Consider the following 72,089-nt stretch of genomic DNA (forward strand, 5'->3'; position numbering starts at 1 on the left):
AAGGGGGACATAAATTGTAAATTTTAGGATTCCTGCACTCCTAGGACCTTAGAGGTGGGGCAAAAACTGTCCAAATTTGACCCATTTTCAAAAATCGTCTTCTCTAGAACCGCACGATTAGGAAAAATTAATGCATTAAGATGTGCAGCAGGAAGTCTTTACCACAATTGTAAATTTCATGGTCCCTGGGGTAGGGGTTCTGACTCCAGGGTGGGGCCAAACTTAGAATATAGTGTTTATGTGCAAGTTTGCTGATACTGTAGAAAATGTAAATGCATTTATACCAAGGAATAGCAGAAAAGATGTACAAAAAATGGTGAATTTCACAACCCAGGGTTTTGACTCTAGGATGGGTCCAAATTAGTATAATCTTTTAATGTTGATATACCTATTATGCCCCCCCCCCCTTCAAAGAAGCGGGGTATTTTGCTTTGCACCTGTCATTCGGTCGGTAGACCACATGTTGTCTGCTCAATATCTTGTGAACCATTCACTTGATCATAATGATATTTCATATGTGGGTTGGTTATGAGAAGAGGACCCATATTGTTTTTCAGGTCAAAGGTCAGTCTCCTCTGGACATAGGAATAGACTGTCCGCTCAATATCTTGAGAACCCTTTGCTTGACAGACATCAAACTTGGTACACTGGTACATCCTAAGGAGTAGATGACCCCTTTAGATTTTGAGGTCAAATGGTTAAAGGTCAAACTGGACATAGGAATAAACTGACCACTTAATGTCTAGAGAACCCTTTCCTTGACAGACATCAAACTTGGTACACTGGTATATCTTCAGAAGAAGATGACCCCTATTGATTTTGAGGTCACATGGTCAATCCACTCTTGACATAGGAAGATATTGTCCGCTCAATATTTTGCATTGATGATACTACTATCAATTAAATGATGTGTGTGTATAACTCTTTTCAATTTTGCACCCTGGGGGCATGTGTGTTTTACAAACATCTGTTGTATTATGTGAAGCCTTTCATCAATGTATGCACTTATGAGGGCATTGAAGTTGTAAGAACACATCTTGTTTTATACTTTTGCTGAATGTTAAAATTTAGATAAGATTTCAGAACAGGAAATTATTTCTAGATTCCATAGCCCTTGGGAGTAGTGATAATTTTTCACTAGTACTCAGGTGACCGATAAATTTAGGCCTGTGGGTCTCTTGTTCAATTTATATACTGGGTATGTTGAATATGTCTAGAGATTCATTGTGCAATTATAATAGATTTTTTTTTCGATTTTAGGTACTTCACAATACTTCTATGCAGTTCAACAAAATACAGCGCCTCGTTTGCAGAGACTCATATTTAAACAATTTCCAAGATATTGATGAAGATATTACATGTGTGGCAACATGTATTTTGCATCAGCATGATCTGCCTTTGCCTGACACCTTGAGAGACTGGACCTCTGCTCGTCATCTCTACATATATCTGAGGGAGTGCATGATGCATTTGATGATTCTTTAACATCATGAGATGTTGTAGAATATACATTTGTTTCCATGACTTTGTACACTTGCTTTTATTGCCAGCTGATTTCTGTTCCATAGTTTTATGTATTTAACTAATCAGATACATTTTCATGTATTCACATTTTCTGGGGGTGTTTTTTTTATCCTTGAAATACTTTAAATGTGGAGCTTTACAGAATTTCATTTGGTATGAATGCTAAAGGCTATTCATGAACAGAATTTGTTCTTTGAACTCTCCCATCCCACTCCACCATCCCCTACAAAAACACCCATGAATTTTGTCCAAGCCATACCTTTGTACTGTTAAACTTGCTAACCACAGGAGAAGTTTACAGAAATATTTTTTTATTTACTATGCATTTATATATTCAAAATGTTTAGCACCTTCTGATATGTATTATTAATGTCAGATATGTATGATTGTATAATAAATTATACACATGTATTTATTGAATTGTCTTTGATACTTAAAGTGTTTGTGCTTTAATAGACTATGCTTGCCAAAGCAAGGTTCTGATCTAAAATAGTCATGTTGGTTGCTATAATGTAAATTACAGTATGCATTCACATGCTTGTATATATATGTTTTAGACACTATGCCATGTGACATTGTTTAAATATTTTAGGGTTAATGTGATTAAGACAATATAACTCTTTGAACCATGATTGGTGTTGATTTCTCCTAAAACCCTCATTATAACAATTATTTAAAAGTATTTTGGAATTGATTCTCAGTTCAATGAAATATCTTTCTTGTGTATGTACTACCGGTACGTCTCAATGGAAAAAAAATGTTTAACCTTCTTATATGGATGGTTTTCTGGTAGTCATTCTTTGTTAAGAAACACTGGACCACTTGAATATGGCAGATGCTTTAACATGTTTTGGTTTTTATTATATTTCATGAATTGATATAAGGTCCATTTCCCTTTTGGGGGTGGCATGGAACCTGAAATGAACAAACTTAAAAGTTCTTTACTCAAAGATACTTTCTACTAAGTTTCATTGAAATGCCAAATGAAAAATTGAAAGAGGACTTGCAACAATGACATTCTGATCAGACAAGCTTATTGAGGTCTTTGGTTCAGTTTTATGGAGTGCCAAATCAATATAAACTCAAATCATTTAAGGCATCTTTAATTATTTTGAAGATACTATCAATTCATTTGAAGCATGCAACAAGTCAATGATCTCTTCAAATAATTTTAACATATTTTCATTTCAGAATTTTTCATTACATTAATTGATTTGGTGATAACAGTAATTATTCTGCTGAATTGATGTGCGCTATGATTGAATTGTTGCTCTCTTCAAATGAATTGATGATATCAACAACTGAATTGGTGCAAGCTACAATTCAATTGTAGAGAGCAATAATTCATTTAATGTGCACTGTAATTGATGTATTGCTCTCTACAATTGGATTAAATATAACATTAATTGACTGCAGATGTATGCAATAATTCTTTTAGAGAGAGCAACTATATAATTAGAGATATCATCAATTCAACATTTCTATGCATTAATTCTTATACAAAAACAGATTAAAATAATTAGATATCATTTATACTGAGCTCCAAATTTGAATGTGAGCAGTATCTCCACCACATTGATATACACATCAATTAGATTAATGAAAAGCAATAACTGAATCGTGCACAAATTTATTGCAATACAATCATGGCAAATATAAGCCAGGGTTTTTAAAGCTTTCTCCTTGTAATCCTAAGGATATGTACAACAATATTTTGAAATTGAAAATTTTCAAATTTACTTCATTTTAATGTCAAAAATGCACTTTTAGTAGAAATCCGGGGACTCGAACGCACAACCTACAGCTCAGCAGTCAGTTTGCTAACCTACTGAGCTACTTGGTTAGGTAGTACCAAAAAGGAATAGATAAATGTTGCTGATACTGATTTTTTTCATCCATGTTTTAAAAGGAAATCAGTCATTATGACAATGTAGGGTACCTCCTTAATTATACATTGTATGCACCCTTGGATGGTTTTGTGAATAGCTGGGAAACAATTAACTACATGACGTATGTGTACTTAGTACCACCTTTGTGAATTATCTAAGCAGAAGGATGGTCTATGGCACGCCAAATTCACAAAAATGAGCTAAACATAGTTTCACAGTTGATAAACTAGGGTTATCGACTGTAAACTATAGCTTACGGACCGTAAACTATAGTTAACGACGTTAATCTATATTTCACATCGGTAAACCATAGTTAACAGATAATCTATGTTTCACAAGCGTGAACTATAATTAACAATGAAAACGATCATTAGCGATTGCAAAACATAGTTTATCTGATAAATACGGTTTCACGATTGTAAACTACTGTTTAAAAGTCATAGTTTATCTAATAAATGTAGTATCACAATTTGTGAAACTAGGATTAACAATTGTGAACTATAGTTAACGAATGTAAATTATAGTTTACAAATGTGAATCTGTATTTATCAGCAAAATCTATTGTTAACGTTTATTTAAAGACAGATAAACTTGGATTAGCATTTGTAAACTATAGTTTACAACCGTTAAATATAGTTTAACGGATGAAAACTATAGTTAACGAATCGTTAACTATAGTTTACAGTTCGTAAACTATAGTTTACAGTCGATAAACCTAGTTTATCAACTGTGAAACTATATGCTTAGCTCATTTTTGTGAATTTGGCGTGCCATAATGGTCATGTATACAAAATGATGTGGGATTTAGCGGTGGAGGTGCTACTTAGTACTGACACGCCCACTCCCCGGATACGGTTGTTCCTGTACCAGAAATGGACACCTCATGTGATGACACCCTATTCAGTACATTAAGAAATCAACATAAAACACAGATTAAAGAGATCCATGAAAGGTGAAGATAACGAACAGTGATCAATCTCGTAACTCCTGTAAGCAACACAAAATAGAAAGTTGGGCAAACACGGACCCCTGGATATACCAGAGGTGGGACCAGGTGCCTAGAAGGAGTAAGCATCCCCTGTCGACCGGTCACACCCGCCGTGAACCCTATATTATTTTGCGTAATTAAGCCCTAGGGTGGTCTGTGTTACGAAAAAAAACTGCCTGTGCAGCTGGCCAGTGTGTTTGATAAAATTCCCTTTCTATCTATCATGTCACAAAGATATAAAATGTTAGACTCCAGTTCCAACAAAGATTTATTCATTGAATTATTCACATTTATCATCCTCCAAAAGAAACACATACCAGGATACCTTTTCGACAAACAATCATTTCCATAATAAAGTCAAAGTGAAACTACGTCACGTGATTTCCCTCTCGACCAACCGCTTGCACAGTCACGCATGAAATAATATCTGCCTTCACGCTTCATATAATATCTGCCAATCTGAAGTCGGAGATTATTATTGTGAATACGATTCAGACAAACGTTTTCTGTTTCAAGCGTCCAAATCTTTTCCACCAACAATAATAATCTTGTCTTTTTGGCTGGTCCAGAATTATTATTGTCACTACAGATTATATTTCTATAGCGTTCAAATAAAAAAGATAATTATTGTTGGCGATGTTCAGTAATTATTATTGTGGTGGAAAGATTATATTTATAAAGATAATGTGTGACTTTAAATCGGGTCAGTTTATAATTATTGCGGCAGTATTTATAATTATAATAATGTCATAAATGAAAAATATTTTTCTTTTGGGTATGAAATTATAATTTGGTGTCTTAGAATCGGGACAGATTATTATTATCGCTGCGATATAATAATAATATCGGCAAATAGGGTAAAATTTTTATTTTTGGAAGAGATTATAATTTTGGTATTTTATATAGAGAAAAATAATAATAATGTGGGGGTACCCTACGGCTTTCCATACCTATTTGCCGATATTATTATGATATCGCAGCGATAATAATAATCTGTCCCGAATCTCAGACACCAAATTATAATTTCATCCCCAAAAGAAAAATATTCTTTATGACATGATTATAATTATAAATACTGCCGCAATAATTATAAAAACTGACCCGATTTAAAGTCACACAATATCTTTATAAATATAATCTTTCCACCACAATAATAATTACTGAACATCGCCAACAATAATTATCTTTTTTATTTGAACGCTACAGAATATAATCTGTACTGACAATAATAATTCTGGACCAGCCAAAAAGACAAGATTATTATTGTTGGTGGAAAAGATTTGGACGCTTGAAACAGAAAACGTTTGTCTGAATCGGATTCACAATAATAATCTCCGACTTCAGATTGGCAGATATTATATGAAGCGTGAAGGCAGATATTATTTGAAGCGTGAAGGCAGATATTATTTGAAGCGCGACGAAAAGAAGCACCCCATTGAGAGAGATTAGCATGTGACGCAAGCGGCACGTATGATTACAGTACTTTATTGTCTGACAGACCTAACCGTTATTCAACTTATTGACTCATGGATAGAGGTAAGGCTACAATAACATACATGTGTGATTATGTGCAACGGTCAGGTACCTCATCATCTGTTAGGAGCTCTAAAAAGCTTAACATTCGCCATATTTTCAGACTAGGGTCATAGGGTCAGGTACAGGTATTCATCATTAAGACATTATCAGTGGGTTTTAATGAATTCATTCTAAATTCCCTGTTACAACTGATGTCACCAGCATCTTCCTCTTGAAAGAGTGTTCAAGCCATTGTAGCCCCATCATTTATTTGTAGCTTGAAAATTCTCCGATAGATAAATATGTATGCATCATTACATGTACATGTATATTATGACCCTATCACTGATAGAAGTATAAGTGACACAACTTAGTCGCTAGTAGTAGTAGCCTGTTGTCCTCAAAATAAAATAAGGCAAGGGTATTCAGACTGTCGCAGTCATCCAGTTGCTTTCGGTGGGGTCGAAGAAGGGGGGGGGGGGGGGGTGCCAAACATCATCTCGGTACAATTGTCTCTCTGTAGATCTATATAGTATATTATGGAGACACAATAATGATATTTTAGGATGTAATTAAATTGTACAGTCCCAGGCACATAGTATTGGGGGAGGGGACCCTCCTATTATTATTTTTTAACATAAAGTTTAACTGTTACTTTACTATGAAAATGTTCATGGAACACCCCCCCCCCCTTTGGCAGTGAATTGAAATGCAGTCATGTTAAATGGAAGGAAAATAACTTTTGTTCACCAAATAATACCACTCCCCCCCCCCTTCGGTCTGTAATGTTCTATGGTGATAAATGTTTAGGAAAGTTAAATTCAATTGTAGATATACTGTAGAATTCATTTGTTGTATGTAACTGATATTGCTCTCTCCTATTCGTAGTTGCTTGATCACATTATACAATTATTGCCTTTTAATGAGGTCTACTCGTAACTATATGGAACTAGTCGGGTATTGGTTGACCAAGACAGAGTAGACTGAATTTAAAAATCAATAAAGATTTTATTGAATAATCAGGAATTTTACAACATTTTTGACACTATAGACTATATAGTTCCCGCCTCCAGCAAATATAACCACAAAATAAGATGTGTTATGTAAAAAAAAAAAAAAAAAAAAAAAAAAAAAAAAAAAAAACCCCACCATAATTACTGGGTATTTGTAAACAGTTTCTGAATCAAAACTGTTTTTAAAAAGTGGAAAAGAGTATTATAACAATAAATATTCCATCAATAAGTAATAAAGGTGTTTTGTTTCTTTGATACTTGGCGTCTGCCATTGTGTATCTTCACAACGATACATCCGTTAAAATGCGCAATTTGATTGGTTGATAAAATTGTAAGCAAATCTACAGTTTCTTAAGAGGGTTCCCCTCTTAAGAAACTGTAGATTTGCTTACAATTTATTATGGAACTTCCTTTGAGGTGAACTCACTCTGAGGTACACCCATTTGGAAAGTCTGGACCAATCAGAGAACTTCAGTTCCTGATAATTTGATAAAGTATCATAATCTAACCTCATGTTACACCAATGGCAAAAAATTGCTTCAGTTTCAATTAACAATATTTACTAAATATTAATGTCGCCACTTTATTAGGCAGGCGGTCTGGGGGCTGCCTTGAGACCTCCAGGGGGTCCAAAACAAAGCCCTGGTGGGGGCCCAGAGGGCAAAGCCCCCGGAAGCTCTTGGATTTTTACAGATTTTATAGGGCTTGAAATACATCTCCTATTTAAGTCATTTGTACTATTTTTAATAAGGTGAAATAAGTATCGGTTTTATCGTTTAGTAAACTTTTCTAAACAAGATACCACGATTTACCTTAAATTTGAAAATTTATTGGGGGGGGGGGGTGCGGCTGCACCCCCACCCCCCTTAAATCCACCACTGCCCTTGGATCCCCCTCCCCCTTAAATCCACCACTGTCCTTGGATTTCATAAGATAATGTTTCATATCTATAACATATATTTTCAACTACAACAGATTATAATTATTTCTAAACACTGAGAACTTGTTTTCCTTTTGGACCTGGATATAAAATGTATGGAATTACCCTAGACAGTCCCTTTACACAAGAATTGAAATGAGACAGAATCTGCTCTGATGTTAAAATTCCATGTATGGAAGTTTAAATTTTGAGATTTTGTCATATTTTTTTAAGGGTGTCCTCAAAAGATCTGTGTGGATCCTGGAACAGAGAATGGAATCGTTGCAGCATTTCATTGAATCCTGTTTAGAAGGAAATGGCAATTCAGTTACTTAGGGAAAATCTGGAGCAATTCAAGGTAACGTAAATAAATTAGTGCTACATGTATATATCTATGTGAGATTTTACGCACACAGTGACATGATATATTTATTATTAGTAGATCAAGTGAGCTTTTCTGACCACCTCTTGTCTGTTATCTGTCTGTTTGTAAACTGCATTTTATCTTCTCTAGAACCACCTGGCCAAATTCAATTAAACTTGGCACAAATAATCCTTCAAAGTTGGATAATTGGGATGTTTAAATGGAGGGTCACCCATCCTTCAAAGGGGAGATAATCAAGAAAAGGCAAAAATAGGTGGGGTCATTTAAAAATCTTTATCTTGAGAACCACTGGCTAGACAAGTTGAAATGTTCATGAAAGCTTGACGACATAGTTTAGATTCAAGTTTAGTCAAATTGTGGCCCATGAAGTAGGGTTATGCATTCAGAAAGGAATATCTTTTTAAAAGGTTCTTTTCCAGAATAGCAAGGTCATGTTTGTCATATTGATATTGAGGCATACCCATGATACTGTAAACCAACTTTTATTCGCATGTGAGAAATTTTCGTGAAGTTTGCGAGAACCTCATCATTAGGCCACACCAATTTGTAAAATAGTTCTTCGGATTTTTAAACAAAAAAATTGAAGCGAGAAGGCGAAATTATTTTACAAATATTATTTTTTATTTTGGAGATAAAAATTATGAGGCGAGCAAATACAAGAAATATAAGTACTTCTTGATTGAATCAAGTGCGATTTTAAAACGCGAGCGCTTGAATCTATAAAGATCTAAAATCATCAGATATCATTTGTTTACCACATGAACTTAACATTTTTCAGTTTGTTGACATAGTTTACAATAGATAAGAAGTATTTCAGGTTTCAAAAACTTAATTTTCTTCATACCTAACACCTGTACTTTGCAACATTAACTGATAAGGTCTTTTTAAAGAATTTTATTTTCGTTTCATTTCTACAAACTTTTAGATTGTTGAGTTTGGCGGAAAACACCAATTTATCAATCAGATCTATACATACTGCTAGGGACATGTCCAATTTTGAAATCTCCAATGTATCGCTTTTAGCATTTTCTTGAATTTAAGTAGAACACACAGAATCAATAATCTGAATCAAAAACCTTTTGTAAATTTGTCGTTAACTGTCGATCCTATTTAGAATAGTCCTCAGTACCCCTTGCTTGTCGTAAGAGGCGAATAAATGGGGCGGTCCTTCGGATGAGACTGCAGAAACCGAGGTCCCGTGTCACAGCAGATGTGGCACGATAAAGATCTCTCCCTGCTCAATGGATATAAGCGCTGAGCATCAGGCCTAAATTTTGCAGCCCTTCACCGCCAATAGTAAAATCTTCATGTGAGTGAAATATTCTCAAGAGAGACTTTGAATAATATATAATCAATCAATTGTACTCTGTCGATGTTCTCTAAATAGTGGCATTGAATAGCGCATTAAAATTTTCATCGGCTTCCAGTTCGATTGCAGTACATGTATAATAACTAATATGTTGTACGGTGTGACCGTTGAGACGAACGAAGCCCACTAACATCTTGCCACACGACTTATAGACATTTTATCCACCTCTTCATTTAACACGGGAAATATAACGGGTTGGGTGTAAACATTTACATTGTGACGTCATATTAGCTGCATTTTTTTTCCTCTCAAACCAAGCAAAAACAAAACGTTTGAAGCTATGAGAAAGCATGTTTGGAATTAAAAAAACGTTGATGGTACTTTCTAAACAATCTAATCATTTTAATTGCGGAATTATCAATGAAGTATACCGCAGTGATGGCAACATTTTTTCAGAAGCATTATGGTTAATACCCATATTATTTGAATTATTTATCGCATATTATTACTTTAAAAACCTCCGAATTTTTGTTAAGTTTCAGCATTGCGGAAACCATTAGGAATCAAAACCTACAGTTTCCGCAGACTGAAACTTGACGGAAACTTGCGGAAACTATATAATTGTTTACGCACTGCGGAAACCATATGGGAAACCTCAACGTCAGGTTTCCGCAAGGTTTCCATATGGTTTCAGTTTTGCGGAAACTAGTGTTTTCATCCAGTGCATCTTTTTTCAGCTGATGAAGAGCAAATCACGTGACTCATATGTGTAATCATTGGAGCGATGTCGTTGCGCGACGCGAGCTTAGCCTGGTATTCGAGGCCTTCCAATTTTCAAAGAACTTTCTTTGAACATCGGAAGGCCTCGGGTACCAGGCTAGACGCGAGATTCGCTCGCTATGAAGTATCGTACATATTAAAATAGACATCGAATTACACTGTTAGGAAATTTCTTGAGAGCCCGCGATTCTGTCATATGGCAGCCATATGCATCAAGGTCGTTTGTGCACTTGTTGTAAAAAGTCGAAAATATTTTACGCATATATTTTTGATTACGCGGGCGGGTATTATTTTTTGATAATATTATGATTTGGATTTATTACAAATAGAAGCGGCGAATCCGACGAACTAGATTACAAATTGGCATGGCCTTAATGTATTTTGTATTTGTTTAAGATTATCTTGGTCGCGAATATTAGTCACCGAGAACTAGTTGTAAATTGCTAAATTGTCAACTAATCGTCATGAATAGAAGTTGGTATACAGTATGTGAATTGAAATTAGGTTATGTCATGACCCTTAGGTTGGGATTACAATGAAAGGTGATGAACGAAGAGTGATCAATCTCATAACTCATATAAGTAATACAAATTAGAAAGTTGGGCAAACACGGACCCCTGATACTAAATTGGTTGTCGTCCGCTGTCATGCGTTAACAATTGAACATTTTTAACTTCTTCTTGATAACTACCAATCCAATTCTTTTCAAATTTTGTATGAAGCATCTTTTGGACAAGGGGGACATAAATTGTAAATCTCATGATCCCCGGGGTAGGGGTTCTGATCCCAGGATGGGGCCAAACTTAGAATATAGTGTTTTTGTACAAGTTTGCTGATACTGTATGAAATTTAAATGGAGTTGACTCTAGGATGGGTCCAAATTAGTCATATTGTTTAATGTTAATATACCTATTATGCTCCCCTTCAAAGAAGTTCTGATCCTTTCGCCACTTATCGGGGAGCGGCGTGGCACAAATAATCACATGTTTTACAATTATTTCCATCATAATATATATCATTTTATTCATTACACTTATTTTAGCATTTTGAATCAGTTAAATTACTTAATCATATCCAGCTACCATACCTAAACCACAGAACCTTGCTTGCTTGCATAGTCTATTAAAGCACAAACACTTTAAGTATCAAAGACAATTCAATAAATACATGTATATAATTTATTACACAATCATACATATCCTGATCTAAAATAGTCATGTTGGTTGCTATAATGTAAATTACAGTATGTAATGCATCCACATACTTGTATATATATGTTTTAGACACTATGCCATGTGTCGATTGCTCCTAAAATTCTCATTATAACAATTATTTAAAAGTATTGTGGAATTGATTCTCAGTTCAATGAAATATCATTCTGGTGTATGTACTACCGGTACGTCTCAATGAAAAAAATAATTGTTTAACTTTCTTATACGGATGGTTTTCTGGTAGTCATTCTTTGTTAAGAAACACTGGACCACTTGAATATGGCAGATGCTTTAACATGTTTTGGTTTTTATTATATTTCATGAATTGATATAAGGTCCATTTCCCTTTTGGGGGTGGCATGGAACCTGAAATGAACAAACTTAAAAGTTCTTTACTCAAAGATACTTTCTACTAAGTTTCATTGAAATGCCAAATGAAAAATTGAAAGAGGACTTGCAACAATGACATTCTGATCAGACAAGCTTATTGAGGTCTTTGTCTCAGTTGTATGGAGTGCCAAATCAATATAAACTCAAATAATTTAAGACATCTTTAATTATTTTGAAGATACTATCAATTCATTTGAAGCATGCAACAAGTCAATGATCTCTTCAAATAATTTTAACATATTTTCATTTCAGAATTTTTGCATACATTAATTGAATTGGTGATAGCAGTAATTATTCTGCTGAATTGATGTGCGCTATGATTGAATTGTTGCTCTCTTCAAATGAATTGATGATATCAACAACTGAATTGGTGCAAGCTACAATTCAATTGTAGAGAGCAATAATTCAATTAATGTGCGCTGTAATTGATGCATTGCTCTCTACAATTGGATTAAATATAACATTAATTGACTGCATGTGTATGCAATAATTCTTTTAGAGAGAGCAACTATATAATTATAGAGATATCATCAATTAAACATTTCCATAATTGAATTAATGATCTTATTGAATTGTAGCTCTCTTCTGTGCATTAATTCTTATACAAAAACAGATTAAAATAATTAGATATCTTCAATCAAATCATTTATACTTATCTCCAAATTTGAATGTGAGCAGTATCTCCACCACATTGATATACACATCAATTAAATTAATGAAAAGCAATAACTGAATCGTGCACAAATTTATTGCATGACAATCATGGCAAATATAAGCCAGGGTTTTTAAAGCTTTCTCCTTGTAATCCTAAGGATATGTACAACAATATTTTGAAATTGAAAATTTTCAAATTTACTTCATTTTAATGTCAAAAATGCACTTTTAGTAGAAATCTGGGGACTCGAAGGCACAACCTACAGCTCAGCAGTCAGTTTGCTAACCTACTGAGATACTTGGCTAGGTAGTTAAATCCAAAAGGAATAGATAAATGTTGCTGATACTGATTTTTTTCATCCATGTTTTAAAAGGAAATCGGTCATTATGACGATGTAAGGTACCTCCTTAATTATACATTGTATGCACCCTTAGATGGTTGTGTGAATAGCTGGAAAACAATTAACTGCATGACGTATGTGTACTTAGTACCACCTTTGTGAATTACCTAAGCAGAAGGAAGGTAATGTATACAAAATGATGTGGGAATTAGCGGTGGAGGTGCTACTTAGAACTGACACGCCCACTCCCCGGATAGGGTTGTTCCTGTACCAGAAATGGACACCTCATGTGATGACACCCTATTCAGTACATATAAGAAATCAACATAAAACACACATTAAAGAGATCCATAAAAGGTGAAGCTAACAAACAGTGATCAATCTCGTAACTCCTATAAGCAATATAAAATAGAAAGTTGGGCAAACACGGAACCCTGGATATACCAGAGGTGGGACCAGGTGCCCTATATCATTCAATGCGTAATTAAGCCCAGGGGTGGCCTGTGTTACGAAAAAAAAACTGCCTCTGCAGCTGGCCAGTGTGTTTGATAAAATTCCCTTTCTATCTATCATGTCACAAAGATATGAAATGTTATACTCCGGTTCCAACAAAGATTCATTCATTGAATTATTCACATTTATCATCCTCCAAAAGAAACACATACCAGGATACCTTTTCGACAAACAATCATTTCCATAATAAAGTCAAAGTGAAACTACGTCACGTGATTTCCCTCTCGACCAACCGCTTGCACAGTCACGCATGAAATAATATCTGCCTTCACGCTTCATATAATATCTGCCATTCTGTAGTCGGAGATTATTATTGTGAATCCGATTCAGACAAACGTTTTCTGTTTCAAGCGTCCAAATCTTTTCCACCAACAATAATAATCTTGTCTTTTTGGCTGGTCCAGAATTATTATTGTCAGTACAGATTATATTCTGTAGCGTTCAAATAAAAAAGATAATTATTGTTGGCGATTTTCAGTAATTATTATTGTGGTGGAAAGATTATATTTATAAAGATAAAGTGTGACTTAAAATCGGGTCAGTTTATAATTATTGCGGCAGTATTTATAATTATACTAATGTCATAAATGAAGAATATTTTTCTTTTGGGGATGAAATTATAATTTGGTATCTGAGAATCGGGACAGATTACTATTATCGTTGCGATATAATAATAATATCGGCAAATAGGGGGAAATTTTTATTTTTGGAAGAGATTATAATTTTTGTATTTTATATAGGGAAAAATAATAATAATGTGGGGGTACCCTACGGCTTTCCATACTATAGACAGGGAGGGAGAAATGATAATCTTTTTTTTTTAAATCTACACAACGTATTTACAATATACAATAGATTGATTGATTTTATATTGTTTAACGTCCTCTAGAGAATATTTCACTCATATGGAAACGTCACAATTGCCGGTGAAGGGCTGCAAAATATAGGCCTATGCTCGGCGCTTACGGCCTTTGAGCAGGGAGGGATCTTTATCGTGCCACACCTGCTGTGACACAGGATCTCGGGGTTTTTTTCAGTCTCATCTGAAGGACCCCCCCCCACCCCCCATTTAGTCTCCTATTACAACAAGCGAGGGGTACTGAGGACCTATTCTAATCCGGATCCCCACGGGACAATATACATTAGAAAACCGACACACACACACAAATATATATATATATATATATATATATATATATATATATATATATATAAAGCACTGAAGAACCAACAACATTCATGGCCACTTGCACACAGTTAGCTCAGGTAACCTAGGTTTAATGATTGATCTAAGGATCAGGTAAACTTGGCTTAATCCTAGTTTAAGTTGTACTCAGGTGAGCTGTTGTTGGGTTGCTAACCTCTCACTCAGCTATTTCTTACATGAGTGTAGTTTAAACCAGAATTCATTTTGAATATGGCTGCAAAGAAGGCACCAAATTTCACAGAATTGGAAAAGGTTGTGCTACTTGAATTAGTGAGTGAAAAAAATCTGTCATTGAAAGTAAACAAAATGATGGAAGAATGATTTGTAAGAAGAAAAAGGAATGGGAAAATATTGAGAATGCATTCAATGCAAGGCATGGTGTAAATACAAGAAGTATAACGCAATTAAAATCCTTATGGAAGAATTTGAAAGCCCGTGCAAAGGCTGATGTGGCAAAAGAGCGTAGAGACAGAAGAAAGACTGGCGGGGGACCCATGGAGAAAAATACTGATAATATTTCTAACGCAATCAGTGAAATGATTCCTCAGCAAATAAACAGCCTCGAGAACGCATTTGATGATGATGCAAGTTTCCATGGGGATGAACTAGAGAAAGAAAATGAGGCGGACTCTGATGATGATAGTCAGGTAAATTTTCACAATGTATGAGAAATAATCACAAATAATAATTTTTGGGTATAATTTTCTTTATCTACAAACTGTCTCATTGATTGAAAAATCAGGTCCAGTCCAAAGACTATTTCTACCTACGTAGCTACTTATAGCTAAAGAAAAGTCAATTTTACTTTTTATAATTGTATTTTATTTTATTTCAGGAACAAGTGCCACAGGAAAGTGATGATGCAAACTTGCAGAAGGATTCCTCACAATCATCCCATTCAAGAAAAGATTTGTCCACGTCAACCTCCAGCACTGCCACACACACTGCTACTTCTGTAAGAAAAGGTAAAAAGCCTATGCCAGGAAGTCAAGCCACAGTAAAATCAATACTTCTTGAAATGGCCGAAAAGGAACATGAACAAAATATGAAAAATTTGAAATTGAAGGAAAGCATTTTGATATTGAAGAAACAGAAACTTGAAAATGAAATGATGCAAAGCAGATCAAATAATAATGCAAATGCTGCTGCATACAGTGATGTAAACAATAATTCTGCTGGTGTTTGGCAACCATTTGTATAAAAAATGTGTAATTAAATCATCTTTGTCCAATTTATTATGAATTTTGTCCAGTTTATTTTGAATTTGTATATGAGAAAATGAAGTAAACTATATCATTCCATTTACATACATTATTACTGAAAATGTCTTATGAGAATGGACCTCAGAGCTTGTCCTCCTTGATTTTGGTTTGGTAACACGGGAACTGGAACATCATCTGGATTGTCATAATTTGTTTCAGGGACAGGGACAGCAGCTTTCCTTGCAATGTTGTATAACACAGAACACTCTGTAATAACCAGTAAACTTGTTGATAACTTAAGTCGGAACTGCTGTCGTAGACATGGAAATCTTCTTTTCCATATTCCGAATACATTCTCTATTTTCACTCGAGCATTACATAGTGCAAAATTGAAACGCCTTTCCTCCCTGTTTCTACATGTGAGTAATGGAGTAATCAAGTATGGTCTGAGTGGGTATCCATTATCCCCTATTATAATTCCCTGAATTTCTCTTCTTTCCAACCGTGCACAAATGTTGCTATTTTGAAATATTCTACTATCGTGGGTACTCCCAGGCCATCTAGCAACAAGATTTGTAATCATCAATTCATGATCACATATGGCTTGAACATTAATTGAAAAATAACGTTTTCTGTTCCGAAATAATTCGGCACTGTCTCCTCCTGGGGATTGAATCGGAATATGAGTACAGTCTATAACCCCTATGATCCCAGGAATTCCACTCTGCTGCATAAAATTTCTCTGTGTTTCTAAATGCTTGTTTCCGGTTGGAAATGTAACATAATTTTTATAAAGAGATGCAAGTGCCCTTGGTACTTTCGTAACGATTCGTGAAGCAGTGCTCTCATGTACACCAGACAAATCTCCCGAAACTCTAAAAAAAAAAACTTCCCGTTGCATAAAATCTTAATGCTACCAATAATTGATTGAGAGGAGAAATTGCACACACTTTCTTTTGCTTTGGTTCCAGTTTTTCTGTTATTTCTTGTAATATGGACATTACACATTCTTTACTCAATCTAAATCTATCAATGAATTCTTCTTCAGAATAAAACAAAAATGGATTCTGTCTATCTCTTATTACCTGTTCTTTTCTTATGAGCCTTTCCACATAATTCACCATATCAATTCTTTCAAAATATTCATCCATTCTTTGTCAAACCTTAGTTTAAACCTGCCTACTGCTTGGTTCAGAACTAGAGTATATACTGAGCTGATCTCACCTGAGTATCAGAAGTTTGCAAGTGAATCAGAAAATTTGAGCTAAGCTTAAGTCTGGATTACTCTGATCCAGATTTAACCTTGACGTATGCAAGTGGCCATCAGTATCCAAAACTGTCGGATCTATATTAAATAGATACAATGGTCAGGGAAAATAATTATATAAAGCACTAGAATGACCAACGACATGAACAATTGGAATTGTCAAATTTTCGGGACAACCTGTCTCTTCGTCAGGACGTGAAAGGATTACATTATGGAGAAAACACAAATATAATTAACAATAAGCACTAAAGCTACACTACAAAACTAGCTAAACACTTTTCCAGCGGATTACATGTTGCAGGCTTTGTTATTAACTCAAAAAAGAATAACAATCAGGGTGTCTGGTCACCGTGGTATCAGTCGGTAAAGTGTGAAATTAATTAATGGACGAACTAACTTGGCCGATCAAAAGGTGAAACAATTAATTCGTACATCGTGGTATTCTCCCCTAGATCAAACTATTGAAAATCTAAATTTCAGATAATAGTAAATGAAATTGGCGTAATGTCTAAGCTATTGGTTACTTGTAAAAAACTAAAAATGGAACTTGTTGATGATGAGTGCTATGCATCCAGTTGGTGAAGCAAGGCGATGTATCGTTGGTAATATGAGGCGGTACGCAGATATCTTAAGAAAAATAAAGTTATGAGAAATAAACCGTTGTCGTTTATCAGAGGGAGAATAACATTGTTATATATATATATATATATATATATATATATATATAATCCAAATAGAAAGAGTTGATATCACACAGTCAAAATAATTCAATAAAAAAAGCAGGAAAATCTACAGTTCCAAAATATATTTAAATCACTAGCGCTTTCTGGATTTTAACATCCATCCTCAGGTGAATACAAATTTTAAATAATGAATACAAAGTTGTTTATCTTAGAGACGTCTATTGTGACGTCATGACGTCATGATAGTCTTTGCGAGGAGGGAATAGATACATGACGTCATAATACAAAAGTTCGGGAAAAGTGACTTGGACAAAATAAGCATGAACATTTACATGATAAAAGTTGATGAATTAAGAGGTTTAACAATCAGAATTTTTCATATATGCACTGATTAAAGTTTGTTTAGTTTAGGAGAAAACAGTTTAATGAAATAATTTTCTTTAGCAAGTCTCATGGACGTTGATTCTGTTCTAAGTTTATAAAATGGAAATACGCTGTAGTTGCCTCTAGCACAGGTGTCAAAGTGTTCGCTGCATGGAGTATTTCTTGTACTGTGATCGTTAATTTGTTGGCGATGGACACGCATCCTCGCTGTTAGTTGTGTTCCGGTTTGTCCAATATATTCCTCGCCACACCCGTAGCAAATAATGTAGTATAGTAAGTTTTTCGACTTGCATGACATGTTATCATTTACAGTAAAATATTTTCCGCATTTAAAAGTAATAGAAGGTCCTGTTTTTAGGAAGGGACATGTACCACACCTTGGGTCACCACATGTAGAAACTGCGTATTTTTCAGGCGTTGAATTGAATTTGGCTTTTGTTAATAATTTTTTCAAGTTGGATGGTTGTCTTTGGCTGTGAAGTAGGTCGGATTTGGGAATAATTTTTTGAAGTTCTAAATCACGCTCGATAACTGTAAAATTATTCTTAGCTTCCTGAAAGATATTTATATGTTTTGGATTGTAAGTTGTCATAAATGGTATTAGGAAAGGATCGTGTTCTTTTTCTCTTGTTGTTCTAAGTGTATGCTGTGGAATTTTCTTTGCTTCATTTATGGCTGAAAGAATGAGTGTTTCCGGATAATTCTGCGCAGTAAGAAATATTTTCAATTCTGCCAGTCTTTGGTCTTTAGTATTTTCATCTTTAACAATAGTGCAAATCCATCATGACGTCACAATAGACGTCTCTAAGATAAACAACTTTGTATTCATTATTTAAAATTTGTATTCACCTGAGGATGGATGTTAAAATCCAGAAAGCGCTAGTGATTTAAATATATTTTGGAACTGTAGATTTTCCTGCTTTTTTTATTGAATTATATATATATATATATATATATATATATATATATATCACACGTACATACATATGCATGATATATAGACAGTGCTATCATTTTATTAAATATCAAAAATGTGTAGTCCTACTGTGTGATACTGTCGATAAAGTCATATAATTAACTAGATAAAGACTATGGTTTGTCAAATGTCGCAATATTATACAAATTCTAATTCATATGCAAAAATCTTGATTTATATTCTACAGTCTTGATATTTATATTTGAAAATTTTGATTTGTATTCGATAGTCTTGATATTTATATACAAAACTCTTAATCTATATTCAATAATCTTGATATTTATAGGCGGTATTTTTATGTATACTCAAGTATCTTGATATTTATATGCGAAAACTTTGATTTATATGCGATAAATCTTGATTTTTATTCGATAATCTTGTTATCTGTATTTGATGAATTTTGATTTATATTCGATAATCTTTTTCAATTTATCAAATATAAATAACAAGATTATCATATATAAACCAAGATTTATTGGAGACAAATAACAAGATTATCGAATATAAATCAAGATTTATCACATATAAATAAAACATTTCGGATATAAATATTAAGATCAAATATAAATCAAGATTTGTATAATATTGTAATGCTTTACACGCCATAAAAGACCTTCAAATAAATAAAGACAAAGTTGATAAATGTGAAAATCGAAAGGGTCTTCCTCTTTCTAATCCAAGTAATATGTATATTTATGAAAATCTTCCCCTGCAAACTTTAATTAATGTGTGTTACAGAAAGTGCTGACAGACGGACGGACAAAGTTATTACTATAGGGCACCCACCATATGGCAGGACCCTAATAAATGATGAAGCAGCCATGAGTTATATATGTCACAAAATAGTTTGATACACCTTGTTCCCCTACACCTCTGAAATCAATTTCCATACTCATACATTTAGTTTCAGAAAGAGGATTTATATTCTGAAGGGGCAGATTCCTATACACTGTATATATGTCTTATCATGTTCACTTCAATGTATGATATATATGTGATCAGTATTCACAGTTTATTTGTGAACAAAATCAGCCAGTTTCTCAAGTGCAACAACTCTCCTTTCTTCTAAAGCCAACAGCTTTTTCTCATCCTCCATCCTCTCGGCATGCATTTGATGCAAGTCCTCTTTAAATGATGTCACTCAGCTTAGATCCTTTGATATGCTGGCAACTTTAGTCTTCTTCTTCTATGGGAAAGGTGTTGCTGATAATGGTGGCTGAATGGAAGAAGCCACAGGCACAGGATTTACAGCGGGATCACCATGCAGCAACTCCACCATCTTTCATTGATAATTTTGTACCTGAAATTCAGCAGTCTCAAATAAAAACTATGTAAATACAGCCACACAGGTTATTCATTAACAAACCCTTCTTTTATGAAAACTGGTAGTTTTAAAAAAGATGTGGGGGTACACACATCCCTAAATTTGTCAAAAATGTTAGTGTAAATGTGTTCATGTATTTTCTGGGAAAACCTCAATTATGATTGATGATTAGTTTTTTACATTTATTCATACATATTGATCTAACGAAAAGAAGTTACAATTATTTCTTGCAGTAGTGGTGGGTTTTAAACAATAGATCCTCAAAGGAAACAATAAACAACACACACAATATTAGCATTTGGAATACAGGGGTTTGAACAATAACATAATGATTTTTTAATAGATGAATAAAAGCTGAAACTAACATAGATTTTGACAATATTTCAAGAAACAATTTAAAATCATTGAGTGAATACACTTGAAGAAGTCTTTCATTAATTTAATTATAACACTATTAGAGAGACATTGGGTATCTCACTGATATATTATGCACTACTTCGGATCAAATACATATTAGTAGTGGGATTTGAACCCACATATCCTCATAACAGAAAATTAACAACGATTAAGGGTATATGGATAAAGAATAAAAAATTAGGATAACAAAATCAAAACAGTTACTATCACAAAGGCATATAAATTACAGATCATTATTGCATTATTAGTCAGACAATGAGGATATCCCTATAGTACTCACTACTCTGGATACATAAGTAGTGGTGGGATTCGAACCCACAGATCCTCATAACAGACAGTTAGTGACATACAAGGATAGTGGGGAAAAGAAGAAATTGGGATATCGAAACATTCAGACTTGTACAATATCAACAGCTAAAACATTTCTCAGTCCCCATCAAACATGTTTTCCTTTTGACATTCTGAACAGATGAAAAATATGAACAGTCAGGTAACAATGCCCTCAAGCTCTTGGAAGATTTTTTGATCATCAATATATATATATATATATATATATATATATATATATATATAAGATTTTGAAGCAAAAATTGTAATCTGTGAGCCTGTGAAAATTTATGAACAATAAGGCTACCCTGCTTTGATATTTATGATCAACATTACGTAGACCTACAGATGATTTTAAAAGCATAATCTTATAAAATAATGTATCATTACTGGTCAAAATATTTGTGAACTGCGATTGTTTTTCTTTTTAAAAAAGAGGGTGAGGGAATAAAACATGTTAATAACATGAAGCAATACAATAATGAATATACCTACCTTTCTTGGCTACTTACCTAGATCTCCATCAGTACATGTATTGGTAGTACTAAGTTCTTTATAACATGTCATCTTTGCTAAAGTATGGAACATAAAAAACAAAATCTGAGGGATTATACAGTATATAAAAAAACCTAAAATAAGAGGCTCTAGCTGATTTTGAGTATTAAATCAGTCAACACTATACAGGTACCTGGTTGTATTCGATTTCGTTTTTATACATAATGGAAGCATACAATTTTGGTTGGGATAAAATATCCTAGGATATTCCCACTTATTCCTCACCTATGGTGCCAAGAGCCCATCGGATTGGATGTATTTCTTTTTTAATTACATACGTATATATATATATATATACACACATACATATACACACACATATATACATATATATATATATATATATATATATATATATATACACGTATACATATATACACACACATATATATATATTTAAATCATACACTATATTACTTTTAAGAAAATTAATATATAAGACACATACATATGCATACATATAGATATACATTCATATACATAAATTCGATATTTATAATACTATAACAAATATATATAAATATGGTAGAGATATTTTTCAATAAGCCATGCTGCCTGAGGGGAACAGCCTTAAACACACAATGTCCATATTTTCCGCTTCAGGCAGCTTCACTGAAGGACAGACTCCTTCAGATAGTCTGACTATTTTTTATTATTATCATCACAAAGTCATAGAAATATCATAAAACCTATTATAATTGAAGTTGAAATTCAATGTTTTATAAGTCTCATATTGGTACATTAAGTTTGTTTTTACAAAATAGGAAATGTCATTAATATTTTCTTCTTTATTTTCATATTTTAACTTCATCTTTATTTTATATATGTAATAAGCTGTATATGATAATAAATGATTTATTAAAGTGGTAGTTTTATTTTCTTCATGAAAAAATCCTAATGCAACATGTTTCCATTTCAAATTAAATTTCAAATGATTTTCTAATTTCTTCCATATTAATTGTACGTTTCTACACTCAAATATTAAATGTTTTGTGTCTTCGAGTGTTTGGCAATACGGGCATTGATTGGATACATTCTTATTTCATTTGTGAACAGATTTATTATTATTAAGTAGATTTTGTAAGAGTTTGTAATTAAATTCTGCTAATTGCTTGTCTTTGATTTTAGTGATTTTTGACTGATAAATATTTGTTTTGTTTTCTTCAAAATTTAAATTGAAGCTTTTTGCCCAAAATCTCTCACAGTAGGGTTTAATAAAGATTTTATTGATAAATATATCATATATCGTTTTGCTATTTATCAAGTTTAGGGGTATTCTTCTCTTGTTTTCTAATAAAATGTTACTTTGTTTTCTTATATTTATATAGACTCCTTTTGAAGTATCGTGATATTTTTGGACAGGTTTAATAACCTTTTCCAGTGTGTTATATTCGCAAATCCAGTTATACTTGTTGACAAGAATATTAGAAAAATAATTGATATCATGAAAATTTCCGTTTTCATCAAACAGGTCTTTAATGTATAAAATTCCACTTTTTATCCAATCTGTGTAAAAAAGAAGTTTACCATTAAATCGAGTCAAATTGTTTAACCATATAGTTTGCGACAATACTTCAACGTCAGTCATCTCTTTTATTTTATGTGATTTATGTTTTCATTCATTCAATGTACTGAGTACTTCGCAGTAAAATATTGGTAATGATTTGAAAATTTGCGTTATTTCATCAGTACTGGTTGTATTTTTCATTATGAGATATTCGGGTGTAACGAATCTTTTAAGAATACACGAATTAAAGAAAGATTTTAAAGATGATTGTTTTTCATTGAAAATTCTTGTTACCCAAGCAGCCTTGAGTGCTTTTAATTTACAATCAATATCAACAATACCTATTCCTCCTTCATCTTGTTTTCCAATTAAAGTATATCTTTTTATCCTTTCTCTTTTGCCCCATAGGAAATTGAAGATTGTTTTCTTTATTTTTTTTAAGGATTCTTTTCTTGGATATTGCAATATAGTTGCACTATAGTATAATTGTGTTAATGCTAAAGTATTTATTACGGTACATTTTCCATATAAGGTTAATTTTCTTGTATTCCACATTGTAAGTCTTTTTTCTAGTTTATTAATTTTTTCCGTCCAGTTTTTATTGTAACATTGATTAGCATCATGACCTATATATTTATCCCTAAGCATTTAACAGGTGCATTGGTGATATTGATATCATATAATTTATCATATCTGTTTTTCAAAGGACCTAATAGTATTCCTTCAGATATATTTTTATTGAGTTGCATTCCTGATACCTGACCAAATTGTTCAATTATTTTAATGAAGGTCAATAGATCTGATATCCTGTATAAAAAAAAAAAAAAAAAAAAGTGATGTGTCGTCTGCATGTTGAAGTATTTTTATTTCATTAGTCATAAGGTCATTACTAAAGCCTTTAACTTCAGGTGAATTGTGAATTTTTTTCGACATTATTTCTACGATAAATAAAAAAAAGCAATGCTGAGATTGGACATCCTTGTCGAATGCCTTTGGTCATTTTGCAGGTCCTAGACATCCATCCATTATTTTTTATGCGATATACAGAATTTGTATATAAAAAATTTATACATTTTATGAATTGCTCTCCAAAATTAAATTTATTAAGGGTGTTGAACATGAAGTTCCATTCTACAGAATCGAAAGCTTTTTGAAAATCAAGAAGTAAAATTGCTCCTTCTTTTTGTTTTGTTTCACAGTATTCAAATATATCAAGTAAAAGTCTTGCATTTTCACCGATATATCTACCTTTAATGTATGCGGATTGGTCTTTACTTATTAGTTTATCTATAACTTTTTGTAATCTTATAGCGAAAATTTGTGCTAAAATTTTATAATCACAATTTGTAAGACTAATTGGTCTATAATTTCGAAGATCATTTTTCTCTCCCTTTTTATGTATCAGAGAAATAATTGATAATTTTTTAGAAAAAGTCATTTCCTCTTTTTCAAATGTTGTAATTAGTGATTTATAAAAGTAATTTTTAATGTCATTCCAAAATATTTTATAGAATTCGACAGATCCGGGGGATTTGTTGTTTTTCATCTGTTTTATAGCTTGTGCACATTCGGAAACCGTTGGAAGATTAGCACATATATCTTTTTCTTGATTGGTTAGTTGAGGACATTCACAATCCTCAAAATATTTTTTTATATTTTCATCTGGGACATGATTTGTTGAATACAAGTTTTCATAAAAATTGCAAAGTGAATTCATTATATCTTCAGTTTTATTTATCATTTTATTATCTTCTTTAATTTCGTGTATTGTATTGGCAGATTGTTTTTTTTTCTTTCTAGTCTTAAAAAGTAGGATGTGTTCCGTTCTCCATTTTCTATCCAATTTGCTTTTGATCTAATAAATGCACCTTTAGTTGTTTTCGAATAGATTTCATCTAATTCGACTTCAAGAGATTTTTTTCTATTCATATCTATTAAATGATGCGGTGACAGTTCAATTTTTTCTATTTCCTGTTTATTAAGAATCGTATTAAAATCTCCTGCAAGTATAGTATTGTTTTCACTCATTGCTAGCTTAAAAATCCACGTTTTTAATTTTTTGAAAAATTCTATTCTACTGTTATCATCATTGGGTGCATAAACATTTACAAGTGTGATAATTAGACCATTGACTTTAATATTAATCAAAAGTTTACGACCATCAACAGATCTGTGTATATTTATGATGTCAAAATTAAGCTTTTCATGTCACTACATCGGATAGTTGGATTTCATCACGGGTTCAGATCATGGAGGAGATTATTTCGAAAAAAATCGGAACAAGTTGAGAATTTCCGAGATGTTCTTGAAAACTCTACCAATAATGTCATTTTCGCAGAAACCACATACAATGATTTTTGGGCTACAGGCCTCAACTATGATCAATCCATGCACACAAAAACCTCAACCTGGCCTGGAAAAAATGTACTAGGACAGATACTTGGACGGGTAGCCACAGAAGTTAAGAAAAAAATTGAAAAACAAATCCAAATCTGGGTTACCTCGCCCGGCTTCAGTCAAATAATTATTATAAAAGTCTCTCATGTTTGTTTATACCTGACACGATTTTTTGTCTTCTATTTTCGCTATGGAACATTTGAAGTGTATTACCCTGAATGTAAGGGGTTTAAATGGTTATGAGAAAAGAAATACATTATATCAATGGTTTAATGATAACAATATTGATGTGATTTTTCTACAAGAAACACATTTTTGCGAAAAAAATAATTTTAAGTATGACTCAAGATGGTTTGGTACATCCATACTCTCTTATACTGATTCTGCTCATAGCAGAGGGGTATCCATTCTTTTTCATAAAAAGCTGAAGTTTTGACATCATTTTTTTAAAGTTACTTTTCTAATGATAGATTTTAGATGGAAACACAATTTTCTTTTACTTTCACTTCTTTGCATTTACCATTTATATATGGTGTGATATACATGTATATACCTATCAAAATTGGTAGGGATCACCCTAGTTTTGACAATTCTTATATATTTATTTTAAATAAAAAAAATAAATGCAGGGGAAAAAATGCCAAAATTATGTTTTTGAACATGAAAGTAGGAAATGATATTTCAACTAGAATACTGTTTTCAAGCCCTTCCAAGTTTTTAAATCTATTCAACTTTTTCAAAAATAAGGAGGGTGATGCAGATCGCTTAGTATATTCAAGCAACCTGAAATTTGCACTATTGTTTATGTAAGCACTCTCTAGTTCTAAGTCACTTTCTGTCTAATGTTAGATGACCTGTAATAAGTGTTTACAGTTTAGCATTTTAGTGGTATCTATATTGTGGTATATACTATGCAATCTTGAAAAAGGTGTGCATTATATTCGGCAAAATACGGTAACTGATTTTGGAAATGGTCAAAAAAAGTTTAGGGTCGGGGGTAAAAACTAGGGACGGTCGGGTAACCGGAACCACACATATTCTTTAATTTGGCCTGTTCACTGTAGGGCTCTTGACTATAGGCAGGGTTTTAATTAAAACAAATATATTAAATACTTAAAAAAAATTATTTGTCTGCAGAGATATTTATACAATACTACAATAGGTATATGGTATGGTATATGCTACATTTATAATGTGAATTTGTTGTCTTACATAAACCAAAATTTTATTTATCGAAATCTCAGGAAAGTTTCAAAGTGATTAGAAGCATTCCACATTACCTAAACCTGCATTTATTATTAAGTGTGCAATAAACATGATACAATGTTAATAACAGAATCATTAATAAAATCTTACTTCTTTCTGATTTTCAATTCATTAATCACAGATCTCACAAATATCTCCATAGACTCATACATAAATATTTAGTCATTTGATTTTATTTCGAAATTGATTTATAAAATTATCTTGATTCCAATATGCACTGCTAAATAAATTATCTGTTTATAGAATAAAAAAAAATGTAGTTAAACTACAGTTACATTATTAATGCACACCCTCTCCCTTCAATCATTTCTATTATCATTCTCTTTAAAAGTTAAAAAATGTCTGAAAACTACAATATAAATTGCTTTTACATTCTCCAGAAAAATCCTGGACCTGAATTTGTACTTTATTTGTTTGACTTAATTCAGTTTCCATCCATAATTCTATCAACTTATATGTTAGTTGTTAACCTAGAAGGTGTCACTTAAATTCCTATTAGATTTTATTCAGACATTTGTAAAGCATCATACCTTTCAACTCTTTCTTTACATCTGTCTTAATCTGGACACAACTTTTGTGTTTCTCAATGCATTGTCTTGTCTGCAAACACCAAACACATATATTTCATTATATTTCCTAAATATATTGTAACAGTATTTTAATCTAGAAAATTGTGTATTGAGCAAATTGATATCTTAAAAAATCCAAATAGAAGTAAAATTTTAAAAATTTCACTCATGAGTATTTATGCATAAGTGCATATTTCAATATCTGTTAGTGCAGGAAGATATAAAAAAAAAAAGAACTTACCAGAATCAATGGAACATGTGTTGTCAACTTGAGCAATGTGGCAGATTTATAAGCTTTGGAGTCACGGAGTCACCCCCCTTTCACATCTGAGTTAGGTTTGTCATGTAATGGGTGACAACATGTTGTTCTTTATTCAAAGTTAATGTCCATGATTGGCATAGGCATGATTATGTCTGTTAAGTCTAGATCATAGTTAATGCACACCAGCTGTGCAGTGCAGTGCAGTGAACAATGATTCTGGAATTCACACAATTTCTGATGGACATTTAAAAATATCAAGTGTGCTGAAGTATACTTCTTGCAATCCTGATGTAAATAAACTCCCTCTTTCCTTGAAATTTTCACCAAGGCTATAAATTTATCTTCCATCACTTTCCACCCATTCCATGTTGTTGTCATCTGCCTTATGAATCATTCTTCCTTAACTTCTTCCCATGATAGTTCCACAAAGGGAGAAAAATTTTTGATAAAATTTCCGAATTTTATACCCCAAATAAATGACTTTCTATTTATTTGCAACCAAATTCCCGTTTACTAGTGATAATTTATGCATAATTCTGTGTTTTAAACCACAAAACTGTTTATTTTAAGCGTTTCTTGGGGTTTTATGACTCACTAAAAATAGCATTTAATTTGAAAGTTACATAATCTTACTAGTTCAAACAATATACGACTTAAATCTGGAGAATGAATTTTAAAGTTATGTTCACCAATTCAAAGATACCGTTCGAATAGACTATGCGGTACTGAAATTATATGTGATTAATCTGCTTTTGATATTTTAATGATTTGCTGAAATTACCCCATTTATGCATGAAATTGATGTGTATATTGTGCTAAAAATAGAACGGCCCATTATGTGTTAGTTCGGGGGTACTAATCGATTTTGCCACAAAATATGATATAACTAGTAAAATACTTTTGAAATATCATAAAAAGCTCTGAAAATTTGACACCACCTTCCATGATAATTTTTTGATTTTGCATGGTTCTATCGTAGACAGCCTCTTAAGCAAAATTGTTGCTGACTCCCTTTTTATGCCCCCGAGATCGAAGACCGGAGGGGGGGGGGGTATTGTTTTTGTCATTCTGTCTGAAACTTTAACCTTGCTAATAACTTTTGAACAGTAAGTGCTAGAGCTTTGATAGCACTCTTCTTTTGAGCTTCAAAGAAGAGAGACATATTGGTTTGCACCTGTCGGTCGGTAGACCACATGTTGTCCGCTCAATATCTTGAGAACCATTCACTTGATGATTACGATATTTCATAATTGGGTTGGTTACGAGTAAAAGAGGACCCCTATTGTTTTTCATGTATCAATATCTTGAGAACCCTTTGCTTGACAGACATCAAACTTAGTACACTGGTATATCTTCAGTAGAAGAGGACTCCTATTGATTTTGAGGTCACCTGGTCAAGGGTCAAACTAGACATAGGAATATACTGTCTGCTCAATATCTTGAGAACCTTTTGCTTGACAGACATCAAACTTGGTACACTGATACGTCTTCAGGAGAAGATGACCCTATTGATTTTGAGGTCACATGGTTAAAGGTCAAGGGTCAAACTGGACATAGCAATATACTTTCCGCTCATTATCTTGAGAACCCTTTTCTTGACAGATATCAAACTTGGTACACTGATACGTCTTCAGGAGAAAATAACCCCTATTGATTTTGAGATCACATGGTCAAAGGTCAAGGGTCAAACTGGATATAGGAATATACTGTCCATTCAATATCTTGAGAACCCTTTGCTTGACAGACATCAAACTTGATACACTGGTATATCTTCAGGAGAAAATAACCCCTATTGATTTTGAGATCACATGGTCAAAGGTCAAGGGTCAAACTGGATATAGGAATATACTGTCCATTCAATATCTTGAGAACCCTTTGCTTGACAGACATCAAACTTAGTACACTGGTGTATATTCAGGAGAAGATGACTCCTGTTGATTTTGTGGTCAAGGGTCAAACTGGACATAGTAATATACTGTCCACTCAATATCTTGATAACCCTTTGCTTGACAGACATCAAACTTAGTACACTGGTACATCTTCAGGAGAAGATGACCCATATTGATTTTGAGGTCAAAGGTCAATAGTTGAATTGGACATAGTAATATATTGTCTCCTATAATTTAAGAATTATTTGCTTGATTGACACCAAACTTGGCACACTGGTACAGCATAAGGAGTAGATGACCCCTATTGATTTTAGGTCACATGGTTAATCTACTCTTGACATAGGAAGATATTGTCTGCTCAATATTTTGAATTGATGACACTACTATCAATTAAATGATGTGTGGTGTATACCCCTTTTCAATTTTGCACCATGGGGGGCATGTGTGTTTTACAAACATCTCTTGTTCACAGTATTCCTTAGGACAACACCTTTCCGTGGGTACCAACATTTTTGACCCTGTGACCTCGACTTTGGAGTTTGACCTACTTTAACCTTGTCAATAACGTTTGAACAGTAAGAGCTAGAGCGTTGATATTTCACATGAGTATTCCTTGTGACAAAATATTAAATTGTTGGGTTTTTTTCAGTGTTAACTGATTACAATGTGATCATATTTTGTTTAGGGATGCCCAATTAAGCAAAATTATTGCTGGCTCCCTTTGTAGCATATTGCGCATTAAATCCTTATGTGTAGTGTTCACTGAATGATGACGTGATCACTTTTATTAGGGATACCCATTTAAACAAATCGTTGCTGGCTCGTTGTATTTACACGGTGCATGTAATCAGCTCATACTTGCTGTCGTTCTGGTGTTAACTTATCTTGTTTTGCTTAGGGCCATCCACGTGAGGCAATGACACTATAGTTCCTTATTACTGTTTTACCTGGGGTGCTTACAGAAAGATGAACTTTTAGACGATTCTACAGTTTTACTATTATTCTTTGTGTGTGTTTGGAGATGATAGTTCCAACCTATTATGAGGGTTTATCTTTTTGTCTATGACTACCACTGCTTGGGGAGGGTCGGCTCTACTGGTGGCGCAGTCTATGCAGTGGCTGCATAGTCTAGTGGCGGAGATTCAGCTTGCCAGTAGAGCTCACCTGGATTTTTCATTCATTTAATTTATATTACAAATATAAATAAACATTATCTTATTTTTTCCCGGGTGTACATCTGGTCCCAGGGTTCACTTTGGGTTATGGTTTTTCTTCTTGCACTAGTTATGAACAGCCGTGATCATTACCGCCAATAAATCTAATAAGCTACAAATCTGTCTATTTTGTTTTGTGTGTGCCAGTTTGCTTGCCCATGTGTATACCATATTTTGTCTTTGATAAATGATTTATATATTTTGAATATTCCGATCTGTTTTTTGTTCTGTTTCGTTTTCTGTTCCGTGTTTTGTTTTTGGTTGTTTTTTCATCGGACCGAGTACAATGTATGTATGAAATAGACTGAAAACAAATTGACAATATCAACTGTTGACTGTGCATGAAATGAATCTACCTCTGTTGATATGTCACATTATCATACATCATACATGTATTCATTGTATTGATAAGAAAATGAAAACAGTGTGGACGTTGTTGTGTGTTACACTTTCATTCAAAGTGTGTTATAATGATAATAATAAATTCTTTACTTAGACAGGATAGCACAATTAGTACAAATGACTATTTTACATTGTGGTCCGGTATAAAACATATTCACAGACAGATAAATGAGAGAATAGAAAAATAGATAACATAATATAAAGTATATACATAAAATATACACACGATATCACTTGGAAAAATAAACATATATATATCTATATATCACGTATTTGAGTAATAGTGTTGCAAATGTGCCGATTTAAAAGATGTAATAGAACCACAGCTTCTGACAGACGCGGGCAACTGATTCCATAAAATGGTGGAGGATACCTTAAAAGACCGTTTATAATATTCAGTTCGAACTTTTGGTTAATACAAAATGCCAGTATCGCTACTTCTTGTTGTTCTGGAACTAACTTGGCTGACAAAGCTAAAAACGTTCATATACTAGTATTCTGGTGACATATTTTTAAGAACCTTAAAAGCAAGCACTAAAATAATCATGAACAGGCAACCATTTAAGAACATTAAAAATATCAACCGTAGAAGTCTGAGTTACTTTCACATTCAATATGATTCTGGCTGCCCTTTTCTGTAATTTAAAAAGTCTGTCAATAAAAACCCTGTTTTTGGCAGAGCACCAAACTATGCAACAATAATTAAAATGAGTAAATATAACAGTGTTATGAATTTTCAATAATGCTGCATTTGACATAAAAGTTTGCAGACGACGTAAAATGCCTATTTTCTGTGAAAATTTCTTGCATAAAGAATCAATGTGTACAGACCAAATTAGACATTCATCTATTTATACACCAAGAAGTTTGGCCGTTTTAACAGTATCTAAAACAATATCTCCTACTTTGATACACATTTTCTACACTTTGAGAGTTTTTGTGCAGTGCCAATCAACATACATTGTGTTTTCTTTAAATTCATCGTAAGTTTATTACTTTCCATCCATTTCATAGAGTTTAAAGTTCATGCAACCTTTGCTCAATAACATCAATAGATTCATGTGAAACATCCTGAGATGTATCATATGCATATATAGATACATTTGAGTGCTTTACGCATTTAGGATAATCGTTAACAAATAAAACGAAGAACAATGGATCCAATATGGACCCCTGAGGCAAACTTATCGTAACATCGTTTTCATTTCCCAAACTTTGTTTGGGGAACATAATTATACAATGCAAACGAAAAAATTATAGAATACAAATGGAAAATATAGAATACAAATGGAAAAATATACAATACACATGGAAATTATACAATGAAAATGAAAAATTATACAATGCAAATGGAAAATATAGAACACAAATGGAAAATTATACAATACAATTGGAAAAGATCAACTATTGCCACGTTTGACATGCCATTCAAATTCAAAGTGCATTAAATTTGTGACATAGTCAACGCGCTTTGAAAACAAAAATTAAAGTGCGTTGATATCGACCATATTAACGTACTTTGCAAAAAACAATATTTTCAAGGGCTCGGTCGAATTTCTTGAAGCTTTCAAAAATGATAGAAAATTATTTGAACCTTAAAATTTGACGATGACGTCACTTAGATGTTTTGTGGATTTGAGTAATTGTCTACGATGATTTGACTGTCCGCCCCCCCCCCCCCAACCGTCCATTCGATTTCATTTGACTTAAACAATATTCCTTTCCCTTGACCAAGTCTGGGCAAAGCTTTACCCATAGATTGCCCATGGGTGGAGGGGTGAAGTGACCTTGATCCAATTTCCTAGATCAAAGGTCACTGTAGTAAACCTACCTGTGTAAGATCTTTGTCTGGAGCATATTTTTTCTACCCTTGTCACAGTCGGGCTCAAACCTCACCCATAGAGTGTCCATGGGTGGGTGATGAGCAGTGACTATGAACCAATTTTCTAGATCAAGGTCACAGGCGAATTTGTGTAAAATCCTCTTTTCGAGCATATTTCTCTCCCCTTGTCTTTACCAGACTCAAACTTCACCCATACATCTTTGCTGAGTACAGAATGGTCCTCTCTGAAAACAATATTTTAGAACAATCTTACATGAATTTTGCTAATTTAAGTGAGATCCTTTGAGATGGTCACTATTTCGAGATTGATCTCTGACGAGACTCTAGATGCTAGTGTAGCGAGTATGCGAATCTAAAATCAAATTCTAATTAAATTGGGAGTGGGGCCCGTCTACATGCAGTCAATTTGAATGATTTACCAGTAAAAATTCATAAAGATTGGTATGTATCTTCTTTTTTTTTTTATTTATTCTTTTTCCATATTCACATAATCATCAGTAATAGTAATGAAGATACATATTAATCATTTTATACATTCTCACACTCTTTCACACTACTAGTTCAGCTTTATTGGTTGAATACTTCTTATTCTAGGTTACAGATCAAAAATAATTTTCCAGTTTTCCCAAAGTCTGTCAAATTTCAAAACTTCACATGATTTAATTGCTATAAATTTTTCAACTTTGTATTTGAAAGAAAGATAATGTATCAGCCCAGTAATATGAGGAATTTTGTTTTGTTTTGAACAATTGAAAACATATTGTTTGGTATACAGAATTATGAAATTAACAACTTTATTACACAAACTGCGAGGCGTTTCACCAAAAATAACATTACTGACATTGAAACCAATTCTTTTTGATGTTTTTCTGAAAATATGCATGCTAAGATTATTCCAAAGTGCTAAAGTATAAGAACAAGACATAAACATATGTTGCATTGTTTCTACATTTTCTTTACAAAACGAACAACAGTCATCTGAAATTATACTGATTTTCTTGAGGTAATATTTCGTAGGAAGAAGCTTGTAAAGGATTCGGTACTGCAACCACTGAACTTGGGTATCAGTACTTGTTTTAAAACAAGCTTTAAACAGCTCTTTAACAGAAACATTGCCTTCTAAATGTACAGATAATTCAGTGTTCCATTTTTGAATTGATTTGGGTATGAGATCATTACTATTTATCATATCATATAACACTTTGGAACATTTATCATTCAACAGTATAAATTCAAAGTAAAAAGGAATAAATGGTGTACAATTTTTTTTAACATCTGATCTCTTAACAGACAAAGTCTTTAAAAACTTAGATATAGTACTGGTAATACTGTTGTATTGCATTGTACATACATTTGCTAGTCTAAATTTTTGTGAAAAATCTTGTAGTAATAAAAAATTTCCATCTTCATCTAAAAAGTCTCCAATTATTTTCACACCATGTTGATACCATGTTTTAACATAAATGTCTTTATTACCAACACACATATTTGTGTTTTGCCATACTGGAATAGAATTGAGTTTTTGCATGGAATACTTTTCATCCATTGCTCGAATCATTGTTAACCATGATTGAAAAACATCACGCCAAAAATCATTGCTATGGTTTATAATAGTATAGATATATTCATCTCCAAAATCTATCATTTTTTTACCACCTCATTGCCATGTACTGCCAAAAAAATGTCCACCCATGGTTTGTGACTGTTTGTTAATCTTTTAATCCAAGAACATTTTAAAGACATTATAAAAATTTTCACCTCAACCATTTTCATGCCACCTTTTAAGTAATCTTGGGTGACAATTTGTCTCTTGACCTTGTCAATCTTTGAATTCCATATAAATTTAAAAAAAACAGTTATTCAGAAAAGACAAGATATCTTTATCAGGATTTGGTAGTGTAATAAACAGATGGTTTAGCTTAGGTAAAAGCAGTGTTTTGGTGACTGTGACTCGACCAATGGGGGGTGAGTATTCTTCTATTCCACTGGCGTATCAACGCTTTAATTTTTGGTATCTAAATATTATAATTTAAATCGACTATTTTTTTCATATCCACAGAAAATTATATTCCTAGTAAGTTGAAAGTAGTGCATCCCCACTCTAGTTTCCATCTTGTATGGTGATATACTTGACTAGAGAATTTTTTAGAGCCTATCCAAACAATTTTTGTTTTTAAGCTGTTTATTTTTAATCCAGAGAAACTTGAGTAATAGTCTATAGTGTCAAGTGCAGCAAAAAGAGACTTTGGTGAACCATCAAGAGCCAAAGTTGTGTCGTCAGCATATTGGGAAATTCTGTGTTCCTTACCATTCACTATTATACCTTTGATATCTGTATTCTGTTTCACAAGAATAGCTAAAATTTCTGCACAAAGAATAAATAAATAAGGAGCAATAGAGTAGCCTTGTCTACAGCCTCTCTGTATATCAAATTGCTCTGATAGGAAACCACTTTGTAATACAGATGCTTTAATATTTGTATTTAAGATTTTTATCCAAGTAATTATGCAGTCCCCAAAACCAAAATAACTTAAAACTTTATATATAAAATTCCAAGATATAGAGTCAAAAGCCTTTTCAAAATCTATCAGTACAAGTAAACCTGGTGTGTTGCTGAATTCAGTGAAAGACATGAGATCATACACAAACCTACTGTTTTCTCCTATGTATCGGCCTTTTATAAACCCAGACTGAGTTTCCGATATCAAATAATAAAAGGTAGATTTTATTCTATAACTGAGACACCCCGATATAAGTTTATAAAGCACATTTAGAAGAGTAATTGGACGCCAGTTTTTCATAAATTGTCTGGGTTTGTCACCTTTTGGCAAACATGTAATACTCCCCAGTCTTTGTGATATAGGGAATTCCTTTTTCTCAAAAATATGATTAACAGCTGATACAATGTGGTTTTTGAGGTACATCCAAAAAACATAAAAAAAAATTCTACGGTGAAGCCATCACTTCCTGGTGATTTATTATTTTTCATATTTTTAAGAACTGTATAAATTTCACTTTCAGATATCTTGTCATCCAAAGAGTTTGAAGCTGTCTTGTCTAACCTAGGGGTGTCCGAGACTTTTATGATATCTTCCAAATTTATATCTAAGAGATCTGAATCTTTACATGTGTAAAGAGTTTCATAAAAATCTTTGACATGATGACGAATATCCGATTGGTCATATATGACCTGATCTTTATGTGTTTCTACTTTTTTGATAGTTTTGTTTAAAAAATTACGGGATTCTAAAGAACAGAAATATTTACTAGGTTTTTCACCTTCTTCTACTCGTTTAGCCCGCGATCTAATGATGTGACCTTGTAATTTTTCCTTCCTTACATTTTCAAGTTCAACCATTTTTTCCTCTAAAAGTTTAAAATTAATGTTATAGTCTGACTCTATGATTTCAATCTCTTCCAGTAATTTTTTTTTCAAGCCTGTCTCTTTCTTTTTTCTTAAAAGAAGAGTGTGAAATTGTTATACTTCGAATTTCCATGAGAAGAACTTCGAGAAAAATACTATGATTGTTGTCTGTATTGTCAGCATGTAGATATTGGTTTTGTACTTTAAGTATAGTTTGTTTGACCTTTTCTATATAGATTTTATCTGTCAGTAGACTGTTATTGAATTTCCAAAGTCCACGACCCCTTTCAAATGTATTAAATTTTAACTCTATCACTACTACTGAATGGTCTGACCTATATCCAGGCTTAATAGAAAACTTTTCCACCATATTTGGGAGGCTTTCTGATATCAATATATAGTCTAAACGAGCTTGTTTTAAAGGGTTTTTCTTCCTCCAAATATACTTTTCTTGGTCAGGATACAGAATCCTGTAGTAATCAAGAAGTTGTAAATCATTCATCAACTCAAGAACCTTTTCTCTAGCCTTTGGGTTGTTAACATTGTGATAATTTTGTGTATCTAATATGGGATTTAAAGCAAGATTAAAGTCACCACAAAGTATAAAATAATCATTATCTAGGTTCAAAAATGTGTCTCTGACCTTTTCATAAAAACTTGGGTTATCAGTATTTGGACCATATATATTTATGATAGTTACTCGGTTATCTTCAATAGTAATGTCAATAGCTAAAAGGTTTCCCTCGTCATCTCTACTCTCATTGTGAATTTTAAATTCGAAATTATTGTTAAAAAGGAAGCATACGCCTCTTGAATTCGACTTGTACGAATTGAATATGCATTTATATCCCCACTGTGTATCAATAAATGGTTCAACCTGGGGTGTAAAGTGAGTATCTTGTAAACAAATTATTGAATAATTCTGTTTTTTTGTAAAAGTTCAGTACATCTTGTCTCTTAGAATCTGTAGCTATGCCCTGACAATTCACCGATTTTTATCACATCATCCATTCCGTTTTACACATATAAAAATGGAAAACAAAAACAAATTCACTAAATGAAATAGACTAAATCCTATAAAGTATACCTTTGCTGAACTTGTTGTCCTCTCATACCTATCATCCTCACGCTTACAGACACTACACACAGAAAAACGAAAGTTACAAATTATTTTGATCATCCCGATCCCGATCACCTTACGATCCCGATGTAAACAGTCTATCGTATTTGGCTCCGCTAATATTTGAAAGTTATCGTTTCACTTTGTCGTCCACAGAGTCCAGGATATCAAATTTGTGTCTGATGTTGTCCTTATCTAAGGCAAATATTTTATAGATCCAAGCTGACAAAATCCGAGGGTCTTCCTTTAGAACACTGATCAGTTTGGAGTTCCTTGGCGTGATATAGTCAAACATAAGAAAGCTCTTTTTTAGTTCCTCATTTGATCGTTTTTTAATCACTTTCACTTTAATCTCTCTTGATATGAATTTCGCAATGACTGGTCTAGGTCCACCATGCTTTCCATTTGGTAATCTATGGATTGCCAACACATCATTTGGATTTAAATCTACGCCAACTTTTTGTTTAAGAATGGTACATAAATCCGATCTCAGATCCTCGTCCCTTGTCTCTTTCCAACCCAAAAATTTTATGGGTTTTTTTTTTGGGAGTACTGTTGATTGTAATTAGCTAATTGTAAGGCATCCCCTGACATGATTTGGCATTGTTTTAGGGTTTCTTTCAGTGATCTCAGTTCACGATTTTGTCCAACGAATTTCTCCCGCATAGTTTCAAGATCTAAATTGAGCCCATCTGCCACTTCTTTCACTTGACGTTCGAAATCTCTGGCTTTGTTGTCTATTTTTTGATCGAAAGTTTCTCTGACTTCGTCCGTGATCTCCGATTTCAAATCTTCTTCAATGGTTTGTTTAATTTCTGTCAGAATTTCTTGTTTTCATTCCCCTTTTAATTCCGATTTCACTTTCCTTTACATCATTCTTATTCACCATTGTTTGTTGTATTTCATGCAAGCTTTCCTGAATTTTATTCAAGTCATTCAATATGTTGGGGGCTCCACTAGGGGTATCGATGTCCGAACTACTTGATCTCTGTTTCTTATGCGGTTGTTTTTCTGAAACCACCGTTTTTTGACTGTAACCTCAACTGCACTAACCTTCTTTCCGATTCTTTCTGTGTATTTCTGGCGCCTTTTTTTCATGTTTTTTCTCCTCTTTCCTTGAGCTCGGAGTCTCCGTCGACATTTTGAAAAAACAGTTCGATGTCAAGAACACTTCAACACACCACAACACACCAAAAATCCAAGAAAAAAAGTCTTATCACATAAAGTATGATATTATTGAGTACTCTGCACCAGAAGAATTCTGTGGAACTCTAAATATACAAGATATTGAGAAATTCAGCGGAGCTCACTTTTTCCTCTCCTACTCCGTGCCCATGTCACGTGATTCCTCTTGGTATGTATCTTTGGTTTTCCCTTCCCCGTTTACGACAACGGTAGATCAATTCCTCTCATTTTGAGAAAGAAATACAACACTCTCTCTACTAATTAAAATCAAAGTTCCAGAATTTTTGTGTTTATATATATAGTCAATGTGCGTTAGGTGTCTCCATAAAAAATGCTGATGTACACTCACAACACACTTTGTTTCAACCCGTGCACGTGGGGATTCGGGTTATAATAGTTCCTCAGTACCCCCTTGCTTGTCGTAAGAGGCGACTAAACCTTTGGATGAGACAGCAAAAATCGAGGTCTAGTGCCACAGCAGGTGTCGCACGATAAAGACCCATTCCTGCTTAATGACCATAAGCGCCGAGCATAGCCCTAAATTTTGCAGCCCTTCACCGGCAATGGTGACGTCTCCATATGAGAGAAAGATTTTCGAGAGGGACGTTAAACAATATACAATCAATAAGTCAAAGCGCGATGACTTGGTCCCAAATTTAACGCATTTTGAATTTTTTTTTTTTTGAAGTGTGTTGATTTGGTCCCATATTTAAAGCACTTGAAAAAAAAATTCAAAGTGCGTTGCCACAGTGCTTCTATTTCCTTAAAATCCACCTATGACGTCATTCTTTTGTTCGAACACTCCATTATTTTTCAGGAATGGAGTGTTCGGAAAGTAGGTCAACCTTTATACAAGTAGATATAAATGCATGCAACAAAAGAATGAAAAACGTAAGACATGATTAAAATACACAAAGTTTAGTTTTTATTTGGGTCCAGCAAAGGTGGATTTTAAGTGGGTCAATGTACTCGTATCACTCCATTCCTTAAAAGCAATGGACCTCGGCCCCTTCGGGGCCTCGGTCCATTACTTTTAAGGAATGGAGCGATACTCGTACATTAACCCTTACTTATTGTAGCTGGAAAAAAATAATAATTTGAATATCGCTTGGTTATAGAGTTGATTTCCTGTAGTGAATTCGATGCCCTTGTGCTGTAAGTATGACCTTAAATTTGTTGTGATTTGATGTTGTTGGTCAGACAATTGGGAGTCAAAGTACGGTGCATCTTGTGGAGTTGGATAAGACGATGATTTTCTCTAAGTTTTGACAATGTAACCGTTTCTTTATTTACAAGATGCATGGATGTCAGTCCCCCCGTAACTAATCCGGCTGCTTCTAACTGTCTGTTCTCAATTTTATTGACTTGATATTCCTTTATATTGTCCCATAATCTCAGCGTATTCTTGGACCAGTCCTACAAATGAAAAATAGTTTTGTAAAGTTCTCCTATCTAAGATAAACTTGATCCTTCGCAACATACTCAGACGTGAAAAGGCTTTTTTCACTGTTAGATCTACATATGTACTTGCACATTCCAAGATAAATTACTACTAGAAATGCCCCCTAATTGTTTATGAGATTCGATTTATTTCAGATAAACATCATTAAATACTCTTATCAATGAAGAATGGAAATGTTTCTTGACCTTATTAGATATAGTTAGATATTCTGTTTTAGTGGATTAAAAGATACAAGCCATTGTTTTGATCATTTGTTATGATTTTTCAAGATCATCATTAAGTAGAGATGCTGAGGTGTCTGCATTATCGACAACAATATAAAGTAATGTATCGTCATGAAAAAGTTTGACCACGTATATAATATTTGTGAATAAGTTATAAATAATATAGAATAGTAATTCTGAATATGATTGAATAGTATAGAATATGCTATATTATTATATATAAGAGAAAGTAGAGAACTAAGTATATTCTCCTGCGGTATTCCAGCCTTAATGTATTTTATGTCTGATTTGCTACCATTAACTACGACATACTGTTTCCTATCATATAGATAACTTCTAAACCAAACCACGTATTCCAATTTTGTAAAGCTTGTATAATAGCCCTTTATGCTATAATTTGTCAAAGGCTCAAATTATATCGAAAAATATCATTTTAACTTCTTTTCCCTGATTGTAAAAGTCACTCGTAATACTTAAGTATGGTTCCACGTAAAAACCAGGTAAAATCGCATTTTCGTGATGAGTCCATGTTCACGAAATGATCCCAAAAATAGCATACTAAGTCACTGTAATATGTTCAGCAAATGTTCAAAGTAGTTTTGATTCAATTCGCCTTGTTCCAAAATTGTGGACAGATATTTATGAACATGCTTAGTGCTAATCTATACAAAATACTACTTGTAATCCTTTTGAAATCTAAACACAGCAAAGCGGGTATGAAAATATATCATCATATAACATTAAACAAATGAAAAAGGCATGCTCTGAAATATATATATTTTTAAAAGTTTTAATATAACATTTTAAAACCTCTCTGAATGTTTCGATTTTCATACAATTTTGTTTATCGTTCTTGATCGCTAAGGGCGCTGCACTATCAAGTGCGCGGAATATGGCGGATCCAAAACTTTATATAGTGTAGAACAATGTTCCAACAGAGTGTGATCTACCCTCTAGCCTTATCTAAAGGAAATGAACCTATTTACCTTCGGAGAGAGTCGGAGAGACATTGATGCATCTGGCTTTACTGAAGATAGACGGAGGCATACAGATCGTGTGTGGAGCAGCCGACAAAGAAGACCGAGCAACATATCTATCTTATGCCATATCACCTGGTCGGCGCATTTCGGTAATTTCAAATGCAGTTATTTACACATTAAGACAAAATTCGTAATATGTATAATTACTGTACAACATAAAAATTAAAACGAATGTTGTACGTGTATATAGAATTGTATGATACGACTACAGATGACACCCCTCCCTCGTTTCTATAAGTATCATGCTTTCAACAGGTACGCTATGATGTGTTTTAATCGATGGCATCTTTCATTGAACTGTCTGCAATAATAGCAGACATCATCTACGTATCCTCCACACAAACGCTCCCTGCATGTCTCAGATAGAAATGTAGATTAGGTCTAACTTAATCTCAGCGATATTCGTCGAGGCTGGATATTTGGACAGAAGCCTCTTCCGAATCTCATACCAGTGTCGCACAAAGTGATTCGGGGTATCTTGAACTTCGACCGCTTGTTGCGATTAAAATGGGTTAAACTGAATTAAATCTTGTCCGCTTCAATTTTTCGCCTTAGACATCCTATTAACTCCATATCACAATTAAACATGCATTTCTTACCTCTATATGGTGCAAATCCCACAGTAAATAAAGTTGGCTATTTTCGAAGCCGTTGCAAACGGCCACCATTTCATATTTACCTTCTCAACACTGAAGATTTCCGATAGTTTAGAACGCCTTCAAATAGATTGATTAGATATTACAGTTGTCTTTTTATTGCTTTCAATTTCTATGCTTAAGTGCTTTGTACAAAGTAATTGTCAATCAGTAAGTTCTGTATTTCCAATCCTATTACAAACTGTCATGAAAGAGTATATCGGAACTCTTCAGTGTTGAGAACGTAAATATGAAATGGTGGCCGTTTGCAACGGCTTCGAAAATAGCCAACTTAATTTATTTACTGTCGTATTTGCACCATGTAAAGGTAATAAATGCATGTTTCATTCTGATAGGGAATTAATAGGATGTCTAAGGCGAAAAGTCAAGGCGGACAAGAAATTCAGTTTAACCCATTTTAATCGCAACAAGCGGTCGAAGTTCAGGCAAGATTTCCCGAATCACTTTGTGTGACATTGGTATGAGATTCGTAAGAGGCGTCCGTCCAAATATCCAGCCTCGACGAATCTCGCTGAGATTGAGTCTAACTGAGGATCAGTAGGAGTAAATATCACCTCAAAAGAGTGGAGTTTCATGTACTACATGTAGTTTTCAGTCGAATTTGCATATACAAATGCAAGACACAATATGACTTTTTGTGAGATGCAATATTCACAATATAATATCTTCCTCGTTATTTTAAATTCACTGATAGCCTTGTGGTAGAGTATTTAGTCTTAAAAAGAGAGAGAAAAGTCTTTAGTCTTAGAAACAAAAGGTACCGGATTCAAATCTCAAATTCATTGATTATTTTTTTTCAATTTTATGTACATATTTTTTTCCTTCAAGTTATTTCATATATGCAATTGTTTAAAAAAAATATTTCATATGCACAAAATCATTTGCTCGAGTGGTAACCACCGAGCTCTTGACTAATCAGAATTCATTCTTAAGATATATTTACATGCATATACATATCAAAGACAATATTTTGGGTCTATATTTTTTAAAGAATTCTATTTTACTTTCAAACAGTTCTTAATGTCAATTATAAATCTTCATATGATTAAGATTAAGTGCCCACTTGAGTATTCTTGATATGTTTTATTAGATATATATAATACTATTTAAAGTCTGCTTCAATTTGACTGGTCATTGCATGGGTTCTTGAATGTATATTTCAAATAATAATAATAATAATAAACTGTCACAAAGAGCAGGTCATTTAGCTCACGTATATTTCTTTAAAGTTTTCATACCAGCATCATGGACTAAATTGTTGCCCCAACCCAAATCGTCACCCCGACGACGATTTGGGCCAAGATTGCACTTATCATGAGGGGGCGAAAATCTGGGATGTACTATAGTACACCCCAAATTGTCGCCCGTCCTAAATCATCGCCCGCCAATATTTTATTGACTTTTTAGGATAGATTACACAGAAGTTATTTTATTACACCCCCTCTTATATGGGGGTACATAGATTTCACTTGTTCTGTTTGTCTGTCTGTCCGCGCCCATAATTATATCTGGTGTTTGTCGACCTATTGGGCTGACATTTTGTATGTAGACTACAATAGACCGTCTGACATGCCTCCCCCAAAATGAGAATTGTGGAATGAGAGCTTAAAGCGCCGCGAGGTGTGTACAATTTTCAGCAACTCTGTGATATCTCTGGTGTTTGTGAACCGATATGTGGGTTACATGTGTTCCTGGCATGTGCTTCCTGTAACATGAAACGTCTTGATCGCGACCTCAAAGCGCCGCGAGCTGTAATCATAGCAAACTATTCTCGACTGTCACTCTGGTGTTTGTGAACCGATTGAGCTGAACTTTTGTATGTAGGTTATATTGGGATTAAGCACATAGGTTTCATTTGATAGATAAATAGAGAGAGAACGTAACGAGTTAAACAAACTAAAAGAAAATATTGAAAAATAAAGAGGAAGGATGGGTGTTTCTCGAGGTTTTCACGAGTGTCCAAACAGCGGCTAACATGCGTAATCTAATATAATCTGAGGTAACTAACAAATGATCAGCAGAATGACCCTACAACAAAAGGCAAAATGATTTGTCGGACATCTTTAAAAAACATTATACAACTAAAAATGAAAAGAGGAAGTAGAAGATTAAAACGTCTTACTTATAAAGTCCAGAGAACCTTTTGCGCTCATTTATAGACCACAGAAGAAGAAGAAGAAGAAAGAGGAGGAGAGAAGGAGTTAACAAACAGTGCCAGTTTGTATGTAAATGGTGTTTCCAAATAGTTGCAGCAAGGGGGACGACAATTAGGGATGTGAGGTTATGTCCATATCGTCATCGGCGACGATTTAGGACAGATGATTATTTGGGGTGTTACATAAAAAAAACCAAATCGTCGCCCATCCCAAATTGTCACCGCCGACGATTTGGGACGGATGACGATTTGGGGTGTAACATACCATCACTACAAGCATTTGAAACCTGTGTCAGTGATAAATAAATACATGTAGCATATATGTACCAATCTACAGTGCACATTCTTATGAAAGTGCAAGTCTGATTAATTATTACCCCCCCCCCCCCCGCCCCCATGTCTTAGAAAAAGGGATATATTGTTTTGCACCTGTTTGTCAGTCAGTGGACTTTTCTCTGCTCAATACACATAATCTCAAGAACCCTTTGATTGATAGACATTCACACTCGGTACACTTATAGCTCTTGCGTGAAATGGCCCCTACTGATTTGAAGTAAGAAGGTCAGTCATTGACACACAACACATGCAAAAATACATGTATATTGTTACACATCATAGAATAGCTCAAATAGTCTATTTTATGCCATTTTGGGCTCTTCGCCCACCCCTTTATGGATGGAAAAGGTACATGAGTCAAAGCCTCTCCCTTCCCACTTTATTTTTCTGGATCTACCCCTGCTTTGTAAATATGTTAGTTACCAATTTATTTACTTGCTCATTTGTTCCTTTATGCTTTGTTTAAGGTAATTTAAAGGTATGATTTTGAAATAAATTCTGTGTCAATATATATAGTTTATAGAGGATCTAAACTTACAAGATGCTACTGTTAAAATATCTTACAGAGAGTGGAATAAAGTGATGAAATAATTCAGCATTCATTTTCAATTCACGTTACATAAACTAGTATCTACATTGATTATGTAAAACACAGTTGTAATTTTGTTATCTAAATGCAACCTGTAATCAGGCTACAAGATTGTGCCAGAAACATATACTTTTTTTAAAATATAAAATTCAGTTAAAACAATCCCATTTCTACATTATTTTCATAAAATTATCTAAAGTCAATATAAACCAACTTTTACAATATTAATGACATAAATGTCTGCAGTTTCTGTTCTCACCCCCCCCCCCCCTGAACAACCATACATATCATACGACTGTAAAAAAAAGTACATCACACTAAATGTGTTTGTTCCACTCTTACAAAGGATATATAAGGAAATCAGTTGCTAAAAGTTTATATCAAAATTTAAGTCATCATGTTTCTGCTATTGTTGGCCAATGTTTTAAAATTCATAGATGTCCAAATATTTTGTATTAAATGTTTTAGATTTTATATTAATTAGAGCAGAAATTAGTTCAAAGGGATTTTTCAAATGAAAGATATTTTCAATGAAATATATACTAGGGTAAAACACAAAAGTTGATAAATTTTCTCTACATTTTTTATCATAAGAATTTCCTTGAACATGTTGAACACGTTTTGTTTTTCTGAGTGAAGATATACGTTTTAGAAGAGCATGGGCATTCATTTCCTTTATGCTCAGGACTATAATGCCAACCTTTTGTCACTCGAGCAACCTACAACGTGCCTCGTTGACCACCCTCACCAGGTAGAGTTGTTGATAGGTGAATTTCAAAATGTATTATAATTCTCAACCAGGCATTTTTTAAAAATCTAATAATTACCCACCCACTCCAAACTATCCAGCCAGAAATACTTGCAAGTTAAACTTGCCATCCAGTGCAAAATATCCAATAAGGCCCGGTTTAATAAGTTGTTTACAATACACGGTGCACCTGAGGAAATCTTAATAAAATAGGTTAATAAACGGACTTTCAATCCCGACCCAAACTGTTATGCATAGTTTCTCGCATTTACATAGACATATGGGATGTGAACACATAAACAAGGTAATGTTAGATATAAATGAATATCATGATTACTAGAACATGACATTAAACTGTACTTTTTGAATAGTTTTCAAGTAAAAGAAAATTTAAAAACATGAAAATATATTATTTTCCCGCTGTATCGTCAACGATATTGTAAACTTTCCAGAAATATTATAGTTGGCCACTATTTTGTGTTTAATATCATCGGAAGTGTGTTTATTTGGAATGGCACGTTTTCCTTAGTATGTTATAGCTGAATAATGTTGGACCCATCAATGTGTAAGTAAATTCATGTAGATTTATTAATTATGAGTTCTATAGTTTGGGTGAACTATGGAATGGCTGTTCAAACTAACTTGTAGGATATGTCTTGGTGTGAAAACTACGGAACAAAGTTTTGTCATGAATTTGGTAATTTTTGTATTTTCATAAATTGTAGGTTGAAACACTGGAATAAATGGTTACAACAGATGGTGTATTGTTTTATTGTTGACCTATACATTTCAACACATCGGATGGCAGGGGGAATTCGGAAAGGATTACAGGGGAAAAAAACAAAGTACCGCGACGGGAAGATTCCACAAAATATACGGACGTCTTCTGGAGAAAATTCAGGATCAAGAAGAATCGGAAGTAAACAAACATATGTTAGATGATTTAGAACAGTCATGCAAGGACTTGAAAGTTCGGCATTGTGAGTATCTAGAGAACTTTGATTCAGACAGTGAAGATGACAAAACTAAAGTGGGCGAAGTGAACCACAATATGAACACTTTATACGAAGAGTTGTGTAAAGCTAGATCCCTGTTTCAAATTAACAACACAAAAGAATGCATTGAAAGAAAAGTGCGTTAAAATCAATTCTTAAAGGTGAAAACATTGGATCCACCACATTTTAGTGTCAAGATACGGGACTATCCTAGCTTTAGATTGGACTATGTTACCCATATGATTCCGACTTATGGAGAAGATCCATTTGCTTTGAAAAGTTCTTTGTCTGGAGAATCCTTGGAAATTATTAAGGGAGTGGACAATAACTTTGAGGAGATGTTTAAGCGTCTTGATCTAAAATATGGAAGGCCAGAAAAGTTAGCGGACACTGTTTTGACTGGCATAAAAGCACTGGAAACAGTTCCGGAAGACGACAGTATGTAGTTTATCGAAATGGTGGAAACTGTGGAGGGATGTTGACTAATTCTAAAGCGTATGGACTTGGAAAGAGAAATGGATACTGTTACCATGATAAGTGAGGTTGAAAAGTTATTACCATCTATTCAGAAGAGAAAATGGGCCTTACGGCTTCCGTAAGTTAAAGTCTACAGACTTCTCCGAATTCTTGAGATTTCTTTTGGACGAGAAGACCACAATTGAATACACGACTTCAGATATTAGAGATAGTGAAACTGGCAGTGTTTCCTGTAAGGGAAGGATACATACCATGATAAATTCACAAGAGAAAAAAATGACGCATTACATGTAGTTGAACAAAGTCAAATGCAACAATATGAACAGAGAATGCAACAGGTGATTGATGGACTAGCACAAGTAATGGATGCTCTTCTTAGCGGCAAAAAAAAAAGGGTGTGACACATGACACTACCGGAAATGATACTCCTTTAAGGAAAAAATGCTGGTATCATGAGACATATAATCACTGCATTGGAGACTGTATAGGCTTTTCTGGCCTGGATGGAGAAACAAAGATGGAATTACTAAGAAGAAATAGCGCTTGTTTTAGTTGTTTGAAAAGTGGTCATCTTTCAAAACGGTGTACAAACAGAAAACATTGTGATATCACAGACTTTCGTCAACAAAAATGTAGATTTCATCACCCATTCTTACATGGGGCAATCTTAAATGCAAGTGCGCATCATCATAACGTGAACATAGTTAATGAAGAGCAAGGAAAGAAGGGAGTCATTCTCATGATCAGTAAAGTAAAAAGCAACAGTATGTCACTAACTACATTACGGGATCCTGGTGCTAATATATCACTTCTGACGCACGAATCGGTTAGAAAGGTGGGAAACACATCTGAGTGTGTTCAAAGTAAGGAATATTTGCTGCGACTGACAGACATGAACGGCAAGATCTGGCAAGTTAAAGTATAATGAATGAACAAAATTACAGCAGGTATTTCAAAGGTGGATATCCATGGAATAGTGAAATTCTTTAAGGGGGTCAAAGGGGGACATCTTGAGACCTAAAAGAAAAGTGAATCTGCTTATAGGAGTCGATTGCTGCATTTTATTACCAGAGAAAGCTGATCAGATTGGAAATATCCAATTGATGCGGAATCAATTTGGATATTGTATTAGAGGAAGTCATGTCAATTTACGAGTACCTGTTACAGCAGAATCAAATCTTGTGTGCATTCATCATACTTCTTGAAGAAAAATTTAGCCTATTCGGTTGAGCATAGGCAACTTTTAGACTGCTGTTGATTACTTTTTTGACATAGAATGTCTAGGAACTGATTGTGTACCAAAGTGTGAAAGTTGCAGGTGCGGGAAGTGCCCGCCAGGTAATGGAAGCTACACTCTGAAGGAAGAATGTGAGCTACACCTTATAAAGGATGGACTTCAATATGACGCAGTGGGTAAATACTGGACCGCTACATATCCGATCCCTAACAATGTGAACGCAGCAATGTATCGATTGAGACCCATAGAAAGACGTTTGGAAAGAGCAGGACCATATTACAGTAAAGCATATGGTGATCAGATTATGGATATGGTGGAAAGGAGCGTGGCAAGAAGATTAACTGATGAAGAGATGGATACACACGATGGGCCTATTCACTACATTCCACACTACAAGGTCTTAAAACTGAATTCCAAATCAACACCTGTGCGGATCGTATTTGATTCATCATCGTCGTATATGGGTCATGTATTGAACAAATATCGGGCAAAGGGACCAAATGTTCTGAATGACCTTGTAGGGGTCATCATCAGATTTACACCCCAAAAAAAGCTATTGCAGGAGATATCACCATGATGTATAATGCAATCAAACTGTCTGAAAGAGATCAGCATACACACATATTTGTATGGAAAGACTTGCAGTTAGACAAACTACCTGATCATTATATATTAACACCAGTGATATTTGGAGACAGATCCAGCGGAGCAATTTCCACTATTGCCTTGCGGATGACAGCAGAAATGTATTAAACTGAATACCCAAAGACAGCAGAATTTGTCATTAAAAACAGTTATGTGGATGACTTACTTATCTCAGTGAATACTGTTTGTGAGGCCAAGGAAATAATTCAGGATACTGAAATGATGGAGTATTTCGCGTTAAACATTGGATAATCTCTGGTGATCAAAATGAGCATTTTACAGGAATGAATGTGTTATGTGCCGAACACGAAAACATTCTTGGAATGTGTTGGTTACCCAAAGATGACGTTTGGACATCCAAGGCAAAATTGAACTTTTCATCGAAAAGACGTGGAATACATTTAGAAGATGATCTCAAGGAAGAACAATTGCATCTTATTCCTGATAATCTAACTCACAGGATGGTCCTTAGTCAGGTAGCAGGCATTTATCATCATCTAGGACTTATTTCTCCAAACATATTATCTGCGAAAATTCTCATGAGAAGCACGTGTTCCAAAGAAATTCAGAACGGATGGGATGAACCTATGAGTGAAGAAATGAGGGTTAAATGGATCCAGTTCTTTAGGGGATTGTATGAATCACAGTCAATAACATTCAAAAGATGTATTATGCCAGAAAACGCGGAAGGTGATCCAATTCTTGTCATATTCTCTGATGGAAGTCAACCAACCTACAGTGCATGTGCCTACATTAGATGCCAGACTAACAAAAACACATATGAATCAAATATAGCTATCGGAAAAAATCGAATCGCTCCAACGAAGCAGTTGTCAACCCCTCGTCTCGAATTGTGTGGAGCAGTGCTTGCATCTAGACTTGTGACAGAACTGGACTTTAGATTCAGCAAGATTGTACATATCATTGATTCAATGATTGTCAGAGCACAAATACAATGAAAGAGCTATGGTTTTGGAACATTTGTGGCAACACGGGTTGCGGAAATAGAAAGCAAAACGGATCCTACCGAGTGGGTTCAAGGAGATCAGAATCCTGCAGACATGACTACAAGAGTTGCATTAGCAAGTGTTCTAGGGGCTGACTCCAAATGGCATTGGGGTTCAGATTTCTTAAATATGTCATTCGAGTTATGGCCAATAAGTCAAGAAACTACCTTGGATAGTGATCAGATACCTGATGTTGTTGGAGTAACCATGTCGATCACTTCTGATAATTGCTCTACCCTTTGTGACATTGCCATTGATATTGATTGGTTCGCCAGTTTGAAGAAACTACTTGGAGTTACCAGCATTGTCTTATCCATAGTTAAAAGGAAGACCTTTAAGGGCATTTGTGACAAGATCACTCTGGAGACATTAATTGAAGCAGAGATGAGTTGGGTTAAGCATGCACAGAAAGATTTACCAAAGGACTGCATGAAGAAGTTTCAAAGACTTGGGCCATTCCTTATTTATGTGCGTTGGAAAACGAATGGCTGAGTGGATCAATCATGGAATCAAAGAGAATTTGTTTTGTTTCCAAGAAAGAGACATTTTACCGAGTTAGTTGTTCACAGTGTTCACAGTGAAGATCATGCAGGATTGGAAGTGACATTCGCAAAGATACGAAGTGGATTCCTGGAGTTCACAAAATCATTACACGAGTTAAGGAGAATTGTGTGATATGCAGAAAGCGGGATAAGGTATTAGTGTAACAACAGATGGGTGTCTTACCTTCTTGTAAACTGAGCCCAGCACCTCCATTCTACAACTGTACCGTTGACATGTTCGGACAATATATACCATACGTGACACAGTCAATAAGCGGACACACGGAAAGGCATATGGTGTATTGTTTAGCTGCCTTAACTGCAGAGGTGTTTATGTTACCAGGCTGAAGATTACGACACGGGAAGTTTCCTTGTGTTTAGGAGATTCGTATTGTTTCGTGGCAACCCGAAACAAATGATTTCTGATGCAGGCACACAGCTAGAAGTTGCGGGAAAAGAACTAAAGAAGAATGGAATAGAATCGAATGTCATTAAATCTGCGGATGCACCATGGGAAAATGGGTGCAGTGAATCCTTGATCAAATCCGTGAAGAGGTGTCTTGAAGTTGCTATTGGTGATTCGATTTTGACATTTTCGGAATTGCAAGCTGTATTTTTTGAGGTTGCAATTTTGGTGAATGAGAGACCCATTGGAACCAAGGTGTGTGATCGAATATATTTATGCCCAAATGACTTGTTATTAGTTAGATCCAGTGCACGAGTTTCTCAGATGCAAATAGATGAACGTTGCAACCCACGGCTCAGATGGAAGTTTATTCAACAGCTGGTTGAAGCATTTTGGAAGATATGGATCAGGGATTATTTCCCAACTCTAATTGTCAGACAGAAGTGGCATACAAACAGGATGAATCTGATACGGGGTTATCTGGTTTTAGTTCGGGGCGCAAACTTCATTCCTGGAAAATTTAAGCTTGCCCAAGTTGCTAAGTCAGAGCCAGGAACAGACGGAAAGGTTCGAGACGTTACAGTGCGATACAAAAATGTAGGTCCCGGCGCAAGCTATACTGGATGTACTGACACTATCATTCGTAGATCCGTCCATCGACTTGTAATATTACCTACTGATGAATGTGATTAGTTGTGGACTGATTAAGAAACTGGTTGGGGGAGTGAATCGTCAACGATATTGTAAACTTTCCGGAAATATAGTTGGCCACTAATTTGTGTTTAATATCACCTGAAGTGTGTTTATTTGGAACGGCACCCACATTTTGTTTAGTATGTTATAGCTCAATAATGTTGGACCCATCAATGTGTAAATAAATTCATGTAGATTTATTAATTATGAGTTCTATAGTTATCAGGTGTAGACTGTTATGCGGTTTTGAGGAACTATGGAATGGCTGTTCAAACTAACTTGTAGGATTTGTCTAGGTGTGAAAACTACGGAACAAAGTTTTGTCATGAATTTGGTAATTTTTGTATTTTCATAAATTGTAGGTTGAAACACTGGAATAAATACAACAGTTGGTGTATTGTTTTATTGTTAGATCTATAACCCGCCATTTTGCACTATCTTCACATAGTTTTTTTTCCCGAGAACAACCAAAATTTTAAAAAAAAAATATTGATTAAAACTTATTCAATAGCATGTCATTTATTAATCTAATTATGTAACTTTTTGAACGTGTTTGCTGTTTCGGTCTTAAAGTTTTCCCATTGGAAAATCCTTTGGTTAACTATAGTAACAGTTACCATGATAATACATTACAAATACCCATTGTGACAACAGAAATTTGTAGATGGTAGCCTTCTTCTTCATTTTATATAAGCTATTTGAAAATGTATGATCTTGTCATTAAAAAAAATCTTGAAATTACTAGTTTCATTAGCAACCCAAAATCTATCAGGAAATACAGTAACTCCATTGTACTGACTAAGGAATTGTAACCACATCTCCAAATCTAACTTCATGGCAGTAGATACCCTAATTTTGAAATTAGGCCTCTGAACTCCAATAGTAGCATCTATCAGCCTCCTAATGAAAGCTCGACCTGCGACTACAACCTGACAAGCAAAGTTTAATGACCCTATAGTAGATTGCAGGTCACGTAGGGTAATTTTCTTAGCGCCAATGCAGTCCTGTATTATTTTAACCAACTCTGTCAATTTATCTTGAGGCAATCGCATCTGCATGGATAAGGTGTCGAATTCAACACCTAGAAAAACTAAACAAGTAGTTGGCTCAACTGCTTTGTCTCGAGCGATAGGGATACCAAGCCGGTCACTTACCTAGTGAAATACCTGTAAAGTGTGTCTACATGTGTCATCTTGAGATGTCCACCCAAATAAAAGATCGTCAAAGTAATGTATTATGTTATGGTTACCAGATGCCTTAGCCAGCAGCCAATGCAAAAACGTGCTAAATTTGTTAAATAGAGCACAAGAAAGTTTCGAACCAAATGACAAGCATTTGTCATAATAATATTAACAATTACGTTTAATGCCAAGTAGATCGAAGTCACCTGGGTTGATGGGCAGTAAACCCAAAGGCACTTTTCAGATCAGCTTTAGCTAAAAAAAAATTTTAAAAAGGCCCCTGGCCTAAATTTTGGATCATAGGAACTCCTTCATCTACATTACTATATTTGACAGTACAAATATCTGGGTCAATAAAGTAATTGACAGACTCGAATTGTGGATATGATAGATGATGAATCAAACGTTCGTCACCATCTTTCTTGGGTACAAGTCCGACTGGTGAAACTCTTAAAGTAGGAAAAGTAATGGCCTCAAAAGGGCCTGTCATTCTACTCAAGCTAACTTCCTTATCTAACTTTTGTTTTACCATATAGGTGCTAAGCGTGCCGACTTCAAATTTCTGGCTTCCCTGTGTGTTCTTGGGCCTGCATAATGCAGGGGGAAACCAAATTTAAAACCATGCATGATCTGAATTCTATCTGGTATAACAGAGTATGATGAAAGTGCATTACATAACTCAAGATATTTGATGGGGTATACGCTGTACAAATTTGGATGAATTCCACTACTGGGGACAGTTTGCTTGAGGGTGTGGCCCGCCACAGGCCGTGCATCGGTGTCGAAACTTACAGGGGTTGAAAGAACAGGAGCCCCTATTGAAGGCATAGCAGATACCCATTGGCTTTGAAATTTTGTTGGGGACTTGGGTTATATTTGGCCCCTTATCCCCCGTCCTGGGTGTTATGTCCCTGCGTGATTTGTTGTTTTTGTCTAAAATTGCCACGAAAGGGAAAATTATTCCCATTGTTGACCGGATCCCTGTTAGTAACCCGAGTTGACTGCTCAAGCTGTGGGGCTGATATGTACATGACCCATAATTCTGAATTCACAACCCCCCATGATGAGGATGGGTACCGCTCTTTTTTAAGGCGATATTGCTCGTCATACTTGGACCAACCAGCATGGCCTACTCTGCTAGCTGCGACGCGAATGTTGTGCATGTATTTTTAACAGTTCCTGAACCCTGTCTGAAAACTTCTCTAAATAAATAGACATGTAAATAATAAAAGCTGTTGTCCAAGTATGAATGTTGGTTATAGTTTTAAGCTGTTGCTTTTCAATCATGATTTGGCCATCCTTGATAACAAGCTCCCCAGTAACATGGGGGTCAGTGCGCGGGTCGCGGACTTGCTTCAAAAGTAGGGGCAAATCAATGTATTGCCCTGCCCAAATTTTAGATTTAATGGCCGGAGGTACATGGAATCCTACTGAGTCAAATATGCTTAACTCGGCATTTGGCCGACTGACATGAAACCGTTCACCAAACGGTAAGCCTGTTACTGTTTCATGCTTTTCGCCTGACTGATCATAGTGATACATAGAATCATGACTATCAAAGTTGATAACATGGTTACCTGTTGACCTTGTCCCGCTTGAGCTTCACATACAGAACCGATACCCTGGGGAATTGGCTCGGGCGGAAAACTGGTGACCACGGGGGGCTCATCATGAAGGTCTACCATTATGGGGGTCAAATTTTGACCCGCAGCCTTTGTTTTAGTTGACCTCGCCGTTTCACCTCCGTTTCGGGTTTCAGCCCCTGTACCATCCGTTTTACGGCTCTTCGTTTTGCTGTTAACAGTAGCTCCGCGTCGTTTCTTGGGCGGCATAATGTCGATGTTGATGGATTTCTATTCCAAATATTTTCTGCTAGAAAAATTGTAAAATGGCCGGACAATGCTGCAGATGATCAGTGTCAGTACAGGCTTTATTACATGCTATAAAATATGATTAAGCACATGGTCGCCAAAACGTTTGGAGTTGGACAAGGTCGCAGGAGTTGTCGCGCCTGCCCATGGATTAAAGGCATTTATCTAAATAATGATAAATGACATTAATTTGCCATTACTTCTTACATTTAGATTGAGTTAACTAAGCATTAAACTTTAAACTAAGCATTAAACATTAATATATTTTTATGCAACTGGACAGACGTTTGAAAAAATATTTTTCAAATCCCTAAGATTTCTGATGATATTGTATTTTTAAAAAATCTTCTATTGTAGTTAGTAAATAATCACTCGTTTGAAATTGAAAAAAAATCCGTATAACTATTTTATTTTATTTTTTAGAATTTAGTTATGTTTTGGTGAGTTTTGTTTATCTTTATATCATAATAGCTATATGTCACAAAGTGTATTCCAACTGATGACGTGAATAATCATCACATTAGTCGCTATGTCAATTTCAATGTCAGTTTTCCTTAACCTTTATTATTGTTTCCTGGTTTCTGTTTTAATGAAAAGCTACATTTTATATATAAGAATTACACAAAATGTGGGCTCTGTTTAAGTTATTTTCTCTTCGTCTCTACAACATTGCGATTGTTTTAATAAAATTTTGGTATTTTTAATCCGAAAGGCAGAATTCGTCCAGATAAAAGCAGAATTGTTGTTGTTGTAAAACTTATCATAACTATTTAGTTTACAGCAGGAAGATATAACTGTAAGAAACCATCATTTAGAAATGGCAGAGCTCGAATACGAAGTAAAGGACGCCTTGTTAGGTATCGTTGTAAAAAGCGATTCAAACTTTATGGGGCAAAAGTGGCTCTCTGTGTTAATGATAAATGGAATTTTCCTACGCCTGTGTGTCGGTAAGTTGTGTTACCCAGTAATTGAATTAAAGTTAATTCCGTAAGATGACATCATATTGATATAGATTAAAGTCTTGTAGCCTTATTTTGAATTTTTTTTTATAGCGGCAGGTAGAAAATGCTCAGCTGTAGAAGAACAAAATGGTCTATTAATTTCCAAACAACTAAATGGCGGGTTGCTAAAATTTTCCTGCAAGTTCGGCTTGACATTAGAAGGAAAGAACCTTCTATATTGTGATGGATCTAAGTGGAGCAGTAAAGTGCCCCAGTGTATTTGTAAGTGATTCAACGAGGCTGAAGCTAGCAGCCACTAATTAGCAGCCACTAAGGCCGTAGAAGCTAGCAGCCAATAAGAAATTTTATTAAAGTACTGAGCGTACTCAGACGGAATACTAAAAAGTAAAAAGTAATAGATCAAAATTGATAATTTTTCAAATAATCAATAAACATATTCTTAATCATCAAGTGTCATACTTAAAGGCAATTGAGCTCACCTGAAAGTTCATAACGTTACATCACAGGATTATAATGCATTTTAATAAGGAGCATACATGCAAGGAAGTGGACCTCTAGGACTATCGTTTTCCGCCAACAATTTTGGGTTGTAGGGGTACCACATGGGGCCTCCCAAGAGTGGGGCCACTTTTCAGACCTCTCTAGTAATTGACTTTAAAGTGTAGGAATAAAAAAAACTGATATACGGATACAGAACAATTAAATCAAACATATAGAATCCTTAAAAGGAATCACATAGGCCTTTAAGTACAAATGAGCTCACCTGAAAATTCCTAATTTTACATCATGTATTGTCATAATCAAGGCTGATAACAATTTAATCATTGAAAAGTCCGCAAAAGGAGTATATTGGCAAGGAAGGGAACCTTTAGGACTCATTTTTCATCCTTAGTGTGGGGCTGTAGGGGTACCACATGGGGCCTCCCAAGGGTGGGGCCACTTTTCAGACCAATATAATATATTCCAACACGCAATGGGTATTGGAATAAAACAAAATTGATAAAGGGCTAGAGAAGTATACACACAAGGAGAGATACCCCTAGTACTATCATTTTCCGACCTCAGTTTGGGGCTGCAGAGGTACCAAATGGGACCTTATGAGGGTGGGGGCACCTTTCAGACCTCTCTAATAATTGAATAAGGGGTGATAACTGACTTTTAGATATGACCTACATGTATGTGTATTTTGCTTGGAATGAGAAAAAGGGAATGATATTGAAATACATATATATATAATAATATTTATGTCCCTTAAAGGAAGAGGGGTGTATTGCTTTGCACCTGTCGGTCGGTCGGTAGACCATATGTTGTCCACTCAATATCTTTAGAACCAATTCACTTGATCGTAATGATATTTCATATGTGGGTTGGTTATAAGAAGAAAAGGACCCCTATTATCAAAAGGTCAAAGGTCAACTACCATCTACTATGGACATAGGAGTACTTTGTCCGCTCAATATCTTGAGAACCCTTTGCTTGACAGACATCAAACTTGGTACACTGGTACATCCCAAGGAGTAAATGACCCCTATTGATTTTGAGGTCACATGGTCAAAGGTCAAGGGTTAAACTCGACATAGGAATATACTGACCACTCAATATCTTGAGAACCCTTTCCTTGACAGACATCAAACTTGGTACACTGGTACATCTTTAAAAGAAGATGAGCCCTCTTGATTTTGAGTTCACATGGTCAAAGGTCAAGGGTACACTGGTATAGCATAAGGAGTAGATGACCTTATTGATTTTAGATCACATTGTCAATCCGCTCTGGACGTAGGAAGATATTGTCTGTTAAATATTTTGAATTGGTGATACCACTATCGATTAAATGATGCATGTGTATAACCCTTTTCAATTTTGCATCGCGGGGGATATATTTTACAAACATCTCTTGTTTAAATTGCATTCAGATTTCTTATATGCATATTTCTGTATATTAATATTGGGATAAATGATAATGAAACCCAGAGAGGTCATTGGAAATTATTAATGAAATGATAAGGTACTTGTAAAAAACAGTCTGTTTGTACCAAGGTTAATATGGTACCCTAACACTGCAAAATACATGTATTGAAGATCATTCTCAAAAAAATTCTATATAATAACAGCATCGCAGGAGGTCTCTTTGAAGAGGAAGATTCGAGAACCAATAGGAAGGTAAAGTCTATGAATCAGATCTTGAGAACCCTTTGCTTGACAGACATCAAACTTGGTACACTGGTACATCCCAAGGAGTAAATGACCACCAGAATCAGATGTATTGATTAAAGCATTAGAACATTTCCTATGAATATATATCATCCCATAAAAACAAACATGTACAGTTCACATCTGTATATCATCATGAAAATTTGAAAATCATGATTATGTTTTTACAATCAAGCACTTTTGATATGTTTAAAGTTATTCGGGTGTTTCATACCACCATAAAAATATGAACACATTACTGGTACATTTACCTTGCTACGTACAAACCAGCCTGGAATAAGTCTAGAAAATGGCCAATTCTCGTATCCTACACTGACCACTAACGTTCCTAACATCTGATTGGCTAAAGCTAATAGAAACATTCATACCAATTATAGAACTGCAATTTTTTCCGCTATACTACGAAACGAGGGAAAATGTTATTCTCTGTCAGTCTGTGCAAGATTATGGAAGGGTATCACCGCCATGATTCTATGCATCCTTCTTGTATTCTTAATTCTAACTTTGATTTTACTGTATGAATTTTCAATTCCATGTTACCCAATAACATTTCAATTTCCATTCTTAATTCTAACATTAATTTTACAAATCAAAGTTAGAATTTTAAAGATTACAAGAAGGATGCATATAATTATGGCGGTAATTCCATTACATACAAGACAAGGATTGATGTTCTGAAAATTCCATCTTATCTCAGATCCAATGCTTAGATACTGAATTCAGTCTTAAAACTTCAACTCCATTTCATCATTTATTTATTTCTGAAACTTTTCATCGGAGGGATATGTTTATGAAATCTTAACTATGACGTAATCATGATGTAGCATTTGTTCTTGTTTGATAATGGATGACTTTTGAGATTTTCATATAGCGCAACCATTAATTAGTGCTCTTGCTTCTCTGGCAAAGGTAGTAAAATATGAACCCTACTACAAATAGGTACACATACAGTATTGATTGATGTTCATGATCTGGGGAATGCAAAAACATGGAGCAAAGGGCCTATCAATACAAGTACTGTTCATAAAAACATGTTGTACGTGAATATAAATGTTGCTGGTAAATGCATTTGCATCTTCAGTATGGTGAAATATGGACATTAAAAAGGGTCATCTTAAAGTTATCCTGTGATTTACATGTACGTATTTCTATGTATATGTTGTGGACCTCAAGGTTATATAAGAATGAGTTAGTACCTGTATATACATTGATTCAAATTTTCTTAGTTTATCTCTTTTCCTTCTTCTTTTTACGTTTACTTTTGACACGAGAATACTTTAATTTTAAAACAATAGTTCCATGTCTTGGTAAATGTATGTTATATAATGCTGTATTTCACTTATATGGTGTTGCTAAATGTTTTCAGTTTTGTATTTTCAATGCTAATGTATTCTTATACTAATTCCTCTTTGCATTCAGCTGAACATTTAGCATACTAAAACATATAGTTTACCATGTGCTTATGGGTGATTGTGAGGAAAATATGATTTCTTTTTTCAAACTGTACCACTCTCATGAACTTTTATTTCTTGATTTATATATAGATTAATATTGCTGCAATACTCTACTCCAAACTATACATGAAATATGTCTTGAAGTTATCTATTGTATGCATACATATGTTCTCATTTGACTATCTGCAGGTACTTGGTGTAACAACTTTCGACAATGGTGCACTTTACTTACTACATACGAGGAAATTGTCACAATTTTAATGACATTGCAAATTGGGTATAAGATGGCCTCACTTTTAGAATTACAAATGTATTTACTTGCTTTCAAAAATTTATAATCCGTTTGGAAGTGTTTATTGAAAATGGAGAAAGCTTTCTTGTGTTTTCAACTTCTTCCATTGATACAGTATCTGAAAGTAGAACTTTCATGTACTTAGCATTATCAACTACTGAAAATATACATAAAATTAATGAGGTCATGTAATATGAATAACAAACTTGATATGATAGAAGTGATGAGGTAGCATTTAAATGGACATTGGTTATAATACTTTTGAGGGTTGACCACATTACTAGTGATTCAGGGGGCCTGGGTCCGTTTTCCAGTCACATCATTCACATCCATTACATAATATAGGGTTATTGAACTTACATTGATGAGTATTTGCACGAGTTGGCTGTACAAATGCTCGAGCTTGCGAGTGCATTTTGACAGCCAACGAGTGTCAATATTCATCACTATCAGTTCAATAACCCTTTTATTATATAGCTAAATTATTTAGTTGGTAAATTATGTCCCTTTTCACTCAAAATACTCCAAAATAGACGAGAATTCATCAATATTGTCATCTAAGGTGAAAATGTGCAATATCAGCATGCATTTCTTAACTGTTCAATATTCAGCATGCATTGGCTTGTTTACGTTGTTACGGCAAGGTCAATGTTGAACGCTCAAACTCGGAATGTTTGGGTGCACACAATTTGCGCAATGCAAAGTTAGTGTTCAATAAATTCAAATTATTTTATAGCTAATAAATAGTCTAATATAAAACCTGCGTAAAATCTAGAGAATGTTAGCGTTCAATATCCTGAGAATTTATTGAACGCTAACTTTGCATTGCGTAAATTGTATGCGCCCGAAACATTCCGAGTATGAGCGTTCAATATTTACGTTACCGTAACGACGTAAACAAGCCAAAATGGCAGACGACGGTCCTCCGAATCTGACAGAGCCGGTATTTGATATTTACTAAAGCAAAATGATTTACTGTACATAAATTATGATGTCCCCATTTACAAAATCAGTTTGCTTCATGCATTAATGACGGGTTAAATATTGAACAGTTAAGAAATGTGTGCTGTTATTAGACACTGCCAATATTGATGAATGTTCATCTATTTTGGAGTAGTTTGAGTGAAAAGGGATATAATTTAACAACTAAATACTTCAGCTATATAATAAAAGGGTTATTGAACTTATATCGGTGAATATTGACACTCGTTGGCTGTCAAAATGCATTCGCAAGCTCGTGCATTGTCACAGCCAACTCGTGCCAATATTCACCAATATAAGTTCAATAACCCTGTAATACTTCAAAATAGACGAGAATTCATCAATATTGGCATCTAAGGTAAAGGTGCGCGATATCAGCATGCATTTCTTAACTGTTCAATATCAAACCCGTCATTAATGCATGAAGCAAACTGATTTTGTGAATGGGGACATCATAATTTATGTACAATAAAACATTTTGTTTAAATAAATGAATATGATATCAAATACCGGCTCTGTCAGATTCGGAGGACCGTCGTCTGCCATGATTTTGGCTTGTTTACGTCGTTACGGTAAGGTCAATATTGAACGCTCATACTCAGAATGTTTCGGGCGCACACAATTTACACAATGCAAAGTTAGCGTTCAATAAATTCTCAGGATATTGAACGTTAACATTCTCTAGAGTTTACGCAGATTTTGTAATAGACTATTTATTAGCTATATAATAATTTAATTTTATTATATAGCTAATAAATAGTCTAATATAAAATCTGCGTAAAATCTAGAGAATGTTAGCGTTCAATATCCTGAGAATTTATTGAACGCTAACTTTGCATTGCGTAAATTGTATGCACCCGAAACATTCCGAGTATGAGCGTTCAATATTGACGTTACCGTAACGACGTAAACAAGCCAAAATGGTAGACGACGGTCCTCCGAATCTGACAGAGCCGGTATTTGATATTTACTTAAGCAAAATGTTTTACTGTACATAAATTATGATGTCCCCATTTACAAAATCAGTTTGCTTCATGCATTAATTACGGGTTAGATATTGAACTGCATGCTGTTATTGCACACCTTCACCTTAGACAGTGTTAGATGCAATATTGATGAATTCTCGTCTATTTTGGAGTAGTTTGAGTGAAAAGGAATATAATTTAACGACTAAATACTTTAGCTATATAATAAAAGGGTTATTGACCTTATATAGGTGAATATTGGCACTCGTTGGCTGTCAAAATGCACTCGCAAGCTCGTGCATTTTCACAGCCAACTCGTGCCAATATTCACCAATATAAGGTCAATAACTCTATATTATTGTATTCTTGTATCTGATTGGTCAAATTGAAATTGACAAAATATTGATCTATAACATTTTGAGATTTCAAAGAAATGTTTTAAAATTTATGTTTGGACTGTCTACTAAATATTGACACCATAGATACATACTAAAAAAAACTTATAACGTAAGATGATTGGTTGTGCAGAACATTAATTACACCACTTTTTAAATGGGGGACATCTATAACGGTCTCCTTTACAATTACAACAAGTCTTTATTGATTTGAAGCAAACAACTTCGTAGCAAGCATTAGTCCTTAATCAGATTGATGAGCCTGTTTGAGTGTAGGGGAACAAAGTGAGGGGTGCAGGTTAATGTGTTATTCTTGAAATCTGTAGCAATGCTTGAACCCCTCATGCAGACAACTAAATAAACTACTACAACATCCCATACATGGGATTAGCACAAGCTAGAAAGTTGAAGCTTGAGATTGGGTATAATTTATTGAGTACCATTCGGATTAAGACAAGATATACATATATGATAACAAAAATGTCCGATCTCGGGTTCATAGCATCTTCACACAGGTCATGCTTTCTTCAGGGTCTCCAGATATATTTAACACTCTCTCGTGTATTTCAAATATATTAGCTTTAAACCCGTTTTATACTACTCCTTTTTAGCCTGTTGCAGTCCCCGTTGTCTATTACTCTCATAAACCAGTACTTTTACACGTATTTAACATTGTTTACATTGCTCTTGAAAATGGTATATATATAATATATATATATATATATATATATATATATAGCTATTTTATCTACAATTGAGATTCCACTTATCGACAAAAATATTCTGGTCCGGGAGTTCTGGGATAGTGATATTTGAATGACACGCATACATGTATGTTCACACTAATGTATTTCTTATCATCTAACCTTTAAAAGCCGTGGAAATGCTGTCATTATTTGAATACACTCAAACTTGTTCTATACGGATTTGTAGAAAATGCTCTAGAAACACAGAAATCGAAATTCTAGATTTCCTTGAGACAGACGCACAGACAGTGAATATACTTTGATTAAAAACAATCTTAAGTAACTGGACCAAAAACGTTAAACCAATACAAATAAAACTGGCTTGAATGGTAACACCAGGTTAACAGTGACAATAATTGCATGAGCAAGAATCGTAATACGTTTTCATATAACTTACAATATACCCTACGAAAATATTTCTCATGAAAAAGAAAAAACAACAAACAAAACCCGAAGCAATTGAATCTTTCTAGAGTTTTGTCAAGGTAATGTGTACGGGTACGTGCAAAGACCTATATACTAATTATATTAATTGAATTGAAAAGAAGAGTGTAAGACAGAGTTGCAGATTCATCCGTCAGCAATGCTGACCCTAGCAAGAGTAATGTGCTAATATGTGAAAGTAATCATTTCAAAACAAAGTAATTGTCTGAATTACAGAAACACAGTTTTCATTCAGAATCTTCTTTTTCGGATTCATCAGAAGCACATAAGGAATCGGAGGATTCGTTTGGAGGAAGCGGTAGATCAGGTTCGACAGATTCTACTGTTACAACAATGGATATCTTCCCGTCGACGTTTTGTTCTGGTGGCGGCGGTTGGTCGATTTCGTTTTGTTCTGGTGGCGGCGGAAGGTCGATTTCGTTTTGTTCTGGTGGCGGCGGGAGGTCGATTTCGTTGTCAGACATGTGTTTTTCAATGTCATGGGGTTTGTCTTTTTTATCGCGTTCAGCTGGATCTATTTGGTCAGTTTCTTTTGTTTTATTCCTTGAGTCGTGATCTTCATTTTGAGATTTTAACTGGCAGTTGACTTCACTTTTCACATCTATTTCGCTCTTTGCCAAAATACTTTTGTCAAGAACTGTTTCTGTCTTATCATTGTTTGTAATCGATTTTTCATCTGGCTGTTTGGGGGAAATGAGTTCCCCTCCGCTGCCTTGATTTCTATTTCCTGCAAAGTCATTGATGTTCACGGAAGTTACATTTGAATTTATCCTTTCTTCCTTCTTAATTTCATCTTTCTTCCTCTCCTGTTTACATGTTTTTTCTTCAAGGATGTCCTCAGTTTCTTTGATAAACGAGGTCAAGATATCAATTGATGTTTGGAATTCTTTTTCTGTCTTGTTCATTCCTTCAGAATCGCTTTCCTTCTGAGGCTTTTCCTCAGAAAGCTGTATCTTCTCCGATTTGTCTGTACTCGTAGCATGTATGGCGTTGTTTTCTTTTTGGACTAGTTTTGTGGTTCCGGGAGTGTTTGAAACTTGTTCTAATTCCTTAGCATCTGGTATTTCTACGGTGTCTGCAAGGCCGTTGTCTTCCTGGGTTTTACGTATTAGTTCACGTTCTGTGTCATCTTGAACCTTTTCTTCAATATCGTGTTCTACAATTTCTGAAGCTGTTTGGTCAGAAATCTGTTCTATATTTTTCTGTTCCTTTTGGTTAACAATTTGATCAATCCTTTCCCCTGTTTTGCTCTCAGAAACCTGCCCATTAGTTTCCTCAGTCTTTTGATCCGAATCTTGTTCGGTGGTCTTTTGATCATTACTTTCTTTTTCAGATTCTTCGGATTTAGTTTCCTTTTGATGCTGCTGAGTAGTTTCCTTCTCTGCCTTGTCTTCAATGTCGCTTCCAGTCTCTTCATCTAAAAATAGATACACGAAAAGCGTACGTACGAATCATACGTCAAAGAACATATGCTATCCATTTTATGAAATAGACACTTACCATTGTTCCACTTTTGTGAAAGGAAATAATTGTACACGCTTAAAATACGACTGAAGTTTTTTTTTACTGCATCAAGAAAACGCTTCTGAACACTTGAATATAAGACGACAATCAGGAAGAAAAATGAGTAGCATTACATAACTTACAACGATGTCTATAGCTGAGAAAACAAGTATACAACAACTAATGAATAGTAGAACTTTATGTGATAATGTACAATAAATTCAATAGTTAGACTATTACTCACTTTAAGCAATGTTGTTCGCATAAAAAGTTGTTTTCCATCCTGCTAAAGATCTTTGTGAAATTTAGAATTGAGATTAATCATAGAATTTATTAATTCTTAAACCTTTTTGCTACTTTAATTTTGTCACCAGAAGAATGTTCACCGCATTATGGCTAGGCATATTGTTCACGCAGTAAAAATAGAAATCACATAAAAGGGTGTGGAGTCTATTTCGTGTACATCTAAGTTTTCCGATAGGGTTCCAATGCTGACAATTTTATTTCATAGGGGTCCAAGTTTCCGCTCCAAAATAGGCACAAATTTGGATTTTTGTCAAACAAAATGTTTCTTTGTTATTCAATACCATGATATCAAGTGATGAAAAGTAAAAATTTCGCTCTTAAAGGAAAAGCACAAAGCTATTTATAAAAATGCATATCATAGAAACTATTTGAATAATCCACAAAATCTGAAGTCCGCGAAAATTGAGAAAACTACAGTAAGGGGTAGGTGTCCTAACCTCCGGTCTCGCACTGTGGATCAGCGCATGATCATGTGTGGTCGCTTCGTCATATATTTATATTACAAGTATTTCATATATAACCGATTAGTATCAAATCTGAACAATTACATACCTCTGCTTTTCTTCAGGTGTTTTTTTGTCACAAATAATAGGATTGCTGTTAGTATACACATCAGAACAAAGACCAAACCAATTGGCAGTCCGAGGAAGAACAATTCCAATACCCTTCTATCAAACTCGGACAGTAATGATTTGTCGCATGACTCTGATGTGTTTGTTCTTGTTTCCTGCGAATTCTTGTTTGAAGGACATGGTACTGTCGTTGCATTCTTAATTCCTGCGTCCTGTTCTGGCTTTGTTGTGGTTGTTATTGGTTTGATTGTAGTTGATGTGCTATCCTGTGATGGGGTTACCGTATTTGATTTGCTTGCTGATTTAGATGTTGTTATGGTTGTCTGCTCTGTGACTGTCGATGCCCGTGTTGTAGTTATTGGGTTTGTCTTGGAGATTACTGTCGAATTTTCATTGCTCTCTGTCGAAGTCGTCTCACCGACACAACAACAGATTAGCCCCAGACCAAACGCTATCACCAGCAATGCTGTTATTTGAAGACAAACAAGCAAGTGCATCTAGTACATTCAAATTATCATCATGGTGTGATTTTTTTTAATGATTTTTATCTTTTCAGTGGAATTACATTGATATAACCAGAAGGCATTTACTGCCATTAAACAGAGTGGAAACGTATTTTCTAAGTTTATTTGATAATCTGTTAAAATAATTATCGTGCTTTAACAATTCCTGTGTTATTTTGCATAAAACATCAAAGCACATGTTCTTACCTGATTGAGAGAGCATATTTCGCCTGTCGTTAAAAGAACACGGATTATTGCACTAATCCTTGACGAGGAAGATTCCTGACTTGCACGGAGTTACAAGACTTTGAATTATCTATTCAACTTCCTAGTAGCTCGTGGAGAGTTAGTCATTTTAAAATGCGACTATGAATATCTAAGTGGTCTCCCAGAGTGGGTTCTCCATATTTTATGTATTTTAAACACATCTGCTCTGAAGGAGAAACCCCAGACGTATTGTGCTACAACATATGCGAGAAGTGGTGTAAATCAAATGTGATTCTCAACATTTCCAAGGATCTTTAAGTGAATTTGAAATCACAAAACTTTTTCGAACTCAACATCATCAAAACATACGACTTTTCAACACTTTACATCACAATTCCTTACGATAATTTGAATACCAGGCTTTTTAACATCATACATATCTGCTTCTTTAATGAAAATGGAACTAGGAAATATCTTGTGATCAGTCAAACAATTGTACTTTGTCAAACCCCACTCTGATTCTACGCAAAATATCGGAAGTTGACACTAAAAAGATGTTCAAAACTTGGGAGTTCTTGATTAACAATATCTATGTAGTCTTTGTTCGTCAGGTCTTCCAAAAGTATGTTGGAATTCCCATTGACACAAATTATGTTCCTTTAATTGCTGACATGGTTTTCTATTCTTATGAGGCAGAATTTATTTAAAAGCTCTTGCCGATTCCTTCAACTCGACATTTAGATACTCGTACATTGACGTTTTATCTACATTGTATTAACAATGCTCACTTTCCTTTATATGTCGATTCCACATACGCAGGTGAGAATGGAATATTGCTACATCAATATGGGAAGCTGATGATGGAGAAGCTGAGGTCATCCGGTTTGCCATATAGTTGAGTTGTTAGTTTACCGTTGATATCTTTGTTCGTTAAAATGTATCCAAATATGAAGCATATTTGGAAGACTCTGTGGTGTCTTTTGTTTCAAGTTCACTGGGATATGATTCAATATGCGAGAGCATGTTCTGTGTATGGTCAATTTTTAGATCATGGCGGGCTGACAGACAAGTTTGAATGTTACAGGGGTTTCAACATTCTCGTTTAAAGTCAGCATTTCGTTGTTAGGCCACATTAATTCCGACTACGGATTGTTCCGTTTACCTGATCAATATGTAAGGCTCACAGCGGCTGTGACCGGTCAACAGGGGTTGCTTACTCCTCCTAGACACCTGAACTCAACTCTGGCATAATCCATGGGTCCATGTTTGCTCTATTCTCAGTGTTGTAGTCTTTGTGGGATTTATGAAATTGATCACTGTTCGTTATCCTCATATTTTCATTATACACAAGTAAGTATTATGTTAATATGATAATATGTTATCCACGCAAGCCCAACTGCTCTTATTTTTCTTACTCCTCCCAAGTATTATCAATAATTATATAAGTCGATGGGACTTCAAAGTTCAAACGCCCTATAATTTTGTCGGGTCTATTCTACTTAGTAACTAAGGAGACAGTTATTGCTTTATTTTTGGCGGACAAAAATCTTGTGATTACCATAGACTCAATCCAATAACATTGAATATTACAGTGTATTCATGCTCAAATTACCAGCCACCCGGGCCCATGGGATCTGCTTTTAAATGTCATGCATGTTTCATTTTGTACAAGTGTAGATGATTTGTATCCAGTCCATGCACCCAAGTCTAATTATCCAGTTAATGTAATTTCAGGACCTACCAATGCGTGTGTTTATAAACCGATACATCTGAAAATAATACGCTTGCTAATCATAGTATGATCAAGTTAAAGTTAACTAACCTTCGTGCAACGGAGTCCACCAGATTCTAATCATATTCTGGTGGGTTTTTTTTTTTATCTTATATCTAATCAAAGTAAACTTCTTTTATAAAATAAAAACTTGTATATCTATATATCGAAAAAAACAAACTATAGAAACTCTTCAATTTCGGGAGATAAGATATTGCGCCCTGGAAGCCTTCATTTGAACGGAAAATTTAATAATTATTATTTTATGGAATTTACATACTTAGACGGTAAGTAATGTAGCATTAATAGTGATACAGATTTGGTTGAATAGTCAACTAACTTATTTGAAGCGAACAGCAGTGTCACCTAAGTGCACATTAATTACAAGAACCGGCTGAAGCTGAACGTAAATTTTCAGACAGGAATTATGAAGGACTGCTCCGAGATTCTGTGAAGGAGTCAGTCCAAATATTCAGTCGTGCCGAATCTCAACCGAGATTAGTCACAAAGGGGGAAGGGAGGGCTCTAAATCCGCCACTGATGACATTATTTCATTCAACAACAATTCACAGAGGTGAAATTCATTCGAACAAGTAACAAAACAATGCGTAGTCGAATGGAATAGAGCTTAGTACATTAGTTTAAACTATATTTTTTTTCAAAAGAAGAACATGGTGATATTGGAAAATACGCGCATAATAATTCCTCTCTTACAAAGCTTAGCGCATTAAATCAAGGTGCGTACGAGGGACAACATTTGCTGCTTTAACCCTAATGTTATGTTTCTGCAATTGTTGGATTATCAAGTTGCTGTATAGTGAAAAAGTTGTTTTTACAATTCGCTGTGCACTGGACCTGAATTAATATTGATAATTTCTTTTATAATTCCAACGTTTATGGACTAAAACTGATTTCAATGTACACATTATACCATATTCTGACGATTCATTCAGGGAAACAGTGAAATAAATTCATTAATATTGTATACGAGTCTCAAACAAAGGACGACCCCTCTGTTTTACAGGTACCAGGCACTTGATTTTAAGATATAAAACCAAATCCACATCATTCTGTGTAAGTCTTCAGTCATTAACAGTAAGTCTGTACATCGTTGAAACATTCGAATAAGCGGTAGCATTAACAAATGTATAAATAGTGGTTTAAAAAGAAGGAATTCACTCCTTGGTGTGCTATTACTTTGAACATCTTCGCTTCGACTGGTAGCAATATCCGGTGTCGGTGATACACGGTGTATATGAAACGAATTTGGTATTATCTCTGTGTGATAATTGTATTCCTATATATTCCTTTAGTCGAGCTAAAGTTGTGAATCCGGAAGTGGATTGAAAGTTACCGATACATTGACCAATCAAATAGCTAGATTTTAGCCAATCATAATGCTCAGTCACTATCCAATCAGCTTGAAGCTGTAGGGTATAAATACTGCGAAACAAGGTCAGTCTACACTTATCTGGACCAAGAAGAACATCGCTTAAAAGAGAAAGCTTAACAACGGTAAGGTATAGACGTGGCTGAATAAGTCTTTCGTATACAAAGTCAGTAATAATATAACTTTATTAAATACTTTACATAGGAATGAGACATTGCTCACCTTTACCCTTACTTCCGCTACATTATTCTCATTAATACAGACTGAGTCAAATTGAGCAAAGACAAACATTGAGCAATATTGAGTAATTGAAGTGAGTAATTTTGAGTTGATCAAATTTTGCTATAATTGTGCGTGATTTCATTGTTCTTTGTAAAATAGCTAATCATTGGAACTGATCATTATCTCAAATCATTTTACTGCCAATCACTTTTCAATATCTCGGAATAAAGCCGAGAGGACCCACATCGCTAATCAATATTTTAAGCAAGTAGCTCAGTCTAAATTGAGAAACCACGGTTGCACGCTACATATATTATCTTAAATGTTGAAACCTATGGATCGCGACATGATTTTAGAAGATCATTCATTTATCAAAATTGAAAAATACACGATAAAACTTGTTATTTTTGTCTTATTCATGATATCTAATTTTAGTTAAAAAGCAAACATAATGCTGTTTTGCGTAGATACTGAAATATAAGATACTTTCTCTGGCGACATTAACGTACGTTTCATTTTTGTACATAACGAAAGTCCTTACTTATCATATTTTGTTTACATATCAATGGGTAAATATATGTTAATTTCCAGTTATGGCAACCATTTCTTTTAAAAATTCTTATGAAACTTCTGAATGACAGGAATTGATGATAGTGACTAATAAAACTTTTTTTTTTAAACAAAAATAAGAGAAACCGAATAGAAATACGTTAAACACAGCTTATAGTGTAAAGAAATATATAAGGACGAATTCTTGTCTTGCACGAAAATTATCTAATCACCTATATTACATACTCATATGCCTGCTTGAAACAATGAAATACTGGTGTTATTACTGATATTTAATACAAAACAATTTTCAATTAATTCATTTTGGTGACAAAATGACAGGCGATGGGGCATTAAAAAATAATATTTGAATATAATTGAATTTATTTACTTAAAAAACTAACAACATTTAAGATATAATGATATGTCGTCTTTAATTCAATCGTGTGTGGTATACCTAATAATACATCATTCAAGCAATGGCGCCGGTGTTGTAGAGTGAACCTTCCGGAATGAGAGTACCAAACCCCCGCATGCGTAACCCGGACGCAGTTTACCCCAAGATTGAGCGGAGGTATAAATGTCTATAGGTGTTGCTTGATTGGCTAATATCAAGAGTGAAATTAATTGGAATTGAAAGGACTATTATAGAGGTTCAAATTAATTGTCAGGATGAAAAATTATCGCACAAAATCTAGAAATGACTGAGGAAATTACCTTGGTAGGGATGTGCTTAAAATGAAGTGTGTAATTTACTGCCGATTGCTATGTGTCGTAAAAAAGTACAGATATGGCCGATAAAAGGCACGGGCCCAATATATTTTTGTCGTTTTTTATCAACACTTGGAATGAACTTTGAAATGTTTTCGGTCATTTGTTTAAAATTGATATAGTTAATTAGTGAGAGGACCAAAGGTTAGCATTGAGGTCTATGGGAAATGAATTGGTACTCTTTTCCCTTCCCCCATAATGAGACTTCCGGAAGTCTGGCTCTAGAGTGAGCCTTCCCCCGGAAGCATGGCTAGAGTGAGCCTTCCCCGGGGAAGTCTCACTCTAGAGCCAGACTTCCCCACGGGAAGACCTATTCTATCACTAGTTGTAGAATCAGACTTCCCACCATAGCAGGACTTCCCCGTTAATTTATTCCTGGTAAACTACTATCACTTTACGGAAATTGTTTAGATACCAAGACCTTTTCCAGCAGGGCATTAAATGATTTTGCTTAAGTCGTTCATTAAACTCAAGAGAAGAAAACGGTGAATAAAACACATTGGAATTAATAAGTCATTTTAACTCACCAACTGAATGAACGAGAGAGAGAGAGAGAGAGAGAGAGAGAGAGAGATTGTATCATATGATACAATCTTTGTTTGATATTGCATTGTATCATGAAATTGCTAAAAAGGAAAAATGATCAAGCCCATAATTCCTATAGAAAATAAAAATCAGTGAATTGGACGAACACGGACACCTGGATAAACCAGGGTGGGATCAAACATATGATGTTTATGCATGATGTAGTGTCATTATATTATATTGCATAATAGTATTTGATATTGCA

General features: G+C 34.4%; 5 protein-coding genes and 2 long non-coding RNA genes across 7 annotated transcripts in view; 3 read left to right on the forward strand and 4 right to left on the reverse strand.

The window, feature by feature from the left end:
• The window catches only part of LOC125683185 (uncharacterized), a 4,964-nt gene extending 3,029 nt beyond the window's left edge, over nucleotides 1-1,935 (forward strand). The window contains exon 3 of the long non-coding RNA XR_007372809.2: nucleotides 1,261-1,935. This is a non-coding gene — a long non-coding RNA (uncharacterized LOC125683185). The remainder of the gene's footprint in view (nucleotides 1-1,260) is intronic.
• A 13,020-nt stretch (nucleotides 1,936-14,955) lies between these two features.
• Nucleotides 14,956-15,496, forward strand: LOC125647165 (myb/SANT-like DNA-binding domain-containing protein 3). Its single transcript, XM_056141901.1, has 2 exons — nucleotides 14,956-15,280; nucleotides 15,474-15,496. Exons 1-2 carry the CDS (start codon nucleotides 14,956-14,958, stop codon nucleotides 15,494-15,496), a joined length of 348 nt encoding a protein of 115 aa, XP_055997876.1.
• On the reverse strand, nucleotides 15,458-16,859 carry LOC125683162 (putative nuclease HARBI1). The gene is made up of 2 exons (XM_056139602.1): nucleotides 15,981-16,859; nucleotides 15,458-15,591 (listed from the first exon to the last, which is right to left on the reverse strand). The coding sequence occupies exons 1-2, from the start codon at nucleotides 16,739-16,741 to the stop codon at nucleotides 15,558-15,560; spliced, it is 795 nt and encodes a 264-aa protein (XP_055995577.1). The 5' UTR covers nucleotides 16,742-16,859; the 3' UTR covers nucleotides 15,458-15,557.
• A 5,746-nt stretch (nucleotides 16,860-22,605) lies between these two features.
• On the reverse strand, nucleotides 22,606-37,660 carry LOC125647166 (uncharacterized). Its single transcript, XR_008795790.1, has 2 exons — nucleotides 37,574-37,660; nucleotides 22,606-33,346 (listed from the first exon to the last, which is right to left on the reverse strand). It is a non-coding gene; the product is annotated as an uncharacterized LOC125647166 (long non-coding RNA).
• LOC130046786 (uncharacterized) lies at nucleotides 31,305-34,846 on the reverse strand. The gene is made up of 2 exons (XM_056139603.1): nucleotides 33,111-34,846; nucleotides 31,305-31,914 (listed from the first exon to the last, which is right to left on the reverse strand). The coding sequence occupies exon 1, from the start codon at nucleotides 34,765-34,767 to the stop codon at nucleotides 33,718-33,720; it is 1,050 nt and encodes a 349-aa protein (XP_055995578.1). The 5' UTR covers nucleotides 34,768-34,846; the 3' UTR covers nucleotides 31,305-31,914; nucleotides 33,111-33,717.
• Nucleotides 37,661-49,639: 11,979 nt separating the features above from the next.
• On the forward strand, nucleotides 49,640-50,314 carry LOC130047274 (uncharacterized). Its single transcript, XM_056141902.1, has one exon. The coding sequence runs from the start codon at nucleotides 49,640-49,642 to the stop codon at nucleotides 50,312-50,314; it is 675 nt and encodes a 224-aa protein (XP_055997877.1).
• A 12,413-nt stretch (nucleotides 50,315-62,727) lies between these two features.
• LOC125683155 (uncharacterized protein DDB_G0284459-like) lies at nucleotides 62,728-66,827 on the reverse strand. Its single transcript, XM_048923994.2, has 3 exons — nucleotides 66,597-66,827; nucleotides 65,867-66,352; nucleotides 62,728-64,922 (listed from the first exon to the last, which is right to left on the reverse strand). The coding sequence occupies exons 1-3, from the start codon at nucleotides 66,610-66,612 to the stop codon at nucleotides 63,733-63,735; spliced, it is 1,692 nt and encodes a 563-aa protein (XP_048779951.2). The 5' UTR covers nucleotides 66,613-66,827; the 3' UTR covers nucleotides 62,728-63,732.
• Between the last annotated feature and the right edge of the window lie 5,262 nt (nucleotides 66,828-72,089).

Source organism: Ostrea edulis, chromosome 6 (genome assembly GCF_947568905.1).
Source record: "Ostrea edulis chromosome 6, xbOstEdul1.1, whole genome shotgun sequence".
NCBI lineage: Eukaryota > Metazoa > Mollusca > Bivalvia > Ostreida > Ostreidae > Ostrea > Ostrea edulis.

Bases quoted from the DNA above. Each gene is read 5' to 3' on its own strand.
- LOC130046786 (XM_056139603.1), bottom strand. From the start codon at position 34,767: ATGATAGATTTTGGAGATGAATATATCTATACTATTATAAACCATAGC.
- LOC125683162 (XM_056139602.1), bottom strand. From the start codon at position 16,741: ATGCAACGGGAAGTTTTTTTTTTTAGAGTTTCGGGAGATTTGTCTGGT. The intron at 15,592-15,980 runs GTCCATTCTCAT...CTTTTCTTACAG, and splicing joins CAAGGAGGACAAGCTCTGAG to AAGTAGCAGTGTGTGTGGCA.
- LOC125647165 (XM_056141901.1), top strand. From the start codon at position 14,956: ATGATTTGTAAGAAGAAAAAGGAATGGGAAAATATTGAGAATGCATTC. The intron at 15,281-15,473 runs GTCAGGTAAATT...ATTTTATTTCAG, and splicing joins GGCGGACTCTGATGATGATA to GAACAAGTGCCACAGGAAAG.
- LOC125683155 (XM_048923994.2), bottom strand. The intron at 64,923-65,866 runs GTATGTAATTGT...ATCTATTTTTAG, and splicing joins ACACCTGAAGAAAAGCAGAG to ATGAAGAGACTGGAAGCGAC.
- LOC130047274 (XM_056141902.1), top strand. From the start codon at position 49,640: ATGAATGTGTTATGTGCCGAACACGAAAACATTCTTGGAATGTGTTGG.